The 72,089-nt window shown below is 37.2% G+C and overlaps 1 protein-coding gene and 1 long non-coding RNA gene across 2 annotated transcripts; both read right to left on the bottom strand.

The window, feature by feature from the left end:
• Positions 1–29,408: 29,408 nt before the first annotated feature.
• Positions 29,409–50,725, bottom strand: LOC121391756. Its single transcript, XM_041523272.1, has 4 exons — positions 50,593–50,725; positions 47,509–48,341; positions 46,118–47,468; positions 29,409–29,640 (listed from the first exon to the last, which is right to left on the bottom strand). Exons 1-4 carry the CDS (start codon positions 50,723–50,725, stop codon positions 29,636–29,638), a joined length of 2,322 nt encoding a protein of 773 aa, XP_041379206.1. The 3' UTR covers positions 29,409–29,635.
• An 8,974-nt stretch (positions 50,726–59,699) lies between these two features.
• Positions 59,700–66,450, bottom strand: LOC121391755. The gene is made up of 3 exons (XR_005960385.1): positions 66,383–66,450; positions 64,445–64,528; positions 59,700–59,962 (listed from the first exon to the last, which is right to left on the bottom strand). It is a non-coding gene; the product is annotated as an uncharacterized LOC121391755 (long non-coding RNA).
• Positions 66,451–72,089: the final 5,639 nt, after the last annotated feature.

The following is a 72,089-nucleotide window of genomic DNA, read 5'->3' as shown; positions in this document are numbered from 1 at the left end:
TGTACAAACATCAGATGTTGTTTGACATTGGAAAAGCTGCTTGAATTCCACCTATACTTTATACTTGCAATGGGTTGTGCCCAGAAAGCATATAGTGATTCATGTTTGAGGTGGCTTGTGCAACCATCATCACCAGCAAACCAGTGTCAGTCGCCACAACAACAACAGGTGAATTGTGTGTTTGGGCAGTATCCATGGCAGTTGATGCAATCAACCAGTCAACATCTGCGATGGTATGCTTCATAGTCGGACGTACTCCCCCAAATTTTTCAATCAACATTTTGATTAAGCGATCTTTAATTTTGCCATTTCCCCCAAAAGCCTTTTTTGATGTTGTGGTTTTCATTTCCAAATCAAAACCTATATCAGCTGATGTCTTCTGCTGTGCTCGTCGCTGTTGTTCAGCAGATTTTGTTGAGGTTGCACTGCCATATCCATCAAACACCAAGACAGAGTCTAGCCCAGTGTTCAAGCACATATGATACATAGTGGTCACAGACATAGTCATATGTGGCATCAGTAGGCCAAAGCAAGCTTTGGAGGAGGTGACCTCCATCAATGATGAAACGTGCAGCTTTTATGCCAAGAGCAACAACTTCATCCGCACTGACACACTTCCCAGCAATGACACCACTTGCTACACAGATCAGCGAGTTACTGTGTTCTCCATGGGAGAATGAAAAATGCACTTCCAGCCAATGGAGGAAGGTTTCATAGTCTTTTCCATCTCTGGCTGTGCTACTGGCATGAAGATCCACATGTTGGTCAGAGGTGTTACTATGCACACCCGTAAAAGTTTCCAAGGCATCACAGATTGGGATACAGCAGGGCATAGCATGCACCCATTTGCTCAGTGTGCTGTTTGTAATTCCTTGACCATGTGCCATACCTCCAGAAGTTTTCAACAATTGCATCGAATCTTGTTCTATTGTTTGGTTGCTGAAGTTTCCACTCCAGAATTTATCTGTTCTCCGAATGGTAAAATAACCTCTCTTGGTGAAGGCATAATACTGCTCAGCAGACATGATATTCATCAACTCTTTTATGTGATCAAGGTAGAGACGGGCATATATTGCATGTACAATGTGTCCAGCAGCATGGAACAGGGGATAATTTCACTGACTACATGAAGATGTAAATCCCAATCCCCAGTGCACTCTGCTCGGATGACATGTCTAATGAGGGACACTTGTTTGAAATATTGAACCCAAAGTGTACCCGTTCTACTTTGAGTGGCGGCATCTTCCATCAGACTATCCATAATGTGTGTGAGCTTTTGGACATATTCATCATTGTCCACAAAGTCAGTGGGACATTGACCATCCAGCAGATATTTATGTATAGCCTGGAGACTAGTGAGATTTACACTACTGAGACATCCAAGTGTCTGTAGTAATGTGGACACAATGGTTAGTGATGACAAAAAATAAGCGCCGAGTGCACGGGCATACGCATGGCCTGTCATCATATGGATAACAGTATTTGGAGCATAAATAGTTGCCCACAGATCTTCTAAACCACTACCGCCCATTACATATCCAATTAATCCCATATATGACATGAATACATGAAATCCCTCAAGTCTAACAACAATCTTATTGAGCTCTGGGAAGGACGATATTATAATTTCAATTGCCTTGATGTACAGGGGTTGGACAAATGTGACTTGACAAATACCAAGTGAATGCTTCTCGGACAACTTTTGTGCAAAGCACAAAGCAGAATAGTTTCATGTTGGACATTGTAAAACAGGGATGCCAAGTGAGAAACTTGCTAACCAGATACTATCCAAGTATTTGGACACTTTCAGGAGAGAGGTGGGTTTGGTTTGGGAGGTTCAAGGGGCCCAATCATGATGGACTTCAATCCTGGGTCAGTGGGCTTTTTGTACACTTTGATTTGTATTTTTCCAAGTTGACCTGTTTGGACAATAGTCATGACTTTCTGAGTTGACCGAGGAATGGCAGGCTGGTCTACTTTCTCACCTGTAGGGATAACACATGCAATACCACCAAGAACGTGCCATGATGTGTAAGGGTTCTAACATTGATGTCAGCATTGTCAAATATAACATTTATAAGATCACCCTCACTACCAAGCTACTCAGTATATCAACCAGTTCTCGAGATTCATACAAGTTGGGGTCTATCTTCTTCATTTATAGTATTAGGAAACAAAGTGTAAATGCCATTTAGGTAATGCTATGCATATTTCCATATTTGTCCTTATATGGGTTGGCGGCCATTTTGTTTATTGAAAATCAAATGCAAAAAGACTAGTCAATCCATCAGAAGATACTCCTACAATGCTAAAAGGGTAAATTATTGTTGCCCAACAAATAAATGATAGTGAAATGAGTAACATACTTAGTCCACTGGTCAAATAATGTTATAAAACAAGAAAAAGAAAATTGATATGCAGGGTCAAAATTCACTTGCAAGGTCATAACTCACACACATGCTTAACAAAAACAGACATTTTGTGTTTAGCCCTATCTCCATTTATCAAGATGTTGTTTGTAAAACCCCTCTTCAATTTAATGTATTGTGAATTATGTATTAGTATAGCTCTAAAGTAAAGAAATGCCTGTTTTTTAGCCGATTATTAGCTTTGTTGGTAGCCATCTTGGATTATTTGCACCCATTGAATTCAGCACACTCGAAACATGGATTTACACATTAAAATCATTGTTCTGAAGCCTGTGGTTGAGCAGTTATGATGCTTTTAGAGTTTTCCCATTTATCGCTGATGGTAATGGTGGCCATCTTAAATTTTTAAAAATGCCACAGGATAGAATTTGCAGAACTTTGTGATGTTGGTCTAGGTATGTTTTTCTGGAGCTCTCCTGAAAAATTCAGCTTTCTACTAATTTTTTCCAGGTTATATGCTAATGCTCCTGGCCTAAAAGTACTTGGACGGCTTGCAGTCATCAGACTCCTTCAGCATCACTGCTGTCACATTGTCGCCAGGGTGACTATTCCTGCCACCGTCTCTGGCAATAATATGTGATGTGCAAATGTTAGAGCACATCTTGTTAAAATGCAATCTCGACAGAAAGCAATGTAAGTTTTCCTTTGTGATAAAATAATACATCGAGGTTGTCATCAGTCAAACATTCCATATAGACTATTGAAGAGGTGTCTTTTAGCCAAGAAAAATTTTCATGAAACTGGACTAAGGGTAGATTTCCATTGTTGGTTACTACAGCTTTATACGCCACATATTCTTCCCTCACTTGTAGGAACACCTAGTTAGGATGTATGGACGGAGAAGAGATGTCATCCTTGTCATACTTTACTGCAAACTGGCATAGCTACAGCCTATTTATGACCTAAGATTGTGGACATAGTACCGGGTGTGCACTATGGTATTCACAACATGCAGATCAGAGTGACACCGACTATTGCTGTGGCCAGCATCTTGGAGTATACACATGTACCCCTGTGAAGCTGGAGTGGTGTTGATTATGAGCTGGCTTTGGTGGGGGGGGGGGGGGGGATCTAGCACAATCGGTAGAGCACTTAATTGCCTGAGGTGCTTTGGTTTTATGTTTGAAGCCACTCAGTTGACTCATTATGTGCTTGGGTTTTCCTGTACCAACCACTGCTGTTCTATCAGTGGGAAAGTGCATATCAAAGATCCCTTGCTGCTAATGGAAAAATATAGCAGGTTTTCACTAGGATTAAAATTATGTCAGAATTATAAAATATTTTACATCCAAAAGTTAATAATCAATAAATCAATATGTGTTCCAGTGGTGTCATTAAACTGAACTGGCTAGCAGCTCAATGTGTAAACATTAGTATCGGCTAGCTTCAATGGACGTGAGATGATCTGCATTATAGAAAGGTTAGCCAAGCCACTAGCAGTGGTGCAGCTGATTGTGGTTTCCCTATGCTGATCCTGGTAACCTCTTCCTCTTTGAGTAGCAGTATACAGTTAGCTCCCTTGTGTACCCAATCATGCAAAGAGTTCACTTGTTGGTTTTACACAGATCCATGTTTGAAGACTAATTTTTGGAATAGGAAGTAAATTCTTAAGCTTAGTAATAGCCAAGGAGTTATTTAAAAAAATGACAAATGGTTTTTGATCTGTAGTACAAACAGTTTAGCTGTATAAGGAGGCTTGGTATTCATGCACCGGGTTTTCCTTGTGACAAAAGTGAAACTCGATCAATTTAGGTAATTTTCAAACAAGCTGATTTTGTGAAAAATTTAATAGCTAAACCTTTATTCAAATGAGGGTTTTTTTAAGGTTTGATGAGCAAAGTTTCCATAAATATATATATGACATATCTGCTAACTCCCACTTGGGTGTAGTTTGTATGGGTGTAAACATTGTCTAAAATACACCCAAAATCATGCAATTTGGGCACATTATGATGAAAGTAACACAAACAGTTAACTAAAAATATTTTAAATGAGTCCTCAGATCAATTTTGCAACATGTTTTTGCAGTGGCACTGCTCAGGGCTATTATACATTTCGAGGAATATTGCTAAGTAGTGTTATAATTAATTAACTGTATTTTAAATGTCCCAAACCAAAGCAAGTTCATAGCAAGTGAAGTTAACTTAATTAAATGCTGAATTTTAAGACTTTTTAGTTTTTTGGCAGTGTGTATACAAGTACTGTTTGTAAGCTAAATTAATGAATAAACTAAAAAACCATTTCATTGAAAATTATAATAATTGTTATTGTCTATATTTTTTTTCATTTAAGGATTGTCTGTTATTTCTTTTAGGTTTGTCAGGATATGAACCACAAAAACAAAGCATGTGAAAAACTGTGTGAATCAGCGAAGCAGGTGACACAAATGTTTGTCATGCTTTTTTTGTTCGTTTGTAAACAGATGAACCTAAAATAAATAAATAAACTTGAAACAAATTTATTAAAAAACTCGCAAACAAGACTATATTTTATTTTGAATTCTTTTCTGGTTCTAGAACAGTGACCCTTAATAATAAATACAAAGTACCCATATAAAGTGACGTCATCTTACGTGATGTTCTCTGATGTCATTTTTGTATTCATTAAGAAATAAACTTGCGTTGCTATATGGTTGAACCAATAGGATGCCTTTAAACCGTAATTAATATAACAGGATATTATATAATACATGTACATAAAATAATATATTGTTTAGTTATGTTCTGAAAATCAGAATCATATTTGATATGTTAAGAAATCCTGTCTGTCAATCAGCAAACTCACTTTTAGATGCCAATAAATACTGTGAATCATGAAATTAATGCGAGCAAGATATTAATGTGAAAAATGTGTCTGATATATCAGCGCAATAATTACTTAACACATTATATTTTATTTAAACCAATGTCACCACAAACAAAACAAACAACACAATTAGATGTTAAAGTTAAAGTTTGTTTTCTTTAACGAAACCACTAAAGCACATCAATTAATTAATCATCGGCTATTGGATGTCAAACATTTGGTAATTCTGACTCGTAGTCATCAGAGGAAACCCGCAACATGTTTTCTAATGCAACACGGGATCTTTTATAAGCACTTTTCCACTGGTTGGAACAAGAAAAAACCCAGTCAGCTGAAAGGATCCACTGATGTGGTTTGATCCTGTGATGCAAGCACCTCAAGTGAGCACTCAACTGACTGAGCTAAATCCCGCCCCTACAATCAGACTTGCTTCTGTTAGAATGACAGTATTATTTTATGTCATGATGCATTATTTTTGCACTCGGCACATTTTTATTTAAGGAAAGAAAGAAAGAAATGTTTTTATTTAACGACGCACTCAACACATTTCATTTACGGTTATATGGCGTCAGACCTATGGTTAAGGACCACACAGACATTGAGTGAGAAACCCGCTGTCGACACTTTATGAGCTACTCTTTTCGATTAGCAGCAAGAGTTCTTTTATGTGCACCATCCCACAGACAGGGTAGTACATACCATGGCCTTTGATATACCAGTCATGAACGAGAAATAGCCCAATGGGCCCACCGATGGGGATCGATCCCAGACTGACAACGCATCGAGTGAGCACTTTACCATGGGGCTACGTCTCGCCCCTTTTATTTAGGGTGTCAGACATATAATTAAGGATCACATAAGATATTGCCACACGTGGGCTACTTTTTTTGCTTAGCAGCAAGGGATCGTTTATATGCACCATTCCACAGACAGGATAGTACAAACCATGGTCTTAATTCTTCGTTACATCGGTCGTGGAGCACTGGCTGGAACAAGCAATACCCCAGATATGGGCTATATTCATAGTAGTATATAAGAACAGTTAAAAGTAATTAAACATGGGATATAGCTACAAATAAATAAACTTGTGAGCATACATGTACTGTAAATCAGGAAGTTAAATAAAACATTCCTTTCTTCTTTGCTTCCTGTGGTCACTGGAGTGAACTGTGGTCAAATGAGCCTAATTAGTATAATTACCTGTGTCATTTTTGGATGATTCAGCATCTATAGATGATTCTGTTATGCATGTCCTCCTTTTTTCTTGTAACTATAAAGCATAAATAAAAGAATTACTGGCTTTGGCTATTAAACTATACAGTACATTTTACAATATATATATATATATATATACTCTTCAAAAAAAGAAACGCAAAAGGGTACAAATGGGTTATAACTCCATTTTATGTTTCCTACCGGTTCATGCTTTGTGAATATAAGGTCATTGCATGTCCCAAACACATTCCCACGGTTACATTCGATAAAACGCAGCTACTGTACAATAAAGTTCCAAAATGTGAATATTCGCAAAAACGCAGCCACGTGCAAACCATGTCACCACTGCACGTGCGTTGTCTGCACGTGCAACATGAACACCGACAGTATAAAAGTGCAGGGTGTTCGCTTGCCTGGCCTCTGTATCTGGCCGACAGTTGACAATCCAGGACATGCCACGTCTCAGTGAACCGCAGAGAAACAATGCCATCGGCCGACTAGACGCAGGCGAATCCAGAACGGCCGTTGCCAGGGCATTCCATGTGTCCCCAAGCACCATCTCCAGACTGTGGGACCGTTACCAGCAACATGGATCAACACGTGACCTCCCTAGATCCGGTCGACCACGGGTCACTACCCCCGGGCAGGACCGCTACATCCGGGTACGCCACCTTCGGGAACGATTGACTACTGCCACCTCCACAGCCGCAGCAATACCAGGTTTGCGCAGGATATCCGACCAGACCGTACGGAACCGCCTACGTGAGGTAGGAATTCGTGCCAGACGTCCAGTTCGAGGTGTCATCTTAACACCACAACACCGTCGACTCCGACTGCAGTGGTGCCAGATTCATCGACAATGGCCTCAACTGCGATGGAGACAGGTGTGGTTCAGTGACGAGTCCCGATTTCTGCTCCGACGTCATGATGGAAGATGTCGCGTGTATAGGCGTCGTGGTGAACATTATGCGGCAAACTGCGTGCAGGAAGTGGACAGATTCGGCGGGGGTAGTGTCATGGTGTGGGCAGCCATCTCACACACTGGTAGAACTGACCTGGTCCACGTGCAGGGCAACCTGAATGCACAGGGCTACATTGACCAGATCCTCCGGCCACACATCGTTCCAGTTATGGCCAACGCCAACGCAGTGTTCCAACATGACAACGCCAGGCCTCACACAGCACGTCTCACAACAGCTTTCCTACAGAACAACAACATTAATGTCCTTCCTTGGCCATCGACATCGCCGGATTTGAACCCAATTGAGCATCTATGGGACGAGTTGGACCGACGCCTCCGACAGCGACAACCACAGCCCCAGACCCTGCCCGAGCTTGCAGCAGCCTTGCAGGCCGAGTGGGCCACCATCCCCCGGGACGTCATCCGTACTCTGGTTGCTTCAATGGGCAGGCGGTGCCAGGCAGTTGTCAACACACGCGGAGGCCACACCCGGTATTGACTCCAGATGACCTTGACCTTGGTGGTGTGTCCTATCACTTACTCACAATGGACTAGAGTGAATTGTGAACAATCCTGCAACATTTGGTAATTATCGGACTCACCATTCAATAATTAAATCAATTCTCCAAATGTTACGACAATGTGGTTTTGCGTTTCTTCTTTTGAAGAGTATATATATATATATATATATATATATATCAGGTGGCCCCAAGAAGCCAATAACCCTATTGAATATAAAATTATTTTAAAAGTATGGGGACTGTAACTTTGATACTTTACAACCATTACTATATGGATATTTGTCATATCTTCAGTGAGACATTGTTAAAATAGCAGATGCCAAAAGCTAAGTGGCCTCCTGAAAAACGATAACCCTACTGAATATGGAATTGTCTAAAAGGTATGGGGACTGTAATTTTAATATTTCACTCATTACTCTGTGGATATTTGCCACATTTAGCGAACATTGTTGGGCTACATGCTGTAGGTCAAATATTGTTAATATAGCAACATATTCAAAATTGTAAGTTAAAAATGCGATGTCAAAGGCTAAGTAAAATTTATCTACTTTTGTTTACTTAAAAAGGTAAAATTGTCAGTGTGTTCACCATGTTGCTCGTAGACTGCCCTTAAAAAAAAAATCCCATGAAGAAATCGATTTTCTGAATTCTTCTAACATGATTTCTTCTGATTTCTCTCTTTAGTTCATTCTTCGTGAATACTGCCATACCGTAAACAAAATTACCACAGATAAAAGTTCACTTAGCTGTTAGAGTCGTATTTTTTTAACTTACCCTTTTTAATCTGTTGCCATTTTAATAATATTTCACCTATGGGCCAACAATTTTTACTTAATGTGGCAAATATCCATATAGAAATGAGTGAAATATCACAATTACAGTCACCATACTTTTTAACCAATTCCATATTCAGTAGGGTTACCGTTTTTGGATGGCTACAGCCAGATGCTCACATGTTACAATTTTTAGTCCTAATACAATGAAACCCCACCTAACGACAAACCCCACCTAACGACCACCCTAGTATTAAGACCACTCTGCTATTAAGACCACTTTTTTAAAAGACTTTTATTTCCTTATTATTTTACAGGTAAAACTACCCCAATATTAAGACCACCCCGCTATTGCAGATTATGACCAGTAAAGTCTGTCCCATGTGTCGTTTTTAGTGCATTTAGGTCAAAGCGACCAAATTGTGATAGCAAATGTTCTTTGCATTTTTCATTTACACAAGTTTTGAAAAGTCACGCACCTAATGGTTTCTTTACGATTGTTAACAAATAACAGGTAGTACAGTCAAAGAGTATAATCATGCTAGTTTAATCTGTGGAACATGTTTCAGTTTCCAGAAAAAATTGTCACCTATTTAATATTAATGAGCGATGTAACACACTGATTGGTTGTTTTCAGACTGTAGTCAGTCAAGTGACCAACGAGCCTACACACATTCCGATTACAGTGAAAATATAAAAATAAAAATAAAAATATTGGTCACTGTGAAGCAATCAATCAAAAACTTTGATCTTCCACATATATTGTGTGATACCACATTCTACACAAAAAGAAAATATTTCATGGTCATGAGTAAATCAAGGTTGAAGAATTCATAATGTAAACTTTGAATACGGCAGGTGACACTTCTCAACATCACACAGTTGCTTCAATATCACAGACAACATTTCTTGACAATCTAACATGTCCCTCAGCAATATTGCTAATTTGTATTATATACATGTAGCTACTAATCCATCATGGGTGGAAATGATTCACATTACAAACTGATATCATGTTTGATTTTTTTTTCAAAAACAAAATTCCTTTCACATCAAAACTGAATAAGAATAAATCAAATTAGTTTTCTAATATTTTGATTCTTTTTCCAACAGTTACAGATTTGTACAAGCATGTCACAGGATACTGATGTAGATGGACAATTTAAAAAAACAACAATTGAATGTGAAATTGAAATAATAAAATAATTCACCTCAATAAGGACTTGTTTCACATCTTCTTTTGCATTTTCTGTCTGTCGTTGATCTTTGCCAGTGATAACAAATCTGACAACAGATGTTTGTTGAGTTTCTTCTTGAAAGTCTTTATTTGGTGTTGAAAACTCATCAGATTTTGGCCATACTGTAACAACAAATTTAGTTTCTTAAAAATTAAATATGTTTACTAAATCCTTATTTTTGGGGGTTTAGGCCTACTTAAATCAAAGCTGGAAAATGAAAATGTAATTTGTTCTAAAACTAGTTATATTTCACCAAAACAATTTACCAAATTATTGTGGTGTCAGTTTTCTAGTTGGTTTAAACAATATTTATAATCATTAGTAATGTGCAGTTATGAAATTTGGCTTTGGTTTCAGTTTAGGATTGGTTTGGGACAAAAAGAGTTGAGTTTTGGTTACGGTTTTGGTTTTGATTGACATTTTGATTAAAACTGGTCTGGAAATATGCAGTTTCTTAAGTTGTTTTTTTTCCTCTTTTTTTTTTTTTTTTAAACTTTTGACACAACTGTGTCTCAATTAAAACAGTAAAAACCACCCCATACCCCCATTATTGGCCTACAGTAATAAAATTACATAACAATTACATAATAAGTACATCAAAGAGACTGTATGATAAGATATATATTATATTTTTGCACGTTTTTAAGCACTGTCAATTAATTATTTTAAACACTTCAATTTGTGGGCGTGTTTCCCATACCACATTGTTACAACAATTCAATATATTGGATCGAAATGTTTTAAACTATTAGGGCATTCCTGTAAATGATTTTAACACAAACGTGATGGTAATGATACTGTGATTGATGTACTAATAATTAATTTTCTTAATTAGTTAATGAAATTAGCTGATACACCAAATGTTTACGTTGAAGCGAACATTAATTTAGTCTGTGCATTAGGCAAACTGCTATGACAGACTGAGGTCCTTGGTCTGCCTGCTAAAATAACTATGATGATCCCAACAGTGTCTCAGTTACATGTATATAATAAATACTGCAGATTTGAGGTAAACTTACATAATGTAGATAATTATATGCTAAGCTGGTGACATTTAGTGAATTACTGAACCTCCATGTTCCCTCCATGTTCAGATGACACTGTGCATTGTTTCTGCATTACTATAAATAGTCTGATGAATTTATTTTCAATCACAATATATTACATCATTTTTCAAATGATCAAATGTCATTAATATAAATTCTGTTTACTGCTGAGTAGCACTATGGAAACAAGTGAGATGCACGTGCAGGTCAGTCATAGTGCATTTAGCATGGTTACCCGATGGCTTGGTTTGGAGAAATCTCAATGTTTTGTGACACAAGTGTTACATGTCTAACATTCCCATCAGTTCAATAAAACAGACCTCTTTCACATTCCACTGTGTATGTGCAAGTTGCGGGGTAACTCGAGGACACTAACTGTGAACTCAAGTGAGATCTCGCCAAAATAGCCCTACTTACAAATTGGGGGACATGAACAATGGGAGGCCATGAAAAAGTTAATCGTTCACATCTTTTGGTCTTAAACCATTATAATGTAAACTTTAGTACCAGGTAGACTGTTTTTTACAGCCATTATACCATCTGATTCGAAATATGTATGTCAGTCGCCAGATATTCCCATCTCCTAAGAAATTATTCACGACGTAATGACAACGGTCAATCATGCCCCCCCCCCCCAGTTGTAAATAGCCTGGATACAGTCTAATTTGGCAAGGGATGATACTCTTCACGCACATGCATAATAGGAATGCGAATTAGTTTTTATTATTGGTAACTTTGAGAATAAGTAGTCATTGTTTTATTGTTTTTTGGACACATACATTTGTGCTTTTGAACTTTTGTCAACTTGTAGGTCAATGCCATGTGACATGGCGAATGTTAAGCCGCCATCTTGTGTGAAAACTACTAACTGTAGTACTAATGTATTTGAATTTAACTTAGTTGGGGCAATCTTAGGTACAGATATGCCAAGCAAGGGCAAATCAGCCAAAACGTCATCAGTATTATGTTTGGCTAAATCTTCTAGCAAAGTTTCCAGTGACATGAGCACTGTAGTGACTGATCGAATGTGACCCCAGACAGATAAGGGAGATAATGCTTCATCTGTCGGAAAATCCAAAAAAAACCTATTAACAGACAAGTTTGTGGTGGATAGTGGTTGCCTTGATGCTGGCAAGGGCTGTGACAACATGTCTGATAGGAGAAATTTCCCAGATTATTTCAAAGAAATTGCTAAGGATTTTTCCGAAGACATTTTGAGTAAAAAAATGCCAAAAGAGAAACTAAAGGCCAAGTCTGATGAATATCCCAGACCAAAGAAAGTAGAATTTCTTTAAGCACCCAAAGTCAGTCCTGAAATTTGGAGTAAACTGAAACCAGCTACTAGATCCAGGGACATTAAATTTTAAAAAAACCAGGAGAAAATTCTAAAGGGTTTGGTCCTTTTGGCCATGTTGCTTGAAGATTGTCTTCAAGCAAGGAAGTCAGGTGCAAATGCCGGTATTGTATTAGATAATACAATGAGATATGCTATTGACAGTTTTGTGCTTGTAGCTAACGCTATCCAAGAAATTAGTCAACGTCGTCGGGAAATGATTAAACCTGATCTGAATGCTCAGATGGACAGTTACATGTATGTTGACCTCATATCAGAGTAACAACCTGTCTTTTTGGAGACAACTTACCACAAGCAGTGAAAGATGTCAATGAAACTAACAGAGTTGGCACGCAGGCCAAAAAGGTACATCCAGATTTGCAAATAAGGGCAAAAGGACCATTTTTATCCTAGAAAGGATGCTGGAAATGGACAGTTTTATTAACAGAAATTCCATCCAAAAAACTTCCACTTTCAAAAATGGAGAAGAGAGCAGCACAACAGACTGTTCAACCCCAGTCAGAAGTAACTGGTGGATATGGACAAATCTGAACCTATATAGGTAAGTCAGATGAGTTGTGATGAATGGTTATCAGTACATTTTAAAACATTTATTGAGTTAGACTTGCCTTGCCACAACAGGTTCGAGATTTTCAAGCTGGATGTATTAAGCAATATATTAATTTCTGGGAAACATTAACATCTGATAAGCACATTTTAGGTAGAGTAAAAGGTTGTATCATAGAGTTTGAAAAATGTCCCAATAAGATACAAGAACCAAGTGGCTACAAGCTTTCAGATGCTGAGCTTAGGGCAATGGATACTGAATTAATTATGTTAGTTAATAAAGGTGTGGTAGTTGAAGCTATGCCTCAAGTAGGCCAATTTGTGTTTAATATAACAAGACCCAAAAAGGATGGTTCTAGTAAGATAGTTTTGAACTTCAAAAGTCTTAATAATCATATTACATACAGGCATTTTAAAATGGAATCTCTGAATTTTTTTTATTAGTTTGATGACCAAAGGCCATTGATTGGAAGGATGCATATTACAGTGTTCCCATAGATTAGAATTTTAGAAAATTCTTAAGGTTCAGACATAGGGCTGAATTGTTTGAATTCACAGCACTTCCAAATGGCCCAAGCCCAGCACCTCAAGTGTTTACAAAATTGACCAAGCCATTTTTTATTTAATACCAAACTCCAAGAAAAGGGCTACATCAATCCTTCTTATATTGATGATGCTTATTTACAGGGAGAGTTAGTGGCTGAATGTAGGAATAATGTCAGGGAGACCACAGTAATGTCGTCCCAGGCAGGTTTTGTAGTACATCCAATGAACTTGGTATCTGAACCGTCGCAGAAATTGCAATACTTGGGATTTATTTTGAACTCTGTGGATACTCTGTTTCTATCACAAATGAGAAAGCTGAAATTCTTAAACAATGTTGTAGAAAACATTTGCTGCAACCTGTGTGTTCTATCAGAGTTGTAGCTGAATGTGTTGGTCTGATGGTTGAAGCTTCCCAGGGGTTCAGTTTGGACAGGTTTTCTATAGACAGCTAGGCAATGACAACCTCAATGGGTAGAGGCTAGACTGATATGGACTAAGGGTGAGGTAACTCTAACAGAAACCTCAAGTGCTGAAGTCAGAGGTATTGGGCCGCACGGCTCACTCTAATAGACCACAATACCATGCATCAACAGCTATTATGACTATATTTCTAGACAATAATGACGTGATCAGTGCTCGCCCTGTGACGACTCACCAGGCAGGTGCAGAGCCTGGCTCCTTACCTCAAAGGAGCCCATCCTCAGCTACTGGAAGTCCTTCCCGACCGTCTCGCAGAGCCAGGGGACAAGGAAGTAAAGCTACTGGCAAGACAAAAGCAACAAAAGAAAACACCCCTATCAACATAATGCACTGGAATGCTGAGGGAGTTTCAAAGAAGAAGACAGAGCTTCAGCACTTTATGCATGAAAACCAGATCAACATCTGTTGTGTCCAAGAATCCCATCTGAAAGAATCGATGAGCTTCAAGGTCAGAGGTTACCAGACCTACAGAAGTGATCACAGTGGAAGAACCAAGGGTGGGGTAGTCACTCTGGTTAGAAACAACATCAGTGCCATTGAAACCAATAGATATATGAAGGAAGCTGAATTCACTGGGGTCAAAATCAAAACAAAAACGTCCGAGCTTCACATTGTAAATATTTACTGCCCAAATGACAAAGAACTCTCCCTTAATGATATTGAGACATCAGACAGTAACTTCCTACTTCATGGAGACTTCAACAGCCAATCCCAGAGCTGGGGTTACAACAACATTGACAAAAGAGGAGAGGAGATAGAAAGCTGGCAGGATGAAAAGAACCTTAATCTCATCAATGACCCACTTGATCAACCAACTTTCTATTCCAGGCGTTGGCATTCCACAACCTCCCCTGACCTTGCCTTCTGTACTGACAATGTCCATAGAGTCATTAGTCGAGAAGTAGGACCACAGCTAGGGGGAAGTGACCATCGACCGGTCCTCCTAACCTTAAATGATAGCAAAATCCATACAGCTATGCAGCCCCCAAGGTGGAACTACAAGAAAGCGAAATGGGAACTTTTCAAGCTTCGCACGAATGAGCTGACCAAAGAAATTGAAGTGCAGGGAAGGAACATAGACAATGTAGTAAAGGAATTCAACCTCCAAATCATTAAAGCTGCCAAAGAAAATATCGCAAGACGAGTCAGGAAAATATATGCTCCTTACTGGAATAAAACACTTCAAATGGCACATGATGAACTGACCCGGGTAAGGGAAGAAGCAGAGTCTAACCCAAGTCAAAACAACAATTAAAAACTTCAGCATGCTAAAGCCATATACCTCAGAACCAAGAATGAATCCAAAAGAAAAAGCTGAAGAGACAAAACTGCTGCACTCAACCTTGAAAAGGACAGCACCAAATTATGGAAAATTACAAAACAACTAAATGAGGAAGAATCCCATGGACAGAAAATCACTCCAATGGAGGATGGAAATATACTCACAGGTAAGAAATCTGCTGACCTTTTAGCAATGACCTATGCCAAGGAAATTGACATTACCATCACAACAACTCAGATGAAAGAAGCACGAGGGGAACAAAAAGAAACAGCAAGTAGAGCTACCCCGCAAGATTCCATGATGAATAGTATAACTCTACCAGAACTTGAAAATGCCCTCAAACATCTAAAAAATAAGAAATCTCCAGGACTGGATGGTATTACTAATGAAATGCTGAAACACCTAGGCAATATTGCACGATCCAAACTGTTGGAAATTTTCAACCTAAGCTGGTCTGAAAGCAAGGTGCCACAAATCTGGCAAGGTACCCATACTGAAAAAATGTAAAAACAAACAAAAGGCTAGCAGATACAGACCCATCAGCCTAACTAGCTGTGTCTGCAAGACCCTAGTGAGCATCATCAACCATCGGCTTCAACAGTTCCTCGACACTGAGAACATCATCATTCAAGAACAGGCAGGATTTAGACAATTTCCGCAGCACAGAAGACCAGGCCACCTACCTATCACAAGTAATCAAAGATACTTTCTAAGCACAAAAGGATGTTCTTGCCTCCTTTAATTGATCTGCAAAAGGCCTTTGACAAGGTCTGGAAAGATGGCCTGCAAGCAAAGCTACAAAAAAAATGGTATATGTGGCAACATGTACAGGTGGACCAAGTCTTATCTTCGCAACCGAAGGGCGAGAGTAACGGTAGATGGCCAACACAGCAAGAAAGTACTCATACACCATGGAGTACCTCAGGGAGGAGTACTGTCACCTACTCTCTTCATCATCTTCATCAATGACCTGGTCACACAACTACCCAAAGGGATACATGCAGCACTATATGCAGATGACCTAGTTTTGTGGTGCTCGGAGGAGTATGCAACAACAGCAACATATCGCATGCAGCTTGCCCTTGACAATATTACATCTTGGACTCGAGACTGGTGCATGACAATCAACAAAGACAAGTCGGCGGCCACTCTTTTCTCACTCTCCAAAAAGCAGGAAGCAGGCAACCTCAAACTTGATGACATGCCTCTCCAGTATGAGGACCAACAGACATACCTGGGGGTCACTTTTGACAAAAGGCAGAGGTGGAAACCACAAGTGGAGAAAGCCAAGGCCAAAGCTCAAAGAAAACTTGCCATAATGAGAAAACTAGCTGGCACCAAGTGGGGTGCTGATCATAACATACTGAAAAGTGTCTACCAAGAAGCAATCTGACCACATCTTGAGTACGGATCCAGTGCATGGTCAACTCCAGCAAAGTCACATCAACAAAAACTAGACAGGGTTCAAAACCAAGCACTCAGGATAATAACTGGAGCAATGAGGTCAACCCCATTGAGAAAATGGAACAGCTCACTGGCATCGTACCCCTCAGCAAACACCGGGACTCCAAACTCAAGTATTTGCCACAACACCCAAAGAACAAGAGAATGAATGACTATCCCTGCAACAGACTCAAAAGAACTAGCTTTCATAAACAGAGCAAATCACTCCTGAGGCAACATAACGGACAACTCCCAAATAAAATCTATCAAGTTAGTACTGTCAGTTGCATCCTACCATGGGAACCACAACTGGACAATGTAAAGATCTGCACAGTGGTCCAACACCTCACCCCTGGAGAGGAACACAGTGAACCATACAAATGAGCCCTGACACTGGCCATGATTGATGAACAGTACCCAGAGACATCATGGACACAGGTATATACTGATGGATCTGCAACAAATGCAGTGGAAAACGGAGGGGCTGGAATATACATCATGGACCCTAGTGGCTACCAAGAGGAGGCACATTTTCCTACAGGGTAATACTGCACAACTATGCTGCAGAGGTTGAGGCTCTCATTCATGCTGCCCACATCATCAGCACCAGAGATGAGAACTGCTCACACGTCGTCTTCCTGACTGATGCTCTCTCTGCCCTCCAGGCTCTTGAAAACAACAAGCTTGACAGACTTTCAGAAGTCCTACATCCTATCAGCAGTGTCGACCAAGTCGTGTTACAATGGATCCCTGCTCACTGAGGCATACCAGGAAATGAAAATGCAGACAGACTGGCAAAACTGGGTGCAGCTAAAGAACAGGAGGATGACTGGGCGACATACGAAGAGATGAAATCCCATATTAAATCTCTCTATAGACCTCCCAAACAAACCAATGATTACCTGCTATCCCATCAAAAACAGGTCATCATTTTCGACTAAGGACTGGACACAACAGGCTGAACCAACATATGCATAAGAGGTTCCGGCTGGTACCTTCTTCCATGTGCTCCTGTGGAGAAGCAGAACAGACAACCGAACATGTCATCCAAGACTTCATAAACCTTCAGCAGCTGAGGGAGACTACCTGGACAACTACAACAACTCTACCGAAGAAGCTGTATAGCAGAAGAAGTGATCTACAGAGAACTGTATGGTTCAATTTCACTGCTGGCCTTGGCGTGTAGTCAACAAGCGAACAAAAAGAAGAAGACGACGACTATATCCTCATCTGTGAAGTTAGATTTGGACTGGGGATTTTGAATGTTGATCAGTATTCTTGCCATATTTTACATGGCACACCCTCCTCCATAGTACTTCAGTCAGATGTCTCATAAAATGGTTGTAGAGGAGTATATGGCAGCAAATTAAGTTACAGGAGGCCACTAATCAGTGCAATAAACTAGCTAAAAGTATTTGGTTATGGTGCATGGCTAAGAATATTTGGCTATCAGCTAATCATTTGCCTGGTGTCAAAAATGAACAGACAGATAAAGAGAGCAGAATCGAACATGATAATGCAGAATGGAAACTAAATCCTGCCATATTTAAAAAGTTGGTTGTTATTTGGGGCAGATCTGATATTGATATGTTTGCTTCGCGGCTTAATCACCAAGTTGCCACATACATTTCATGGAAACCTAATCCATTTGCAGCATAGGTGGATGCTTTTTCAGTATATTGGTCAAGTTTAAATGCTTATGCATTTCCCTCCCTCATTTTCTCTCATTGGTAGAATGTTGCAAAAGGTGGCGTAGGACAGGGCTGGATTACTAGTTGTAGTTCCCTTATGGATCACACAGCTAATCATCTGTCCTCTTCTTTGAATCACTTGCCCATGCTATGAGACTTGCCCATGTCTCATAGCATGTCACCTGTCCGGAATGTCGTCTAAAGCCAAGGAATTTCAAGGGCTGCAAAGCACATCATCATGTCTTCATGGCGTGGCGGAACCCGTAGGCAAGGAAATGGTTTTGCTTTACCAGCACTCAGGACATTAATCCATTTTCACCCTCTGTGGCTCAGGTGTTTTTCTTACAGATTTATTCCATAGCAGATTTGGTTATAGTTGCCCAAATACAGCTCGCTCGTTTTTATCTTCTTTTATTTCAATTGATAGTTACCCAGTTGGGAAGCATGTGTTGATTAAGCGTTTCATGAGAGGAGTGTTTAATTTGAGACCTTCATTGCCAAAAAATACGGTCATGTGGGATACCAATGTGGTTTAACATTACTTGAAATCTTTATCACCAGCTTGGAGTTTGAAGTTAGAAATGTTAACTTTGAAAACAGTGTCTTTGTTGGCTTTGCTCACAGGACAGACAGCACAAGCACAGTCTCTACATCTGATTGACATGTGACAATTACAGATGATTATGTTAAATTTCATTTTGGAGACCTACTACAACAAAGCAGGCCTGGACTTCATCAAGCAGAGATAAAACTTAGAACGTTTCAAGATTCTGGCATGTGTGTTGTTACGTTTTTGTCCTGAATATCTGAGGAGAACTGTAGAACTTAGAAAACCAACAGTTTGTTCATCACATTTATTTCTATGTTTTGTCCAGCAAGCTATGTGTCACGCGCTATTAAAACAAACAAAGATTCATCACACGTAAATGGGTTTTAGCACACTAATCCTGAGATCGACCATTTCTTTGTTTTTACTGTTCAAGATCGGTCAACATATCTTAGGAAGACATACATGTAGTTGTAATAGTACATGAAACTATGAGACTTTATTTCGGTACACTCAGGCCATCAAATGACAGCACATTTCATTTCAACTTATTTTCGTGCTTATATCCAATTAAGGTTCAAGCATGAAGTCCTGGGCAAATACCTCAGTTATTTGGGCTGTCTGTCCAGGACAGTGAGTTAGTTGTTAGTAGTTAGTGAGAAAGAAGAGGGTGTAGTAGTCTTACAGCTACCGATTGAGTCATTAAAACTTGCTCTGGGTGGGAGCCGGTACCGGGCTGCGAACCTGGTACCTACCAGCCTCATGTTTGATGGCTTAACCACGACACCACCGAGGCCGGTCGACAGCATAATTATAGGGAATTATTGTACAATGGGTATTTACAGTGACAAGACAAGAACAGAAGTTATTCGTAGATTATATATAAACATAATTCTAAATAGCTATATACACATTTTAAAAAGAAAACATATACGTCTGCTAATGTTTAGCCAGATTTAGGTAACTTTCTTACACACCCGTTGGTGAGAACATCATGTGTTATTTATGATCACGCATGCTTGTTTACACATGTACATGTGTTAACAATTTCAAGACATATACGACTGGCTGCTCCTTGGTGATAACCAGGTCACCAATGACATACGTCCAATAAAAAACCAGCACGATGGAAATCGATTACACTGTGACGTATAGATAACCTACAAGTCGGCTACAAGTGCAACGGTTGTAAATAACCTTTAGTCCAAAAAAAAAAAGACGTTAAAATTTGCTTAAAACCTGGTTTTTGAGAATATGTAAGAAATAGAATAATACATTCGTGTCCGTTAGATACCATTTATCTCACAACTCGTTGTTTAAAAACATATCAAACTCGCTTTCGCTTGTTAGATACATTTTAAAACAACTCATTGTGAGATAAATGGTATCTAATGGCCACTCATGTATTATTCTATATACATGCTAAGTAAATGATTGCTGCAAAAATAGGCTTTGAGTTAATTAATCTGACCAAAAACACTAGGGACTAAACAGGTTAATAGACCTATTTTGCATTCCTATTGCACATGCGCATGATATTTACTGTGTACGAATCCGATCCGATGGTTTCTCTGGCGTTAACAACAAAATATTTTTTTATTTCGTGATAAACAATAATTCTCAAAACGTCTCCAATAAAAATTTGTTGGATGTTGACATAATTTTCTGGTTCCTATTGAGAGAATAATAATAATAATAAAAATACATTCCTATTGCGTGGCCTCCCATTGTTCATATATATTGTCCCCCAATTTGTAAGTAGGGCTATTTTGACGAGATCTCGGGTGAAATACCCCGCAACTTGCACATGCGCAGTGGAATGTGATAGAGGTCTATTGATATGTACACTGACATGTTAGTGAGTTGATCTCATTAAAGACATCTGTAACTTGGATTTAATTGAAAAGTACACAGATGTAAAATAATATTTCATAGGGATGCCATTCACATTAATTTCAGGATCTACAGTATGTTTGATGCCTTATTTGCAATGCATGTAACCATTACATGTATATGTTATTGGAGTTTAGGGGAATTTATTTATGAATGGATATTAAGTATTTGATATAGTTTAGGGAAGGCCAGATGGGAGACCAGTATCTATATGTACTGAATGTGTCATCTTCTTTAAATAAAGATTATTATAATTATTATTATTATTATTATTATTATTACTATGTAAAATACTCAAATACCGACTATTTTCCTGTGTGCTTTTTCACACTGATTGCATTTTTTAAAAACAAAAGTTTGTAGAAGGCAACTTTTTGACATTTGTTAATTGTTGTATTGTAATGTTCACTTAAACTAGCTTTCATCCCAGGGATTTTCACATATTATAATTATATATGCCAAAAACTTTACATTTTTGCTGGTATGTAATGTGGATGTGTCTGATATTGAGTTGCATGTACACAATGTAGTAATGTGGATCTTAAAATGAGGCACTAAGTTGTATTGTTTATAATCTTATTTCTTATAATCATTACAGTACTGTTATTGTTTATAAAATTGTATGTGATTCTAGATATTAAATTGTTTTAATCTGCTATAATTTTTCCATGTTTCCATTTTTATTCTAGTTTAATATACAGTGGGCTCTGTACAAACCGGCATCTGTCTAAACCAGATTTCTGTGTAAACCAGCACACTTTTAAAGTCCTGTCCAGCTACCGTTAATTAATTATGAATAAAGCTCTGCCTAAACCGATGCAAATTCAAGAACAAAAGAACTGTGTAAGTAGTAATTAGCTCTGTCTACACCGGCATGTGGTCTTATCTCTTAAACAATGATGGCAGTTCCCCAGTAATTAAAATATTATGAAATAATCGCGCCTCTTTGAAGACTTAATAAACAATGAACCAAATCTGTTGTCATGGATGTGTAAGTTGCAAGATCAACTGGGATTATTACTGACTGAAAAACAGATTATTTTTCCGCTGACACTCGGTAGACTACACTGAAGTACTGTGACATTTATTAAAACAATAAAACTATAAATTAAGACCCCTATTTCATGTCATATTAATCACAAAAATAACGTTATTTATTCTGCTTGTTGTTTTTAAATGCATTCTGGTTTGGACACATTTTTATTACTGTCAAATGTTGGTATCCATAGTGGATGTTAATATCCCACTTTCAAAATTCAAGTTTGGTCGGAACTTGTATTCCAGCCCGCTTCTGACTGATGATCTGTCATATTTTGTTTTTCTTAATTTTCATTGGTTTCTTAGAAACAGAAATATCTTTCACAGATGTCTTACACATAGTCAAGCGTTTGGTGAATATTTTGTATTATTTACATTGGTATTTTCTTATCACTATACCGCAAGACAAAACTGTGGACAATATCTGTCTAAACCAGCATACTTCATCGGTCCTAAGTGAATCCGGTTTAGACAAGAGTCCACGGTAACTCATTTAACAGTGTAGAAAGACAACTTCATGTAGTAATTAACAAATAAGTTTTTCTGCTGATTGACATCATGCACGTATACTTCTGTCATAACAAGTTGTTTTTCTGATGATTCTGAAGTTTGTAACTTTTAATTTTAGAGTGTAAATATTCATCATGTAACCGATTGGTAATATGCGTAAATTGTATAACCATCACATGAACAGAACAACGGTGTGCATGAAATTTTGTGCCTTGGAATTTGTCACTCATATTTTTAGTATTGGAAATATCAACTGCAGCCTGTTAATCTGCATTAAATTTTGTCTTGCCAGAAGCTTGACAAATACATGTTAAAAAAATACTTGTAATGGTTTTAGTTAAGCATGCATTAAATAAAACATCAATATTCAGTACGTTACCTGCCATGTCCCACTTGCATTTCTTGTCCATCACAGATTTCAGATGTTGCAATTCATGGTAATTTTCCAACAAAATATATATATATTTCAGATTCAGCGGAGATGATTTCGCACACAGCAGATCTTTTACACACTGTATGACAAGCTGGACATCAACAATAGTAGGAAGTGCAACTGATGTAAAGTTTTTGTCCATCACTTCTTTGAACATCCGGTAAATTGTATCAATGCTGACAGTTTCGTTTTGTGGTCTTGGAATCAGTGTAAATGCAAGACACTTGCATCTCTGATTTTTCACTTGAACCAATTCCACTGTCTTTTTATCCAAGCTTCTCACACATTTCTGACATTGTGAAAATTCTTCACCTATTAAAAAACAAAAAAATCCAACACATTTACATGTACCTAATTATTTTATGATATAAAATATTCATTGCCTTGTTTAACCAACTATATTGATGACAGTATTAAGCAAACATTTATTGTTGTATACAAATCTATTTGGCCCGACTGATACATGTATATACAGCACTGGCAAATAAATGTAAAAGAAAATACTCTGTAAACATATATACTATTCAAAAGAATTTAAGGGTCAGACGATATTTTCGACATTATTTTTTCTGAATGTCAATTATATTAGCTAGACCATAATGTCACGCATGGTATTGTTCCATTTTGACGAAAGTGGGTCTAAGCAACCCATAAATGAATTAAAATCCACTGTCATTGACACTGTTGACTAGTTCTAATGGTGAAAACATGCTTACATTTGCAGTAAATTAGGGCGAAAGCGAAAGGTCTGCTAAGTGCCCATAACTTGCTTTTTCACAAAGCGCTTCATTTGCACGCTTTGCATGTGTATTCCATGTTCCCAATGCTGAATTTCCATATAATTGGAGCTTGCGTTCGTGTACGGTGCACACTCCAAATTCGACAATGGTACGACATCAACTGACTATCGAAGATCGAGGAAGGGCTATTGCTTGGCTTCAGGATGGCAATACGCAAAGAAATGTTGCTCTGAGACTTGGTGTCAGTCAGAGTGTCGTTGGCCGACTGTGGCAACGGTACCATGCAACAAATTCTGTTCCAAATTGTCCACGTTCGGGAAGACCCTGAAGCACTACAAATAGAGAGGACCGCTACATCACCAATATGGCTCTACGTCAACGCACAACCACTGCACGCCGATTACGTGACAATCTGCGGACTGCGACTGGAACTCGAGTGTCTGATCAAACCATACGCAATCGTCTGAGAGCCAATAATCTACGCTGCCGTCGCCAGGCTGTTCGACCACCACTCCTACCACGTCACAGAATGGCCAGACGTCACTGGTGCACACTTCATCTGCGGTGGCAACGTGTTCAGTGGGGTCGAGTGATGTTCACTGATGAGTCCAGGTTTAGTCTCCAGTTCAACGACGGTCGGGTTCGTGTCTACAGACGTCCTGGGGAGCGCTTCGCTGACGTTAACGTTAGACAACGTCACCGGTTCGGCGGTGGCAGCGTCATGGTGTGGGGCGGCATCTCTATCCACCACAGGACCCCCCTCTATGTGGTGGATGGCAATCTGAATGGAATCCGCTATCTGAATGAGATTATCCGGCCGTTGGTTCCCAGGCCTTCAGCAGATTGGCGGCGGGGCAGTTCTGCAGGATGACAATGCCAGACCCCACCGCGCCAGGGTGGTAACGGACTTTCTCAGACAACAAGGTATCGCCAGGATGGATTGGCCAGCATATTCGCCTGACTTGGCCCCAATAGAGAACGCCTGGGATGAATTAGGCAGGAGAGTTCAGGATAACCATGCCCCTCCGGCCAACCTTCATGATCTGGGTCAACTTCTTATGGCAGAGTGGCAGGCCATTCCCCAAGAGTTCTTCAGACGTCTGATCAACAGCATGAGGCAATGATGTGTCGAGTGTATTCGCGCCAGGGGTGGATTCACACACTATTAAACGAATGTTCTAATGTGTAAAATCCATGTTTGACAACCTTCAACTTTGACAGCATGTCATGTGACTTTCTTGTATACAGTGACGTTTATTTGTGGGTTTTTGTAAATATGGAACAATAAATTAAATTTTTGGTGTAGTTTACATCATCAATCTAATACACTCTGAAACTTATTTGGTTATAAATTTTTTACCCTTAAATTCTTTTGAGTAGTATATATAACATAACTACATATTAGTACAAGTTATACACTAATAAAACAAAATGATTGTTCAAAAGGCAATGCTACAAGCAATGTAATTTTGAATAGAAGCAAAATATCTAGGAATTGAAGACGTATACAGTCCATTAATAGTTTCAAAGACCTCAAAATATTAAAGTTTTTAGATTCAAATGACGAGAGCATCACAATTTTATGTATGTTTTGGTATTAACATTAATTTGTATGGTTACTTTGTAACTAATGAATATTTCTAATCTGTAAATACTATTTTGTTAGATCATTTTAGCTGTTTTCTTTGTTGTTTAAAAGTAATGATTAAATAACTGTGTTATTTGTTAATGTTGAATCAATAAATTTTGAAAACTATTTATGTCAACCTGTTACAATGTTTTGCTAAGTTTGATGACTAACTAGAATAAAATACATGAGCAGCTAGTTGAATTGAAAAAGGCCATTTATTGGTGACATAATAAATGACGAGAATTGACATATTCATATACATATCTAACTAGTTACATAACAATATATATGTAATGAATTAAATTTAACAATATTATCACTGATAAAATTGTCTTATTACCATGTCATCAAAGATGTGGGCAACATTATACGCCACCATATTGTGAACATCACAATAACCCCATCCAAAACATTGTATAACCTAACAATTTGTTAACAACTATAACCCGTTAGTCAGAGGCCATTATACCCCTGACATGTATGCAAACACAAATATTATGATATAGTAAATTTATGTTTGTCAGAGGCCCTTGTCCCCATGACGCAAATGTTTCAAACAAAATATATCATGAATTCACAAATGCATAGTTACAAGAAGACCTTGTCCCCAGGACTTCATGGGTCAAGCAGAATGCAATATTATAAAATTGTGGTTGTCAGAGGCCCTTGTCCCCATGACGTCCATGATTTAAGCCAATACATTATGAATACACAAATTCATGTTTGTCAGAGGCCCTTGTCCCCATGACGCCCATGGTTCACGCAAATACAATATGAATACTTAATTCATGGTAGTCAGAGGCCCTTGTCCCCATGACTACTACTCCTAAGCACAATCGCTCCTGTTTCCATAATTCCACATATTTACATTGATATTTCTGTATGATATCACTCATAGTGGTGCGTTATCAGCTACAATTGTAATGCAGGTACCCGAATGTACTTTTTGAAAGCATTGGAATGCCACCTTCCCATTTGTTGAATTTTTTCATCTGGAATACCCATCATAGCTGCTGTGGTTGCTGCACCTATTCGAAAGCTATGACTTTTATAATGGTCTGTGCTAAGTCCACTCCAGATCAATGATAGATTCAGTTGTTGGCAAAAGAACTGACGCGAAACAGGTGAGCCATCTGCTAGAGCAAATAATGGGCCTGGTGCATTTCCCTGTATTTGGATGAATTCCCACAAAGCCTGTATTGGGCACAAGACAGATTGAGATGTATTCTTATTCAAAATCAGAGTAGGTATATGCTTCCCGGCACTATGTTTGAAGTGCTGCATTCGTAGCTCAATGGAAGTAGGGACATCCTGATCAAAAGAGAATGTTATGTCTTGCATACCAATGTTATGAGCTGCTGCCCTGGAACTAGTGATTTCTCCCACTCTTAGAAATGCGTGAAATGCTAGTAAGTACATGGCTCTGAGCATCGTTTTCTGGAAATGTGATTGGCACACATGATCAAGTGATGTAATCAAATTCTTTAAAATCTTCGGTGTAATTGGTAAACGTGTATCTCCGGAATTTCGAAGTTTTTTGAATCCTTGCAGCATTTTGCGAATAATAAAATGCTGTGTCACATCAGGAAATCCACCCAGTTTAAAGATATATCCGAGTGCAGATATGTATGTAGAAACTGTTGCTGCAGCCATTTTGTAGAAACTGTTGCTGCAGCCATTTTGTCTCTAAAGCACATTGCAGTAAAAAGAGAAACTTGGTTTTGTAGGGAAATGTTTGGATAAAAACTGTTTGTACATAGAAAAAACATGTCTGTATGAACTCCTTGAAGACTGCGACAAAGCTGCTTGTACAATATCACCTGCTAATGTTTCTAAAGAGTGATTAGCCTGACTGGGACCTCCGTTGGGATCAATTCCATGTGTGGAAAAGTTTCCTTGAATTCCTGAATGAGTGAACGAGAAAGTTGATCAGCCCCAATATTTTTAACACCTGGAATATGTGTAGCTTTGAACAGAATATTATGTTTCAACACTTGTATCATAAAACGACGCACTAATTTCATAATAGTTGGATCTTTGGATGTTTGCTTATTGATAATATAGACCACTGCCATATTATCCGAGTAGAAATTGATGCATCTATTTTTCAAGTGTTGAGACCACAATTCCAAAGCCAGTACAATTGGAAATAGCTCTTTCACTGTAATATGAACTGATAACAATTCTCCCAGCCAAGAACCTGTAAACCATTTGTCGTGAAACATTCCCCCAAAACCCGTACTGCTGGCATCAGTATAGAAACAGAGTTTATCAGAAGAGTCCCAAATATCTGACAACATTAAAACCTTTCCATTAAAATGGTCAATAAATACCAACCAAGTATCCATGTCTGCTCGGGCCTCTAACGTTAGACGTCGTCTATGGTTAGGTTTCCTTAAACCAAGAGTCAGATCAATAATACGCCTAAGAAATGGACGGCCTGGTATAATAACTGTGCATGCAAAGTTCAACAGTCCTATGAGGGATTGAAGTTCTTGTAAGGAAACTTTTTTCTTTTTCTTTAAAGACAAAAGATTGTCTTTTAACTTTCTTTGTTTGTCGAACGGGAGCCTGACTTCCATAGCAATTGAATCAATTTCTAAACCTAAAAAGGTTATCGTGGTGGTTGGGTAAACAGTTTTTTCCTGTTTAATGGGGATACCTATGTCGTTTGCAATTTGCATAAAATTCTGCAAACTGTTTTGACAAGAGTTTGCATTTTGGGCTCCAATAAACAGAAAATCATCTAATACATGTACACAACATTCTGCTTCAAAATGATGATCCATAACCCAATGAATTGCCGAGCTAAACAATTCAAATAATTTACAAGAAAAACTTAAACCCATTGGAAGTGTTTTATCAAAGTAGATAAGCCATTAATAGTAAAACCTAATAATTCATGATCTAATGGGTGAATTGGGATGATCTTGAAAGCATTCTCGATATCTGTTTTAGCTAGTAATGCTCCTTTTCCGCATTTTTTTATCAACCGTACTGCATCATCTAATGTTTGATATCTGACTGCACATAAATCATGAGGTATACCATCATTTATTGAGGAACTTTCTGGAAATGACAAGTGATGTATAATTCTATATTCCCCTGGTTGCTTTTTAGGAACTAGACCCAATGGAGAACTTTGAAAATTTGGAAATGGAATAGACTGAAATGGTCCTGAGACTCGTCCTGCTTTTAATTCTTTTGTAATTTTTTGCATTAAAATGTCTGAGTTGGTCAAAGCAGATTTTAAATTTTTACTTGACATAAATGTCCTTTTACCCTGGAAAGGAATTTTAAAACCAAATGTAAATCCTTGTAATAAAAATGTTTTATCTTCTGTCGGGTATCCCTGTAGCCAAAACTTTAATCTTTTAGGATCCACTGGAGTTATTAGGTCCTGATTTTTTGTAGTAGGAGTATCCAGATTTCTCATTTCCGGAGACTGTTGCTGACTGTTTGAGAGGACAACACCGTCTGCTATGAGATCCTTGGCACCGCTGACAGATGTGTCGAAAGGAGCACTGTGCTCCCCTGCTACATATTCCTTTCGTGTTGTTAAAACTGAAACAGTATTTCTCAGCTGTACTGGATTTGGCTTTAATGGCTTGCTGAAATGCCCCTTTTGACACAGACTTGGCTTTAAATGATAGGCCCATTGCCAATGCTTCCTGATAAAGTTCTAGATTTATCTGATCCCAGGGTAAATCTGCGGGAGAAAGCTCTCTCCATTGCCTGAAAGAGCGGTCATAATTAAGAGCCGCTGAATCGCATGCCTGCTGCGCAAGCTTTTGCACTGTAAGTGCATATTTCATCAAATGTGATGCCTCCTGTGAGTGCCGTTCACAATATATCCCCACAAATATGTGAAAGGCTGTCAACCAGTGGGCGACAGATTCAAATTTATATTCCGTGGGGTTTTGTTTAACAAACGTGATACCTCCACCTGTTTCTGACATGGAGTATCTTTCTGTCAATGTATGTTGGTTGATTAATGCACCCATATCCACATACTCATTTGCCCATATTTTGGCCTTCAACTTGGGATCAATTCCCAATGCCAGTGGCTTACCAATACTTTGTTTTCCCATACTTGTGTTCCATTTACTAACTGAAGGTTCCATACCTGTAATATTTTCAGGTGTATTGAGCAGGTCCTCCAACACCGTAGCCTGTATCTGCCTGGTTGCTGAACTTTGGCATTCTACTGCAACAGCTGGTGATGCCTCTGTCTCCGACCTGGCTGGCTGGGCGGACAGTTGTTGCTGTGGTGTTGGCGGATCTGTGTTCACTTGAATGCAGTGCAGCAATCACTGATTTTGTGATTGCCGGAATTGCATCATTGATGCACTTCTGAATCTGTTGTTCAAGGCTAACTGGCTGGTTTGCTTGTCTTGCTGTTTTTGCTCTAGAAACTTCTGCAGACTTTGTAGATTTAGCTGATTTAACAGATTTCCTGGCATTGTCTAGACGTCTCGACTTCCTTGGAGGCGGGTCGGTGCCTTTTGTGGACATTATGCTGTAATCACCAATATATATTTAATTTATTACTTTCACAAAGATATAATTATAAATTCAATTATGCAATTACACATTTTTACCTCTTACCCCTCAATAGCTCCATTAGTTATTGTAACTCTAGGTGTGAGATTTATTATTTGAAACATAGATGTATGCGGATAAATGCTCAAACTATAGTGTATTGTAATCAAGATTATACCTCAACAATTATGGTAGGCTGTTTGTATAATGCCTATAATATAATGCATTGCTACTTAGATCGCAATGCGTCATAACATTCAGTGGTTATGTCACGACAGTACCGAACACTTGCCGTAAGTATACACATACATGTTTACTACAACTGCACTATACCTCCCAATTATGTTATTTAACACAAGACAGCTGCAAAGGTAGCTAGTAAACCAAAGCAGATAGTGCAAAAACAGGCATTTATGTGAATCATAGCACAGTATACCGTATAATTGGACCAATACCTCAATTATGCCTTTTATCACAAACATTGTGATAAGTTCTCAGCACAACATATAGCACCAAATCATACTAAGCATACTCCTCGTGCTTCATCTCACAGACAAATGCAAAGAGTAAACATCACCCAGTGCACCCCGTATACTCACACTAACATTTATGTGATAAATCCCATTAAGATGACACAATACAGTTGCAGCAAGTATCCATGTGTACCATCCTTTGTCACCTCAGCACAGGCTAACTAGACATAACTTATACATGTAGGCCTATCACAACCCGATATGCTTAATACGAATTAGACATACCTTTGCACATATATACACCTACAGTTATGCGTTCAGAATTATGAAATACCGTACAGCTAATTTGCAAATTATTGTTAGCTATAGCATATGTGTATCATGAAAATTTTAAATCTCCGTTGTGACAGTATTAATTGACCTAATTATTGCCCCGCGTACATTTCTGTAGTATTTGGGCATGCCATGCTCCAAGTTAAAGTGAACCCCATCACTAAATATGGGAGTTATACTGTTCTTAACTCCTTGAATGTTCCAATATTGCATGGTTGGTTAATTTGCTAACTCTGCTTTCAATAGGGTGTTAGCAAGCTGTACACGTTGGTTATATACTTGTGAAGAAATATGTCTGGTAGAGAAGCGTGGTAACAACTGACATATTGTTGTACGTTTAATATCGTATCGCTTAGCAAATGTTTCTGCAATGCACACAAGTTTTAATATTAACTCATGTGAAAAGTCAATGTCTGTCTCTGCTTTTCTGCAGTCCAAGTCATTTCCTCCAACATGCAACAATAAATGATCCGGTTTAAAATAGTGTATAGCATGTTCCATTCTTGATATGTGTCCAGAATTGTACAATTTGCCACCACCGATTCCACAATAGTTCACCACAACAGACTGTCCTAAGTTAAAGTTCTTTAATAACGGCCGCTCCGCAATATAATCGCCCAGTCTCCGTACGTGTGAACTTCCTACCAGTAGCACGGCCATTCTTTGTTTACATTCAGTGAGCGTACACTGGACGCGAAAGCGAGGCCGAAGTCATGGGCTATTTTTAGCTCATTCCACGATAGAACTTTTCTTCTTTTCACTCACTGGATAGCGAAGTTGGTAAACGCATTAATTGGTAAAAAGTCATATCAACGCAGAATTTTGGTATCTTTTCCACCTTCTAGAATACCTTCTTAACCATATGTAAACGAATAAACTTACAATTCTACTCCAAAATGTAGATTATTTAATGGAATCGTCGTTGATTAATACTAATTACCGAATTGTTTTACTTAATAGCGCCCTCTATTAGATCTTTGATCAAGAACCATAACCGTGAGTTTCAAGTAATAGGACGAGTTGTCTTTTCCTGCTTAATTTTGGATTATTCAACAGTTTACATAAATAGATTTAACTGCATTAAATAACATTTTATCGAAATAACAGTAATTTTTAAAGTTGTTTATATTAATACATGTACTATCATGCACCATCGACCAATCAGTGCTCCAGCCAGTGCACCACGATTGGTACATCAAAGGCTGTGGTATGTGCTATCCTGTCTACGGGATGGTGCATATAAAAGATCCCTTGCTGTTAATTGAAAAGAGTAGCCCATGAAATGCCAACAGTGGGTTTTCTCCCTCAATATCTGTGGGGTCCTTAACCATATGTCCAACACCATATAACCATAAATAAAATGTGTTGAGTGCATCGTTAAATAAACCATTTCTTTCCTTCCGATCAGCACTATCGATCAATCACACTACACCATCAATTGACCTGTTGTTAGTGTGCACATTGAGAAACAGCATAGCGTAGTGAAGTGTATTATCAAGATTATTGCACATATGTACTGGTTATGTTTTATTTTATGGAGTATGGAGAAAACATTTAGTGTTTTCTCTTTTCAGGAATTTACTTAACCTAACCTCTTTACCTATTTGCATCCCCCCCCCCCCCCCCCTTTGCCATTGCATGGTCCAATCAATAGTTACATCTTCCATTGTACCCAGAACACCGTACTTCTGGTCATGTGGTTACGACTTCCTTCTTTCCCGGAGTGCAAGACAACCGACGGGTGTGCCTAACCGGAGAGGTCAGGATAAGCATTCATGAAAAGAGAAACACTCAAAAGTTTTCTCCATTTCTTTTCATCTTAATCTGACCTCTTTACCTGTTTGTAACATTCAACAGGTAGGAGGTGGGATCGCAAACCAAGGTTGTAGAAACTCCCTTTAGCAAGCCAACACATGAATATTTGATACAACAGAAGATTATAGCAACCTAACCAAGATTGATTTCATTAAAAATGTTGCAGTCCATAATACCATTATAATATTTAACAGAGATAAATCTACCCCACACAAGCAGTTATTTATTAATGAAATCCAATGTTCTGTGCAAACCATCGACATCCTCGGTCGAGATATCCCGATAGTAATGATTGATGAAGACTGAATTGATGGACCAAAAACAACCAAATTCAATGGTGTGTTCCAGTGAATAGACATTTATACAGCCATGCAATGCTCTCAGCTTGTGAGGATTGTTAGCCTTAGGTAGATCAAGGCATGTATCTTGACTGGCATGAAGAATTGTGGCACATAACAACATCAAAATAGTATTCCTCATAATATCCTTAAGACGTTTAGAACTACAGAAAATAAAAATATGCTTGCAATTCTGACGAAACCCCTGCGTCCACTGAATATAAAAACACAAAGCCTGAACCAGACACAGTGACAGAACTCCCGAGTCCCGTCAGCAAAACCTAACCTGCTCAATATCTAAAACATGAAGTTCAGACACACTAGCAGCCATAGCAAAATGAGTAGAAACATGGTGAAGAGGCTCATAAGGTACTTTTGTAAGAGCAAACAAGACCACGTTAAGATTCCAATTCAGCAGTTGGAAGCACTAGACTTGATCTTCATGCTTAAAGCCTTTAAGCATTGCTGTCCATTGGAGTTCAGAACACATGGCTAGCTTAGACTACATTATGAGATCTCAAACAGTGGCAATCACTGAGAGATATGTTGCAACAGTTGACCCTTTAAAGTGCAATGATTTCCTTAAATATGAGAAAAAATCTGCAACCTTTTCAACTGGTACTCACTCAGGTTTAACCCTGTTCTGAAGACACCATCTATTAAAGTGTTATAAGCCGGATGATGTGCCTTTAAGATGGCTTCTGTCAAAGCTGCAGAAAACCCTTTCTTCTTCAATGTCTGGGAGATAATATCAAAGTTTAAAGTTGAAACAACCTCGGGTTTGGATGAGCCTGCCTAGAGTATGGTTGGAGCATCAACCTGCCCCAGTCTGTAATGGTAACTGATTTGGATCTGTTAACTCTAGAAGGTCTGGATACCAAATGCAATTTAACCATTTTAGGACAATCAGAAGTAATGGTATTGACGAAACCGTTGAAGGACCTTCAGAACCAGAATCAGGAGAGGGAAGGCATATATGTGAAAACTTTCCCAGCTGATGACCAGAGTGTCTAAATCTAGCACATCCGGATTGGGAACCGAAGACACAAATACGGGTAACTGATAACTGATCCATGTTGCAAACAGATCTAAATTTAGTGTCCACAACTGACAATAAACCGAATGAAACACTTCGGGGTTGAGCATCCACTCTGTGGCTTTAGGAAATGTGATCCTGGACAGGCTGTCTGCCAACACGTTGGTCACCTTCTATACCTGAACCAGAATTTCGTCTGGTAAAACTGAAAAAACATCAGATCTAGAACACTGTGAGAGAAAGTTTCCACCAGTCTGCCTTGTAACATTGTTCGTCAACATTGTCAAACTGGCACCCTTTAGTTGTTGTCTACAATGATCAACGCGTTTGTAGTTTGCAGACTGCTAGAAGCTCCAACACATTAATGTGTTCATGAGCCACTTCTTGTGACTATACAGCCCTGACATCATCTGACACTTCAGATGTGCTGCCCAGTCCTCTAATGACGCATCTACAAATCTGTTGATATGCCTGAAATGACAAAAAAAGAGACTCCATCTAAGTCATTTGATGGAGTCAGCCACCACTGAAGGCTGGGACGAAGTGTGTCAGGTGACGACTAACAGGTCCAGTTGATCTTGAGAGATCAAAGGAATCAGAAATATCTGCAAATGACAGAGCTGTTAACAGGTCTAACATCATCTGCCACTGATGTATCAACACTGATTCTGCCAGAACACATCTGATTGCCATCTGAATCTTTACCCAACGGTCTTGTGGAACCTGAACCATCCCAATGCCAGGATGCAATATCACCCTGATAAACTGGATGGACAGTTGGTTCCAGGTGAGATTCCTCAAGATTGAGAACCCACCCCACAGACTCTAAAAGATCCTCCACAAAGATAACATGTTGTGCCAACTTGTGGTGATCCCAACACCTCATGAGGCAATCGTCAGTGTATGGGTAAAAGAATATACCCCACTGATGAAAGAACTGGGACATTGGTGATGATATCTGGGTGAACAGCCATGGAGCCAACAGGATGCCAAAAGGAAGGACTTTCCATTCAAAGTGACGACCCATGAAGATGAATCGAAGGTACTTATAGTGATCTGGATGGATTGGAACATGAAGATAAGCATCTAGCGATGGCAGCCAATCCCCTGGCTTAATCACTGTTCAAAGATCTTGAACAGAAAACATTTTGGACCTTGGCGGAGGTTCAAGATAATGTTCTTTGAAAAAAAAGCCAGGTTGTGAAACATCCTTAAGTCCTCGGAATCTTTCTTGGTAACATTAAAACTATCCAAATAGGTTGTACTATACCCAATAACACTACTGTGGTCAAAAACACTGTATACAATATATAAACCAAATTATAACCATGAAGTGGAACCTTTCATGGCTCATTTTCGACATAACCGGACGTTTTGACAGCAACCCTAGTTTCACACAAACTTATAGTACTTAGTTTTACAAGTACCCCATACATGTTACAAACACAAGGCTACTTGACACAATGGTACAAGATGAAATAAAATTGCATACATTTATTGCCCAGATGAAACTAAATTGTTTTTGACAACAAACACTGTCAGATGACAGAACATGGTGTATTAACTGCTCTATCAAAAGTTTGGTACCCCTCAAACTTTAACCCCACCGGATGTTATTTAGTTTTAAATTAGTATTATCAGAAGCATGGAGCGAGTTCCAAAATGGGAATCTCTCCTTGAACAAAAGCTTGTCCACAGCCTCTTTGAGCACTACGGCATGGGTCGGTGAGTATCTATGGAGGATGTACATCTAGCCGGAGCTGATATCCAAAACATAACATTCTCATTAACCATGCACCCGTCATCCATAATGACTTCTCAATTCTTCCAAAACTGTTGCAAAACTCCCACATTATGAGTGGTGTTGGAAACACTGGAAGTGACAAATCCGAAAACATTATCAGAGAGCAGTAAGGGATGGGCGAAAGCCTAGGCAGTTGGAGTAAGAAGTGGTTAGAAGGCTGTCAAACCTGCTTACCCTGAGCAAAAGATATACTGTGGCAGAAGCAGTCTGAGATAGTTTCTTGCTCTTTGATTTCTTCCAAGAACTCTTTAAACGGCCACCACTGTTAGCCTTCTACTTTTTCACCCCGCCCACCGATGGAGAGAATGATGACTTCCATTTCAAACTCTGTTTAGAAGACATAACTTGCAACACCTTTGTAGCGGCCTTATCATGGCTCTCTACAACAGAAGAAATCTGTCCCACAAGCAACCGAGAAGAATGCCAAGGTTGCACTAACAATCACACAGGGCAAATGCCAATCAGATATTCACTTGCCCCATATATTTTTCCACTTGCCCACACTTCTTAAGGTGACTAATTGTGTTACTGCTATTTAATTTAATACAGTGTTTAATAAAGTAATAATCTTGAAAGTAATTGGTTTAATTGCACAAATAAAGAAGTTTGCCAATGTTACAACACTTACCCAGGAAGTACTAAATGTATATGTCTGTCCAGTAGTATCCACGGTCTTCTCTACTTGTTGATTTAAACTTCTGTTTTTTTAAATAGTGTCCATTTGTTGATTTAAACTTTGTTATTTGTTTGGTAGTGTCCACTTGTTCATCTAAATATAATTATTGTGTCAATGTATGTCTTAGTGACCACTTGTTGTATGGCCGTGGATATGGCGAGATCCCTTTCCACTTGTGAGCCATTCCTTTATGGCTGGCATTGGTTAAAAAATGTTTAGGGATTTTGGCCCATGTGTCATGATTGTGAGTATATTATTTAACACTCTCTGCCCCAAAACACTTCTCTGGGATGTTTTTACCCTGTTCATAGCTGAGAAATGTCTGTCGCAAACAGCCGTGGCTGGGCTCAAAGTAAATATCAGCTCTGTTACTCTGTAAATGTTTTAAATAGTGCAGGCTTGGTAAACAGCAGGGGATGGCATGTACATCGATTGCAGCCTTGTATTTTAATTTATTGAGCATAATTTATTTGTTAAAAAACTATTAATAAAGCAGAAAAAAATTAACATATTCATGTATGCTTAGAGGGCATTGAACCATCACGATTATGGCATAGGGCTAATGAAATCTAACTTGTCACGATTATGACGTAGGACTAATGAAATCTAACATCACCTTACTGTTCATTTTACACGAACGTAGATTTACATTTGCAAAGTACTGAAAAACATTAAATATGTTCTGCTACAAGGTTTATTATATCCAAACTAAAATATCTTGCAACTTTTATAAGAACGCAGTTCATAATATTTATGCTTTGTTCAAGTGAACTCGGAAATTATAAACTTGCTTTACGCCCACGTTCATTTGCAGAGCAGATTCCGGAACCGTATTAACATCTAATTTAATTTCAACATGGCCCTTTTAAACTGTATCCCACCTCATATACCATATTTGCAAGGATTCAACATTTTGATTGCACACACAAGGCATATATACTTTATTTTTATATAAGCTGTAAAGCGTATTGGATGCTATTTCCAAGTTAGAAGATCATCGAACCCGATTACGTGAACGTTCAGTGGCGGAAATTACCAATCTTAGTCGATCGTAAAACGGGAATAACTCTAAAGTTGTTATCGAACTTTTCAACACACTGTTTTCCGTTTTGGTGTGTTAACGCATTGGCAAGAGTTCCGATCATTCCAGCATTTAGGGTTAGGGTTTCTTCTCCTTAGAGCTATGTAAATGCTCGGAGATCGGAACTGTTTCCAAAGGTTTTATCGAGATTTGTAACAAAATTTTAAAAAAGGTTTAAAGTGATACATTAGTCACTTGTCATCGGGCATATGCAGTTAACATAATTACTTGCCCAGCATGAAAAATCCACTTGGCACGGGCGTCGGGCGATGGGATTTTTGATCCCCTGCTACATGTAGCTAGAGGGCATCATCCCGTGTCAGACTGACACTAAATAAATACTATATATTGGCAAGATCTAACTCATTGTTAATATTTAGACAAAGTATTACAGTGAAATCCGTCTAAAGGTTGTACAATACCAAATAAAATCCCATAGGCAACCAAGTTAACGTTTGTGTTTGAAAACACTATATGCAATATATCAACCAAGCTATGACCCATAAATATCAGTACTACAACCCCTACCTCAAAGTATTAACTAAAGAAAATGGTACCTTTCATGGCTCATTTTCGGTATAACCAGATGTTTTTACAACACCCCTAGTTTTGCATAAAATTTGAATACTTTTTTTTTTTACAGGTACCCCATACATGTTTCAAGCAGAAGGCTGCTTGACACAGTGGTACTAGATGAAATAAAATTGCATACATTTTTTGCCCAGATGAAACTACATTTTTTTTACAACCAACACACTCACATTTATCACCAATCACAGGACTTGTGGTGTCAACTTTTCTATCAAAAGTTTGGTTCACCTCGAACTTTGACCCAGCGGGAAGTTATTTAGACGTACTACCTATACCAGACACCAATGGGACCAAACATTTTGTCCAGTATTAAGAGGTGTCCAGTTTGCAAAGGTTTACAATAAAGATGTATCCAACAGATAATAATCCAATAAAGAACCTTAGACTTAAGATATTCTAACGTTTGCTTAATGATTTTAAGTTTATCATCGAGTGATAGTTCAATACAGCAATATTTAGCTGGATATTCCATGTCAATGAAACGCTATTGACATTTTTTCGACCCAAAAAGCCAACATTACACTTTGCCTATTCTTTATGTTGCTAAATAAATTGCTTTAAAACAAAATCAAGTTCGAACAATGAGAAGACAGTGGATTAAATTCATTGTTGTTTTGTTGATCCTTGAAGCAAACTACAAACATGTTTGTTAAGGATATGAAAGCTACCACTTGATATTTAATTGTTATTTGTCAACCATACTCAGCCATAGGTAACCCTGATTACACATCTAATGGCTAACCTTAGCATGTGCATGTTGCACTAGCTATGTTCGCAATCAGGTAATCCCTCCGAAGACGGCGAGGTGACAATAAACATAACCACAATGTTTAATAACGGTCTGATCGATTGTCCAGTTTTCAGAGGTACAATTTACACTAAATAAAGAGTTTGGGACTGAAATATCCATCCAGTGTTCAGTGTAGAGAGGTTTCCAGTTCAGCTGGGTAAATTTAGCATTAAAAGATAAATCACGGAACCGTCCGGTTTTGAGAAAATTCCAGTTTAGAGAGAGTATGCATGGTATTGAGGGGTTTTACCCAAGCCTCTATTCAATAGCCCATTGACTGAGCTGATACCATGAGAGTATTTTATAAGCAAGGCATTAAAATAGAAGACTCCGCGGGAGTCTCCCGGTATTTGAGCAAATCTCCCACAAACCTCCTGTTAAATGACATTTTTGTAAGCATAAAAAAAATCAATCCCCTTTTGCCAAAATAACATAAGGGAAGTAACTCTGCCTTTTTTTTCTCATTTGGAAAATGTCAGCTACATTCGGTTTCCGAGAATGTAACAGGCCAAATTATTCCGTCCTTATTTCTGTCCTTACTCAGTCAAGTTCTCAGCCAATCCGGCCAGGAATAACATACAAAGTGAGAGGACTGGACACAACAATCCATATTTAGGAGATCAATGCCAAATAAGGTTATCGCTACTAGTCTCTCGCATTTTCGTTGAGAGTTTGCACGCATGACGTAGAAGTGAAAATTCCCTGACGTCACCTTTCAAATATTTTTTCCTACAAAAGAATGACCACTTTATTTTGTTTAGAACTTGATTATGTATGAATAGGTCAATCTCCAGGTTTTTACTGAAATCTCCAGGTTTTTGGGCTTCAGTGTCCAGGTTTCCAGCCCCTCGAGGTTGAGAGATCTGACTTATGATTAATGGAAATACAATGTTCATTGCATCATTATAATGATTTTAAATAAGTATCATGCCACTGTTCCTCATTATAGTAAAAACTGAATATTAATTTATAAGATTTATATAAATTTGTCTTAGGTACTTAGGTACACTAACCACAAATGATGATGTAACATAAACTGCAAAGTGTAATACCGTAAATGTACTAATTAATTTTTTAATTTCTTGTTCATGTTCTAAACATTTTTGGATAAAAGAGTTATTTTTTTTAAATAAGTCTTAAATCATAATAATATTTAAACTTTAAAGAAAAGTAATAATAATAATACATGTGTATATATATATTTTTTTAATTGATTAATTTTTTTTTTTAAACAAGATCTAAGGTTAACAAGTATTTATGACATTATGTAGTGTTGACAAAATCTCCTGCTTTTTCAACACACACCTCCTGCTTTCTCTACCTAAAGGTTGGCGGGTCTGTAATACATAAATCAAGCAAACACAGAAATTCAAAAGTATGACTACAATGTACATGAGTTGTATAGTAGTGATATTAGCCTGTTTCCTAACTGGTGATTCCTTAAAATGTTTACATGTTCAGGATTTTACTACGTCGTACCACGTTACTTGTTAAACCAATCAAAACATGCATTTTATTAAGCTTATTTCCTGTCCTTAAAACATGAAAATGAAAAGAAAACAATGTCTCTTGTATTGTATTGCTGCAAATGTGATGATGTAGTGATGACTTGTTACGGCAGTTTGTACAAACCTAGATCGCTTAACAATTATTGTGTACATTACAGGTGTTTTTTTAAATAAAGGTCCATGTTCCTCATACATTGTATGGTAATTTCTGTATGGTGTGTGTATGTGTTTGTATGTACGTATGGGGGGGGGGGGGGGCAAATGTGTACTTGCCACTCTTGGATCTGGATCTAAATATTTTGGACATTGTTCATATTCATCAAAGTATATGTTAGCTTTACATTTTATGTGTACATGTATACTACTCAAAACAAGTTACGGGTCAATAAATATATTTTTATATGCACTACATGTATCTCTGTGTCTAATAAGTGAATGCAGAAAACAATTCTTAACGTCTATATTGATTTGTGGCACTGCATCAGATCGACCTTGCCTTTTAAGGTGCATGGGTGCAATCGCATTCGTACAGCGCACCTAATTTCAATCTGGTGATTGTGAAAAATAACGCATGTTACACTTAACAAACAGCGCACATAAAAAACATTTGTATGTTGATAGCCACTATTAACCTTATGTAGAAACATCTGTTTAATAATACCAGAAAAAAGATATTACGAGAAAGGTAGCGTCTGTGCAAGATTTTAATATATGACTGGTACTTATCTTTGCTATACAAATCGGAAAACACAGGTTCAATAGACATCTTCGAAGATGTACCAATCCGATCAAAACCTCTTTGCCTATTTAATTTATTATTAATTAGAAACAGTCCACTTTTGTAAGGTAATAGATCACAACGTCTGATAAGCATAATTAACTTATACTGTTCATATAGTTATGACAAAAAGAGAAAAGGGATTGAATTAATTAGTGGCTTCTGTAGCCTACACAGATGAACTCATTACGGAAATCAGCAAAGTCGGTAAAATTGTCTTGATTAGTTCATAACTGTTAGCCTACAAAGCTTACATGAGGTCCCGAAAATGGCAATCGTGTAATTTTATTCTTTTGTTAAAAAAACAGAGAAGAAAAATGACATTTAGACGGAATAATAAAAAGAAGAAAAAGAAATGGTCATAGGTATGTAGGAATAAGCCTTGGTATTTTTTTTACATCTATTATTTTCTTTTTTATCTTTAAAAAAAAATCAAATAAAACTTCATTTAAATATTTGTATTTCAGCCAGAGGTTAATGCATGTGCATATGCTATTTATATATGAATATATGTACACACTATAGTAACAGTAATAAATGATCATTGCCGACTATTAGATTTTTGTTTCGTTTCTTAGAAAGTCACAGACCATGTGACTGGAACATGATTTGATGCGCAGTACTCTGTGGAATATTGACCAATCAGAGCTATCGGGGTCAGATTATATTTACTCTTGGAATTCTGCACGCACACGCTGGTCTACTTGACAACTGATGATGATGTCTAAAATTATGGGTTTTTTTTTATTATCTTTGTTATGGCATCCCACGTTTGGAATGAAATCCTTTGTAATGACAGATTTTATCAGAGTTTGTATATTTTTTTATCAACAACAGTGGGGCCATTCTAGATCAATGATGTAACGCTGTCAAGAGTTTGTAACTTGTAGCGGTAGGTCAAATGACGTGTTGCAAAATGTTGAGGGAGGGAGACTGGTTGTGTAATTGTTGAATTAAAAATAACACGTGAATGTCAATTCCCAAACAAAAATGCATGCTTGCGGCTAGGTTGTTGCAAGGTAGTTTACAAGGTTGTTACAAGCTAGTACAAGCAATGCAAGCTATTTGCAAGCTAACATTTAGCTCGCGTAAGGTAGTCAGTACTTCTGCAAGCTTGCCGCATGCATGTTTTCATTTGTTAAAGCATGCGCAAGCTTGCTGCATGCATATCTTCAACTGTGCAAGCTTCCTGCAAGCATGTTTTCATTTTTACTAGCTTGCTGCAAGCATATCTTCAACAGTGCAAGCTTCCCGCAAGCATGTTTTCATTTTGCAAGCTTGCGCAAGCTTGCTGCATGCATATCTTCAACTGTGCAAGCTTCCTGCAAGCATGTTTTCATTTTTGTAAGCTTGCTGCATGTATATCTTCAACTATGAAAGCATGTCTACACTTGTGGAGAAAAAGCTAAGTCCAAATCATTTTCATGGTTATTTTTTTTTTAATTCATACCTTCTCATATGATTTATCAAATTCAGTGGGAACAGTGGCTAAACAACCAAACATACATGTTACAGATTTAGATAGTATTTACAATAATAATTAAAACAAAATTAATATTAATACATACGAATGATAATACAATATGGTTAAAACAGAATCATCTTGTAATAATTGGATTTTCAATTGGCCCCAAAAATAATAACTTATGCATAGCCACGAGAGGATGACATGGGCCATGTTTGGTTGAAATTAGCCTGGTGGAATTTGAGAAGATGTTAAAAATGTCTGAGCCAATCAGAGGCCAGGGTGTCCATCTTGGATTTTGAATCAGCCACAAAAATAACAACACTTAGTAAGTCATGAGAGAATCATTTGGACTATAAGTTTGATTCAAACCTGCCTGGTGGACCTTGAAAAGAAGCAAAAAAATGTCTCTGTCAATCAGAGGTCAGGGCAGATATCTTGATTTTAAATCTGTCCAAAAAATAACAAACTCGGTCAGGGCCATGAGAGGATCATTAGGAATACATATGGTTTAAATTTGCATGGTGAATTTGAGTAAAAGTTAAAAATGTCTCAGTTATTCAGAGGCCAGGGCGGCCATCTTGGAATTTTGGTTGAATCCTGCTTGGTGGAACGGGAGAAAAAAGAAAACAAGAAGAAACAAACAAATGACTTTACACCAGTGTGGATCTCCAGATAGTGGAGGAATATAACCTAAAACAAGAAGAAAAAGAAGAATATAGGACCAGGAGCTTTTTAGCATATTAGTTTAGTCAAGACTATCCCACATAAATGGAACATGTCTATCAGACAGGTAAACTAATTTTGTAGCCTAAGTATCTGACAACATGTAGCACCTACTTTTTTGTTTTAACTGTTCATGTTTTTCACTTTAAAACCATTGTTGTTTTTTTAAAGAATTATACAAGATGCAAGATGGCTGCCACTGATGCAAGCTTGTAGGTAGATCGGCGCAAGCTTGCAGGAAGCTTGTTGCAAACTTGCAGGAAGCTCGTCGCAAGCATGCGGGAAGCTCGTAGCAAGCTTGCAGCAAGGTTGTAAAAAGGTTCCAAATACTAGCTTAAACTGAACAAGCTTGCGGGAAGCTCGTCGCAAGCTTGCGGCAAGGTTGCAACAAGCTTGCGGCAAGGTTGTAAAAAGGTTCCAAATACTAGCTTAAACTGAATAAGCTTGCAGGAAGCTCGTCGCAAGCTTGCGGCAAGGTTGCAAGAAGCTCGTCGCAAGCTTGCGGCAAGGTTGTAAAAAGGTTCCAAATACTAGCTCGAAACGCGGTAGTTACTACCTTGCCGCAAGGTTGTTACCAGCTATTTATTAAGCTTGCAATTTTTGTTTGGGAATGTCCCAACCAACACTATTAATTGAAGTAATTGTAGGCCTACATTTCACGAGTTATTTAAAAAAAAAAGTTTTAATAATATGAGTCGGTAGTGCACACCTGAAATGCTTGGGTCGTAGTTCATGAACCACCACCTCCTCGGAACCAGTGGGTTTTTCCCATGCCAACTATCCTAATCATATTCATTGTACATAATAATTAAATTCAAGACAAGTTGATTCCTATATATGTTTAGCTGCACATTCATCAAATCATCTAACACTGAAAAGGTATATTATATAATTGTGTGCATCAAATTATCTGAATAGTACATATTGTAATTAAATAATCCAATTGTCTGCATCAGTGTATACATGTCATAATTATATTTCTATAGTACTACTCCTGAAACTTTTTAATAAATTATACCTCCATTCCTGAAAGGGAAAAGAAGTCAAACTACACTAATGAACCAAACAACATAAAATTAGAAAGAAAATGTTATTGGTTTATTGGTTCATTTTTGCAACATATATCTCTGCATTTACATGTACCAATTACTTCATAGATTAATAATGCTTGGTTTTCACTCGCCTTAGCATTTTGATGAGTGCGATTTTTCACTCTCCTTTGTTTTTCAAAAGGCAAGGACTGCTGCATGATGGTCCTGATAAATTTATTAAAAAAAACAAGCATTTTGAGAGTACTGCTAAAGCAATATATGTCCCCAACTGGACCCAACAAAATTTCATATCTTCTAAGTTCAAGGGCCATGTAACTCTAAAAAAATTAGTAAATCGCTATGAAAGTTAAACTTGATCTGTAACAGTACATGATACAGCTTCATGTATATATAAAACATTTCATCTCAATATCTTCAGGCATGGAACAAAAAAGTTCAGAAAACTAATTTTCACATCTCCTAAGTTCACAGGCCATCTCTCTGAAAAATGGCTAAATTGCCATGAAAGTCAAACTTGATCTGTAACAGTACGTGAACAGCTTCATGTTAAAAACATACACAGGCAAAAAACTAATTTTCCATCTCCTAAGTTCACAGTATATCTCTTTGAAAAATGGCTAAATTGCCATGAAAGTCAAACTTGATTTCTAACAGAACATGTTAAAGCTACACACAAAAATGTCAGCTCAATATTCTGAGGCATTGGGGATGGGGAGTCTGGAAAACAACTTTGGCTAAATCTTGATTGGTAATGGTATATGATAAATTTGGGTAAAACTTGATCTGTAATGGCACCAAAATTTTATTTATATTAGCATTACTGGTGAATGACTGCAGCTGGTATTTGTAATTACATGTACCAATATAACATGAGAGACTTGTGGAAGAACACTTAGAATCGTAGTTTCAGTTCATAAAATACAGTGTCTTTACATTATATACAAATTGTCATTACCTGTAGAAAACAAAAATAATAAAAGAAAAATAGATGGAACTACAACGATTAATATAATATTTTATAGACGACTGGCCAATGGACAAACAGTCTAGGGCTACTATGATATGGGTCTGACACATGCAGGGTCGAATTATTATGAATTAGTGGTTGAAATGACAAATCCAGAGAGGTTTAAGAAGAAAATAATAATAATAATAATAATAATAATATTATTATTATTATTAAATTATTATTATTTATTATTATTATTATTATGAAAAAGGAATGGGGAGGGGGGAGAAGGAGAACAAAATTCCACTGTGTTCAATGGTTTGGAGTCTTGAGATGAGCCCTGCGTTCATTGCCCAATCTAGTGGCAATTACAACGTAAATACTTCCATTTTGTGAGTGATCCGCAACTGGCGTACCAAGTGTGTCCCCTTTGAGGAGTTACAGTAAGTCGTTTGCAGCATCAATTTTCATAAAACTTGTCATGCACAATCTATATATGTTTACCCTACACGTACTATAAAATTTCATAGGATATAAAAAGAAAAACATCAAAAGCTTCATCTCTCTTTTTAAATGTCTTCTTTTTTTCATGTCATCTGCTCGTGTAAACAGTGGTTAGGTATCAGTATCAAAAACAAAAACAAAAACAAAACCAAGACTGTATATTGTTACTTTTTTTTTTTTACGTACAATTTCAAGAAACATGTATTATTTTTTCATTAGAATATTTCTTAAATGAAATTTACATTGGTAACTACAGGTGATCCGGAAGTGATCTGGAACTGGTGCATCATCTGTATATTATAATACTATACACAAAATTTCAGCTGAATATCTCGAGGCATTATGAAAAAAACCATCATGTGGGACAGACAAATGGACAGATGGACAGACAGACAGACAGAAGGACGGACGGAAATGGAACCTATAGTCCCCTCCGGTTGGACCGGTATAGGACTAACAAGTACAGAATACCGAAAACAGTATATAGGACTGAAGTTTTTACCTGAAAATGCAAAAGGGAAATGTTGAAACATACCTTTTAAAAAGTCAGCTGGAACGAGTTCTTGAAGGTTTTGCGTTGCGTATTGGACTGGACAAAGTAGCACATCAGCTTTCATCTTCCACATATCTCCCTTCACAGCAACAACACACACACCATTTGGTGAATACCAAGCAGCCATTTCCTGATTTTTGATGACAGAATCTGATTTATGACCATGTTGAGACATTTCATCAATTTCAATTCTGCAATTATGCTTTTCTTCGACACTAGAGAGCAGGGGTTTTCCATCAGGACTCAGCAAATCTGATGCAGCCAGTTTATTAATCGGAACAGAGAACTCTAATTTAGATCTGCTTTTATTATCATCAACCAGCACATTGCTTTGAGAGGGTATGCTAGATTCTTGCACAGATTTGTTGGTAAAGGTGGTCATTGTTTTCACAACAGATTCTTTTGGTGTTTGTTCATCTAGAACTGGACTCCTAGCATATTTATGTTTAGCATCTGTTTCTTTGGGGACATTTTCATCTAAGTTATATATTTGCAGATTTTCCCCTTTAACATTGCCAGTAACATAAGAATATGCACTGATCTTTGTTGTAAGCTTCTTCGACTCTTCAAATGGTGAAGCTATTACAGTCTCTTGTGTTTTTGGTTTTTCACCATCTGATGTAGTATTCCTTAAGGCAGCAAATGATAAATTATTTTCTGATTCTTTTGGTCCATTTGATGCAGTATTGTTTGAGACAACAACTGATATATCTTTTTTTGGTTGTTTTAGTCCATCTGATGAAGTATTTTTTGTGAAAACTGATATATCTTTTTTTGATTCTCTTGATCCGTCTGCTATTCTGAGATATGGAACAAGTTGTGGAAAGCTTTCTTTTTTGCATTTACTTTTACCACACTTACTCAATTCTCCTTGTGTGTGGTTGCCATCAACTGCATGACTAAGCTCTCCTGTGTATTCATTATCAACTGCTTCATCAAGCTCTCCTTGTGTATGTTTGTCATCAACTGTTTTGTCAAGCTCTCCTTGTGTGTGTTTGTCATCAACTGCTTTGTTAAGCTCTCCTTGTGTGTGTTTGTCATCAACCACTTCATCAAGCTCTCCTTGTGTGTGTTTGTCATCAACAACCACTTTATCAAGCTCTCCTTGTGTGTGTTTGTCATCAACTGCTTTATCAAGCTCTCCTTGTGTGTGTTTGTCATCAACCGCTTTATCAAGCTCATCTTGTGTGTGTTTGTCATCAACCGCTTTATCAAGCTCTCCTTGTGTGTGTTTGTCATCAACTGCTTCATCAAGCTCTCCTTGTGTGTGTTTGTCATCAACTGCTTTATCAAGCTCTCCTTGTGTGTGTTTGTCATCAACCACTTCATCAAGCTTTATCAAGCTCAACTTGTGTGTGTGTTTTGTCATCAACCGCTTTATGTTTGTCATCAAGCTCTCCTTGTGTGTGTTTGTCATCAACAACCACTTGTCTCCTTGTGTGTGTTTTGTCATCAACTGCTTTATCAAGCTCTCCTTGTGTGTGTTTGTCATCAACAAGCTGTGTGTGTTTGTCATCAACCGCTTTATCAAGCTCTCCTTGTGTGTGTTTGTCATCAACTGCTTCATCAAGCTCTCCTTGTGTGTGTTTGTCATCAACTGCTTTATCAAGCTCTCCTTGTGTGTGTTTGTCATCAACCACTTCATCAAGCTCTCCTTGTGAGTGTTTGTCATCAACTGGGTGATTAAGCTCATATTTTGTGTGTTTGTCATCAACCGCTTCATCAAGCTCTCCTTGTGAGTGTTTGTCATCAACCACTTCATCAAGCTCTCCTAGTGTGTGTTTGTCATCAACTGGGTGATTAAGCTCTTCTTTTGTGTGTTTGTCATCAACCGCTTCATCAAGCTCTCCTTGTGAGTGTTTGTCATCAACCACTTCATCAAGCTCTCCTAGTGTGTGTTTGTCATCAACTGGGTGATTAAGCTCTTCTTTTGTGTGTTTGTCATCAACCGCTTCATCAAGCTCTCCTTGTGTGTGTTTGTCATCAACTGGGTGATTAAGCTCTCCACCAACACGACTAAGATCTTCTTGTGTGTGTTTGTCACCAACACGACTAAGATCTTCTTGGGTGCGTTTGCCATCAACTGCATAACTAAGACCTTCTGTGTGTGTATTTCCAAAAGCATCCCATATCTTCTCTAATGTTGTCATGACTTGAGTTTCAGCATCATTAAGATGATTCTTTTCAGTAATAATAAAAATTGCACCTGGAACAAATGTTACAGATGTTGCCTGTATATCCAATAAACTATGAAATTTTTTCTGGAAATGGTGGTAAACAATTTCATTGTCACGTCCAATTTCCACTTTTCTGTGTGAAAACAAGTTTAGCTTGCTTGTAATAATATTTTTGACAAACTGTTTCCAATCAGGAATCCATGAACCATCCAAAAATGTGACACATTCAGTGGTGATACTGTTATTTGATGCAACATCTATGGTTGTTTTTCCAGTCATTAATTGAATTTCAATTTCTTTAATATGATCTGTCTTCTTTAAGTGTATCCAGTAAAAAATGTTAAAATCTAAATATTCTGTATCTGACATTGAATTCATTTTCCTAATGGCAAGTCGTTTATAATTAAAAGTAATTGGACACTTTTTCCCCCATTCTGACAGGTCTTTAACTTGATCTAAAAGAAAAACAAAACAAAAAAAAAGACAACAATGAACAAATTGCTAGTACTAAATATGATATGAAAATTACTTTACAAGAGACTTAACTTTTTAACTACTAGCTGGTAGCAAGGTTATAATTCTATTTATTATCAGTTTTGTTTTATTGTGCTGCATTTAAAATGAAATATAGAAACCACAGGTATATAAAAGGTTGGAGAAGGGCAGTGTTCTAACCAGGATTTTGACAGGGCAGCACACTAATTTAATTGTAGGGTATTTTTAACGCGGAAGTCATATTTTCCAGGCAAGTGTTGGATATGATTGAATTTTCGACATTTATACAAAAAAATCATACAGGGTTTTTTTTAGGGTTTTTTTTATTCCTGCTTCCTTTTAATTTAGTAACAAAATTATTATTCTTAAATTTGGATTTTTTATGAAAAAGTACATTCATAACTGTATTTAATATTATTGTACCAATGCATTAAATATAAACATGATTAAGCCATAATTAATAATCACAAAAAAAAAAATAAAAAAAAATGGATATTGGACCCCCCAAAAAAGGTTGGTCTTTGGTCAGTCGATGCAGCTTTTTTTTTTTAAAAGTGAAAAAAAAAGCATGGATTGCACAGAAAAGTTGGGTTTAAATTGATACCGAAATAAGAGGCATATTTAAACTGAAATCAGAATGCACATCTTGGTTCATGTGCGTTGGCATTTTGGCTCCAAATGCGATTTTACAGCATATATCATAGAAAGGAAAGCCCCGCAAAAACCGTCATAAAAAAAACAAAAGTTGACGCATGAGGGTCAAAACCAGAAATTTATTTTGTTTGGCCTTCTGTGTACATGTAGTAATACCACCCACAAAGGTAAAATAAAATAAATAAATAAAATAATTAAAAGAAATCTATGAATGAAAAAAATAATGACAGAATTATTAGAAAAACATAGCAAGAAATAAAGGAATAAAAGAACAAAAGAAATTGGCATATGGATACATTTGCCAATTTAAAAACACTATTATTAAAGAAATTGGCATACGGATACATTTGCCACTGCATTTAATTTCTGACACTTTAAAAACACTATTATTAAAGAAATTGGCATATGGATACATTTGCCACTGCATTTAATTTCTGACACTTTAAAAACACTATTATTAAAGGTCACAGTCTAGAATAATTTCATTAGCAAGCTTTTGCAGACGAATGAATGAATGAATGAATGAATGAATGAATGCTTAATGACATCCCAGCACAAAATATACATATTGGCTATTTGGTGTCTAACAATGGTAAATATATTGTATATAAATGAATTGATGATCAACATCAATATTAAAAACTTCTAAATTTAAGTCAATTAAAAACAGTGTAAAGAGATGTGCAAAAGTATAAACTGTGTTGCAAGTTTGCCTTGTGCCATGTTATAAAGAACGTATCAAACGAGCGAAATCATGTGTCTGTGACACGCAAGTCAGCTACAAGTGTAAAAGGTTGTAAATATCTTTTAGTCGAAAAAGATGTTAAAATTTGCTTAAAACCTGGTTTTTTAGGATATGAAAGGTATAGAATAATACTTTCACGTCCATTAGATACCATTTATCTCACAACTCGTTTAAAAATGTATCACTTTCGCTTTCGCTCGTTTGATACGTTTTTAAACAACTCATTGTGAGATAAATGGTATCTAATGGACACGAAAGTATTATTCTCTATTTAAATAATTGAACTGAATTGTGATTATAATTTTAGAAGAAATATGGTATTTTCAATAATGACAATTTAATAATGTCTTTGATATGTTTTTTAATACACATATTTATTATAATACCTTTACTGATGTTCAAACTGTCAGCTGCCATCGTTTCTGATTGTTCGTGATTTGAAGGTTCCTGACTATCTGACGTCTCCTCTGGACCATTAGGAAGTGGAACTTCACTTGCCTTCTTTAAAGTCCCATCCATGTCCCCTATAGTAAATAATTTAACATAATATTGAAGTGGACACTTCTGTGGAGCCATCAACGCTAATCATGTAATTAACTCAGTATTCTGGTATTAATTATATAATGACCAAGAAGTTAACTTTTGATAACAAGATATCTGAATGAAATGAATTTCTTGATATTAAGAAATAAGAATCAATTCATAGTATTATAAATATACTGACATCCAAAAGAAAGTATACAAAAAAAAAAAAGTATTTCAATTCCTTTATAATTTGGATTATGGAAATGAAATGGTGGATAAAAATGTCATCCAAGTACAACCAAATGTATCCAGATACCTAAAGCCGGTGAAAGTGTCAATTTTCATTAAAAAAACGTGCATATTGCTATAACGACATCTGCACCCATATAACGAAATGCACGTGCTAAACTGGTATAAAAATCTCTTGAAACTGCATGTTAGTAACACAGTACCCGAAAGCACACAAGAAATGCCTCATTTGTCAGCAGCACAGAGAGAGAGAGAGAACCATTGATATGGCCCAGCTGGGAATCACGCATGACCACATTGCAGACAACCGACATGGCTAGGAGTGGAAGACTGCGTGTGATCATGCCCATTCAAGACCGTTACTTGCGCATTTTCTATCTCTGAAATTGCTTCCTCCCCATGACTACATCGGCATCAACAGCATTAGGACATCGTGATAGTCAACAGACAGTGTCAAGACGATTACAGGAACATGATATTCGAGCACGTCGACCCTACCGTGGAGTTACGTTAACGCAACAACACCGACATTACAGATTGATATGGGCCAGGAGGCATCGCCGTTGGCAAGTGCAAGACTGGCGACAAGATGTATTCAGTGACGAGAGCAGGTTTTGCCTGTGTAGTGCTGATGGTTGACAGCATGTATACAGACGTCAAGGAGAACGTTTAGTGCAGAACTGTGTCCAGGAAATTCAAGCGTTTGGAGATGGTGATGTCATGGTCTGTGGAGGAATCTGTGGGGACTTGAAAACAAGGCTCGTTATTATTCAAGGTAACCTTAATGCACAGAGGTATCGAGATGAAGTTTTGCAACCCGTTCTGTTGCCATTTATTCAACAGCAGCCACACGGTATACTCTTCCAGCATAACAACGCTAGACCCCATACTGCAAGGATAACACAGGACTTTATCAACAACATGAACATTCATGTTTTGCCATGGCCTGCATGTTCTCCTGATATGAATCCCATCGAACATTTGTGGGATCATCTTGACAGACAAATCAGAAGACGACCAGTACCACCAGCCAACCATCAGGACATGGAGAGAGCTTTAACTGACGAATGGCAACAGATTCCCACTAACATCATCCGGCGCTGGACGTCATTAATGCGGCGATGTGTTGTGGCATGCACTGATGCACAAGGTGAACATACTCGCTATTAATCCAATGTTTAGTGACTTTGCAGACACTTAACATACTGTTGTTGAAAAGCTGTTCTGACAGTGACTTTGTGAATCATCTCATTTTGACCCCATGTGTCTTTGTAGCACAGTTTCTTGAACATTTTATGCTTTTATTGAATGAAATTTGGTTCACAACATGCCAAAACACCACTCTCATGAATATATATCTTTTGAACATGCAACATATTTTAGTTTTTCTTCAGTAGTCTCTCAGTCTTGGTATAGTTTCTTTTGGACGTCAATATAGAATGGCACCCATATAGAGAGTACCAATTAGTAGGGGTTTTTTTTGTGGAGTTTTTCAGTTCATTATCTACAAAGTGAGCTTTTTCATAAACATCATTATTTTGGAACTACTGCATTGATTTTGTGGTAGCTGGTATTGCAAACACTTAAGACTTGTGGAGACTATAGGGCTCCATTCCATAAGGCAATCTTAGCACTGCAAGTGCGTAACTATCTTATGCAGTTAGTAACCAGTTAGCATTCACTTTTTGTACTTCCTTGGTCATTGGTAGAAGACAAGAATTTTGACATCATCAATTTCCACAATTAATTATTATTATAATAATAATAATGTTTTAGGTCTCAAATAAAATTAATGTCACATTAATACTAGGCCTAAATACTTATTCTGAAAATTAAAAAAGTATATATAAAAATGTCTCCACTGAAACCACCTTAAAAGTTTAAATTACATAAAAATATTTGATGTTTCGTTAGTCTAAAAACCAACATCCTCGGGAGAATAAACAAAGTGCTGGGCATATAACCAGTAAGGTATAAAATAGAGAATGCCAGCTTGGAAGTTAAAAACACAAAGCTAGGTAACAAGGCAGGAGCTGACCAATAGCATAACAATAAAATTAAAGAACAAAGGAGTATAAAAAGTCTTAGTTGTTAAAGCCAGTAGAAAATTAATGATAGAATTAATAACCGAAACCAACCAAAATAAAACAATTACTCCTAATTTTTTTACTTAACCCTGATAAATTCCTCAAACTCAAAACCTTCAAAGCAGTATACCAATTCGTCCTGTCCACCAAACCAAAATTATAAAAGCCACGTGCCACTCACCGTGCCAGCGTTCGATCGGCGTGAACCACCAACTCGACCGATCGCAGGCAGGATGGGAAGCCGTAGTGCACCCACTGGGCTCCTGGCAAGTCATTTAGTCAAAAGCTAAAAAATTAGAAAAAGATCGCAACCACCCGCCTGTACGTCTCCTGGAGGGAAGAGCGACCTTCTACACTCAACCGACATGCACTCCAATCTGGGAGACCAACGGATGGAAGGTGGCGATCTATAACTAAGATAAGTAATTAGTATACTACTTAACTCGTGACACCTGCGACTCCCTGGAAGGAACATCCACCCTACGCACTCGAACAGACTAGGTATTCCAACCCGGGGAGAGAACGGTGAAACGACAAAAGTACAACCATATGCCAAAACTAGTTAGCTGATATAAATGCAGCTATAAATTAACAATTGCTCAAAACCTCCCGCCTGTACATCTCTTGGATGGAAGAGCGACCTTAAGCACTCGACCAACAAGCACTCCAACCAGAGAGATCAATGGCGGGACGGTAGCGAGTGTTTAATCACTACTAGATATGACAATACTTAAATCGTGACACCTGTGACCCCTTGGCGGAACATCCACCCTTGGCACTCGACCAGACTATGTATTCCAATCCGAGGGGAGAACGGTGAAACGACACAAGTAAAAGCATATACTTAAACTAGATAGCTGGCATAAAATAAAATTATTAAACAACAATTATTCAAAACCACCCTGTACAACTCCGGGAGGGAAGAGCGACCTTAAGCACTCCAACCCCGGGGTTCAACGGCGGGACGGTAGCGAATAATTAATAACCATTGTTAACCTTACTGTAAATATTTATTCAGGTTCTGAAACTCGTGTGTTGCAATTGGTGTATACCACTCCCAAATGTTTTTGTGGCCCTTAAAACAAACAAGATAGGATACCACTAATTACCACTTTCTCTTGCAGCTGGTCCAATCCAGCCAATCGCAAACAAGGAACCTCACATGTAAATAAACTGCACAGTTGTGTTTTGCACTCGCACCATGTCTTTACTACTGATGCATGAAACCATGATTGACTAAGGTAAGTCAACTAGAGCAACTGAGGAAATAGCAAGCAGGAAAAACAAGATCGACTTAAAAGACTAACCAAGTAAGCCTACTAAATTATTCTACATTACTAACAGTTACCAACATATAGATACCGTTCATTTCGTCTCAATCATTTCATTTCTTTATAAAATAATTATTCAGGGGGCGGGAATCAAAAAATTCTTAATTACTTAGCTGTCAACTATACAACTGCTACTAGATACTTTAACCCTATTTTTCTTTCTTTTTCCCTTTCTTTCTTTCATTGATTGGTAATAAAGTTAAGTATGTCAAGCATTAGGCTTTTTAAACCAATACCTACACTATAAGGGTTCCACGTACCCTTCAAATTAGATAGCCAGATTAGTCTAACTCCCCCTCTGTCATTGTGTTCAATGCTATACAAAGACGGAGGGGGATGGGTGGTCATGATGAACGTTGAATTCACTAGAGTAGGGACGTAAGACAATAAGTACAACCTTAACACAAAACTAGGATTTACATACAGACTACACGCTCACTGCAACAGTACACAGGATGCATAGACTAATGATAACAATGCATCCGCCCCCCATTTAATGGCCCAGCACGTGCTCTAATAAGGAACCGGACAAAAGAATACCGTTCCGAGTACACAATTGCAATGCACCCGGGGGAAGCTGAACAAAAGAATATCGGCCTCCCCCACCCAAACCCCCAATACTTGCTGCTGGTAATAACTTGGTACTTGGTCATGCCTCGACCAGAAGCGGTCAGGCCCTTTATAAGGGCCCGATGGGCAACCTAGGGAGACACCACAGCATCGTAAAGGTCTAAAATTAACGAGCTACTCTCGATTCACTAATATCAAAACCTATATTAGCTCGGCCATTTACCTTTCGACCGACCGTTCAAAATTGCGCCAAAATTTCCTCAACAAAATTGCGCACCACTTTCTCTTTGGCATTAACGGCTCCATTCAAATTCCATAGCACCACCACCACCCCCACCCGCCTGCTACCGATTCAATCGGGCTGCTGGTGCTCCCTTGCACCTGCCAGTGCAGGCGGTCCCTCCTTTCCCTCCCCCCACCTTTCCTGTCATGGACGGAAGAGCCGGCTCTTGCGCCCACGACAGGCGTGCGCTACAACAGCCTTCTCTGAATGTGCACGTAAAACCCTATGACATGACATGACAAAGCCAGTATCCTGTCCTGGATGGAGGAGCCGGCCAAGGCGGGACAGGCGTGCGCTACAACAGCTTGCTCTGAATGTGCACATAAAGCCCTATGACCTGACTTGACCTGACCTAAAGCCAGTAGGGCTGTACTCATTGAGGCCATTGGGGTGAATAGTCTTCAGTTTATGTATCCAAATGGATTCTGCAAGGTCAAACTTAGCTTAATCTCTGTTAACTTGCTGTAAAAGAACACAACTGTAATCATGGTGTTGTAAATTGAAGTGAGGGGCCACATGGGGAGGTTTATCTTTTTGTATTGTATATGATGTTATGTCTGTGACCAGAAAGTCGTTTACTGAACGTTTGAATGGTCTGTCCAATATACTGTATTTGGCAAAGTTTGCAAGTAAGGCAGTATATGACGTACGATGAAGCACAGTTGAGGGTGTTTTTTACTTTAAGTTTTATTAGTTTAACTGGTGATCGAGTCTGTGGTGAGCATAGCAGCACAAGTTTTTCACTTAGAATGCCCACAAGGGCAGCAACCCCAAGCCTGGGGTATATTGTTTATCGGACGCAGTTGGTTACATTTTAAAATGTTAGCTAAGGTAGCATTTTCACATTCAGCAATGGTGATGGGTGTGGCCACTAAAGTTTTAGCCATCCTTTCACTAGTATGAAGAATGTTTGTGTCTTTGGAAAATTGACGGAGGTTTGGTTACCTGGGATCATAGGTAGTTACCCAAGGTACAATGTTTTTGGTCGAATGGGATTTGTCTGTGTACTGTAATAATTCAGCTCTAGGGCAGTTCTGTGCTTTTTTAAACATTTCTGAAAATTGTGAGATTTGTTTTAAAATTCCAAATTCTGTTGTTGTTTTTTTAGATGCTTTGAACAATTTTACACAAATAAAGCCAAGCCTTCTCCCCCTTAAAAAACAACAAAAAACAAACCAATTAAAGGGACAAAACTTTTTTCTGGCTGCTACATAACTCAAAAATGACAACAAAGGGTGCGACACATTCAGTTGCCCCAACACTTGCATGCACAAATAAAAAAAAGGAGAGAAGTTAATTATGGTACAACATATCCAGCCATACATTCTGTGACAACGTCACTAAAATACATAATTGTTTTAGTCAGCAACTATTTTTACCTGGGGATTTGTTTTAACAGAAGTAAAGTGCATCTTTAGATTGCATCTGTGAGGTATAATTAAAAACCTTTCTATAGTTCAATCTACCAGTAAAAAGGTGCCAGAAAGCTGTGCTAGAAAAACTGTCTAGCACACATCCCTTAGATAGTAATGCACTCTTTTCAGTCAATTTCGTTGTTTAGAAAGTAGACAGACATTGTTACCTGTCGACTACATTATTCTCTAAGCAAAGGTAGTACATAATATGTAATACTGCATGCATTCCTTTTAGTGATGTAACATATATCAGGAGTGACATCACGGTAAAAAAATTAAATGCAGTGAATTTTATAATAATTATATTAAAATTATAAGAATTACATTACTGTTTACAGATATTTGTTTAATAAAGGTCCATGTTTCTCTTACATTGTATGGTATTCTGTATGGTGGAGGCAGTGTGGGGGGGGGGGGAGGGGGCATTAGGGGGGGTGCATTAAGGGGGTGGTGGGACAAAGGTGTACTTCTGGATCTGAATTAAAATATATTTTGGACATAAAAGCACATGACATGTTAGCTTGACATTTTATGTATATATGTATACTACTCAAAACAAATTAAGGGTCACTCATTCCAGTTCTCTCTGTATGATGTTCATAAATTTGTTGTCCAAATTTTTATTATAATCAACAACATCAACAAAACAAAAAACGTAATACCTACCTATACCTAATCTATTTTCCACCACCATGTATAAAACCTTACAAAAATCTTTTATTTTTATTCTAAAGGACTTGAGTATAGTACTCAATTTGTTACAAATCCCCCAAAACCAGTTTTAAAAGGAATTTAAATGTCTTTTCTAGTTACAACTTAATAATTCAATTTCTGTTACATTCATTACAACGTAATGTCATCCCACTGGTCGACGTTGCAATGGTAGTTTGTTCATTTTTAGATGAACGTAAAAATTACGTCGTCAGGGAACGTCATATCTTATGACATCATTTTATATGGGCAAGTTGTCTTATTGAGCATTATTGTTTATGGATAAAAAAAAAAATTCAAAATAAAAAGAAAGAAAGAAGTGTTTTATTTAACAACGCACTCAACACATTTTATTTACGGTTATATGGCGTCAGACATATGGTTAAGGACCACACAGATTTTGAGAGGAAACCCGCTGTCGCCACTACATGGGCTACTCTTCCAATTAGCAGCAAGGGATCTTTCATTTGCGCTTCCCACAGGCAGGATAGCACAAACCATGGCCTTTGTTGAACCAGTTATGGATCACTGGTCGGTGCAAGTGGTTTACACCTACTGTCACGGGTATCCTATAATACCCGTAACTGAATGAAACACGATTATCCAAATATCTCTCCTAACTGTATATCTATTAGATCTCTCTGCAACGGGCAGTTATACCCACGTGTGGCTCGTCTAGGTATGATCAGAGATACGATCTTATATAAAGTATATATAATATAGCACGTTTAGTTCACTAGAAAACACAACAAAAACACAATACACTTTGGAATCTGTATTAACCTACGCTGACAAATGTACAGCCGCAGTAGTTATAATTAACAACAACAAATAATAACAACCCAGAACTGATCACTTAATTAGTTAATCTCTAGGTGTCTAGTTTACACAATATGTTAATGACTTCACCGTGACACAACACCCACACGTGTGATAATTGAGAAACGCTTCCCTGGGAACTTTATTAATAAAGGAATTACAACTCTATTCCTAACTGATTAATTTTTAATTAACCCTTAACTACTCATTCAGTAACCTTGTAACACAGAATTAATACTGGTACCTATCACAATAAAGACAATAACCTACAGTTTACCTAGGTCCTCTTGGATGACTGGCTAAGCCTTATATATATAGAACAGTGAGCCTACAGTTTACTGAGTCAGATGACCGGCAGCACCGTCTAAATAATATTGGTATAATACAGTATTAAAAATATTAAAAGTCACATCAATCACATCAAGGTTATACAACAGAGCAGAAATGATAATTACCAAGTCCAAACGGACTAACGTTCCCTGGAAGCCTTCCAATATGTTTCTCCCTGATATCTCTAAAATCCTAGCTATTTATCATAAAAACCGAATATCGCCTGGGGGTACATCGCGGTACTGAATCCCTACAAGTGCTATTTCCACAGCGACCAAGCGGTATATTTTTCTTAGATCGCTAGACTTGCTGACGCCAGTTCGCTAGAGATTCCATGGTCGCGCGGAGGTATTATGTAACAAGTTCCACCTGGGCTTAAGTGCATATTGAGACTGCACACGGCCCTCTAAAACAATTAATATCGCCCCAGGCGAAAACAAAATTAAGAGCATGTTCCGTCACACCTACCCATTGAGCCTTGCAGAGCACTCACTCAGGGTTTGGAGTCGGTATTTGGATTAAAATCCCATGCCTCGACTGGGATCCGAACCCAGTACCTACCAGCCTGTAGACCGATGGCCTGCCACGACGCCATCGAGGCCGGTTAATTCAAAATAAAGTTTTAATGTTTTAGTGTTATTATTAGCCTGTGTGATTCTAATTTAATTATAAGTATTGTCTTATTTCTTTTACGTTTATCTGGGTATGAACAAAAAAATCATCTGTAAACTTCACCTTTCATAGTTTGCGGATGATTTTTTTTGGTTCATGAAAGTAAAAGAAATAACAGACAATCCTTAACATGACACTGTATGATTGGATTCAATCTATTATCAGATGTTGTTAAACTGATCACATAAGAGCAGTAAACTGATATTCAATGCATATGTGATACTAAATTCTCACACAGAGTTCTCTACAAAGGGTGTGGAAAAAACTACAGGTCTAATATAAGAATGTTTCTTCCTATTCTGATGTTCTGTATCATCACAGATTCTGACAGCAGTTCAAGAGTCCTCAGAAAAAAATGTATTTAAATATTAGAGAAAATCTTTCTCAGTTTCTCTGTCTCTCTCTGTGTCTTTGTCTCAAGTATGTCCATTCTTATCTGCCAAATACATATTAAAAGCACTTTTGACCTTTGCAAATGAAAATGAGAACAGCATATATTAAGTAATCTTTTATTACACATTTAACATTATGATATAACCACTAAACTTTCAAATATTGCATGGAAGTAAGTTTTTGTCACTGTTTAGTACAGTGAAGTGACCAAGTACTGTTTTCATGTGTATGTACAATAATAATGCTTATTTAGAAAGTGTAATAAATGTATTACTAGAAGGATCAGCTGGTATACCGTACCAGGATTGCTTGCCATCATGCCACCACCACCATCTCAAATTTCAAGCACATCCATCTCCTGGACTCACATCCTGCAGAACAAAAACACTTATTAAATTCATATCATTATAATTATACATGTTCTTCAAGCATCCATGTACTTAATTTTTTTTTTATGTAAGCTACTTTAAATCTTGAAAAATCCAATTTAAAATCAAAGTTTGGTGTCAAATTTGGAAAATCGCCACTTTCAGAATTTTGTAGCCACTTTAAGAAAAGATTATGTTGTGAATTATTTACAATTAGAAACAAAATATGTTACTGTCTGTTCGTTATATATCTATATATTTTGTTTTATAACAAGCACACATCAATGAGGCTGCAGGAGAAACAGTTGATCAGTAGATTAGTTTCTGTACGTGTATAAACATGTCTGAAAAGACAAACCAAGTCATCCAGAACCTGATTTCGCCAAGACAATGTCGCTGTTTATGAAATAAAATGTAATTTTTATTGCTATGAATGTTATAACCAAACATGTATACCTTACTAAATATGTGTTAAAGCTTTTGATACTACTTTTATTTTGTTGCGAGTTATAATTTTAAAGAGAGAAGTTCTAGTAGATATATACCTTCGTAATTGTTTTTTGAGGTATGGTAATAAACAAAATATACTTAACCAAAAAAAGTTAGCAAGTTTTTGTAAATGACTGTTGCTTCCAAATAAATTAAAATAAAGTGATAAAACTTGGTAATATGTTAGTTGCATATGCCCTGTCGCTTTGGGTAATGAAAAGAACACCATTTGTCATATCGCACGCCGCTATGTGTACTGCACGTGCAAACGCGGTGCGCTCGTGCTGTCGCAGAAGCGCGTGCAATACGGATGTATTGAAATCACAGTTTGATGCACTGAACCAACATTATCCAAAAACAAAAGGAAGAATTTATCCTGTTATAATGGGTCGCCGTCCAGGCTTAACGGAAAATCAACGTCATGAAGCAATGGCCAACGCGTACACGACGTCGCTAAGTACTTTCGTGTTCATGACAGTACCATATCACGACTCCGACAACGCGTACACCAAACTGGGCAAGTGCGAGATCGACCACGTTCTGGTAGACCACGTTTAACTACTCCAAGGGAAGATAGGTATTTAGTGACGTCATCTCGAAAGTGCTCCTCGTTTAGCCCGTACTTTGCAGCAAACCACATGCACTAGAATTCATGCTCAAATTGTCCGTAACTGTCTCCATGCTGCTGGATTACAAGCACGTCGCCCTGTTGTTGCTGTTCCCCTGACAGCGCGTCACATTCAGGAACGTCTGAGATGGGCCAGAATACACCAACACTGGCGACGCAGACAATGGGATCAGACATTATTCATAGACGAATCCAGGTTTTGTGTTAATTTTGCGGATGGTAGGCGTCTTTTATGGAGGCGACGGGGAGAACGATATGATGCAGACAATGTCATTCAGCATGACCGATATAGCAGTGGCAGCGTCATGGTCTGGGCCGGCATTCATGGTGGAAACATGACTGCTCAATGTTACTGCGACGAGATCATTACACCAGTGGTCATTCCATTCCTGCAGCAGCATCCTGGCTTTCTGTTTCAACATGACAACGCTAGACCACATACCGCTAGGCTAACCACTATTCTTGAGCGGAACCACATCTAAGTGTTGAACTGGCCACCAAAGTCCCCTGACTTGTCCCCAATTGAGCATGCATGGGACTTACTGGGCCGTAGGGTACGCGAAAACCATCCTCATATCCTTAATGTCCATGACCAACAAATTGCTCTGAACCGGGAATGGAACACAATTACTGTTCCTGAGATTAATAGTCTCATTAGAAGCATGAGACGACGATGTACTGCTGTCATCAATGCCGCTGGTGCACACACACATTATTGAGCCTCTCTCAACATTTTGGTAGATGTACCCCTCCGTTTTATCAGTTGACATTAAAGTGACGATGTTGACACCATGACAACGTGTTACTGCTGGTTACATTCAGAAATGCTGTATCAATGAAATAATGTGTACAAATAAATTCAACATCCAATCAGGTTGTCTGTATTTCATATCTTGTACATAATTGCTAAATTTATTTGGCACAGTATATGTTACACAACCACTTCTTTGAAAATGTGTGTGCAGATGTCTAACGATTATATTATGTGATATAAATATACAATGGAATTATTGTGAATAGTGTCGCTCTGCATTGTGTTAATTAATATAAATCAGTGTCCTTTGGTTTGCTATAAATATGCAAGAGTTGAAAGTATAAACCTGAAATGTAAAAAAACCCTGAAAAAACAAAACACAAAGAACTTTGAATAACAACGATATATTCAACCTGTTTCACATATCCCAATGTAAACATGCTAAATGTGATTAAAATATCATATTCTTGCTAAATATATTGGGAAACCAAACCTGTTATCATACATTACCAAACAATGGACATTTTATTAAAAGTCCCGGTAACATATTTTGCTCTAATAAATGCCCCATCACTAAAATAACCATAGTTTTTGTTGGTATACAGAGGCGGTGCAGATGGTATGGCTGATACGGCCATGGCTGTACCACTTTTCAAAGAGATACAGCATGGCTGTACCACTTTTGTGTGTGGGGGTGGGTTATATTTGTTATATCTGTGGAAATGTCCTTACAAGTAATTAAAAGGCGAGTCTGGCAACCACGAGCCGTACCACTATTTTTTTTACACCAACACTAATTTGGTATAACTTCTGAGAAGTAAGTTTTTCAAAATTTCTTGTGTCAAAAATTAACAATGTCCGCATTTTTGCCCATATGTACTTCACAGTTGACTGCTAATCAACTTTGGACATATTGCCTCCTTCAGAAATAATGTAACTGGTATGTATTAAAGGGACAGACCCTAGTTTCAACCTGTAAGAACTAACACCAAGTTTAGTTAATCTACAAACCTGTACATTTGGATAAAGTTACAACTGAGTGAAACACTAGTCAATGACTTTGAAATAGTGAAATACCCTCTAAAAATAGACCAAAATTCAACTCCATAACTGTTACTTCTCAGACACATGTGCGTTTTTAAAATTATGAGAAATGCATTTTGTGATATTAAAAACACCAGGATGACCAAAAACACTTTGAATGTACGGAAATAAACAATAAAATCTAAGTAAAGTATGATTTCAGTTATCAAAAACGGCTGTAATAGTAAAACATATGCCTTAGTGTTTAAAAACTAGGATATGTCTTTTTAATTTAACTGTGCTCAACAAGTTTGTTTTCTTTTTTCATTTAATTATTTAATCCCTACTTCATGTGGCATAAATGCCTGAAACCTTAGTGGTATAGAGGCATGTATGAAAAAAAAAAAAAAAATCAAAGTCATGCGGCGTATTGTTATATTAAGTGACTCAACAAATATCAAGCTTAGCCTACTCAAAGGCATTCCAGAGTCATACATGTATTCTTAATTGATACACAGTAGATATGTTGGGACTGAATGGAAAATAAGGTCGATGACAGTCAATCTTCGCACCCTATAATTATTTGGCTTTGTACACAATAAATATAACATATTTCACTTGAAATCCATATTTCGTAAAAGGTACAATTTTTTTAATCACAATATTTTCTTCAAACACATTCAGGTGCATTAGTAATGTTCAAACAAAAATATTTCAGCGTTCTGAAAATGGAAACGTCATGTACTTGGTTTATGGTTATTGTAAGGAGATGCAAAGTGACGTCATTGCAATATGACATCATTCAAATTCAAAATTAGCTATATTATTACATTGCTTTGCCACATTAAAATAAAAACTGGTCTACTACCAGTTGGTATGTTTTTAGTTTTTATAATTCTGTACAAAATATTAAAGTTTTAAGTTTTAAAAGATGAAAGAAATAAAAAGTACCTTTTGTCAAATATATTGGATATGTTTTATTTATTGTGTATGAAGCCAAAACAAGGGTCCGAAAAGTGACTGTAGTCGACTTTAGTATTTCTGAAGGTGTGAAGGTCAGTTATTTGCTGCACCTTGTCAATGTTGGTAAAAATATCCCTTTTATATAAAAGTAAACATATTTACTGTCTGTGGGATGGTGCATATAAAAGATTCCTTGCTGCTAATCAAAAAGAGTAGCACATGAAGTGGCAACAGCAGATTTCCTCTCTCAATATCTGTGTGGTCCTTAACCATATGTCTGACGCCATATAACCGTAAATAAAATGTGTTGAGTGCGTCATTAAATAAAACATTTCCTTCCCACTTTTATGTCTCTATAATATTAAACCACAGCATAACCCACCAAGCCCACACAACTCACCGTCCTGAAATTATTGGGTTGTACGTGTGCATTTAACAAGGGTGCAGAAATGGAAAATATTTAACTAGCCCGCCAGACCAGAACCAACTAAATTTGACTAGCCTGCCAGAATTTTAACTATAGAACTATATATTATAATAAACAGCGTCTTCAATTCAAATGAAATATATAGTGACAAAACATTATTAATAACACATTATGTGTCAAACGAAATAAAAACAGACAGACCGTCAGGATGGTAGTTGCATTTTGTAAATCGTCCGTAGGAATCTTTACTCGCATTTGGCGAGCGGGCGAGTACTTTGTGCAGCCCTGTTTAATAAGAAAAAATTACTATTTCATGCATGCAAACTAAGTTTTGTGAAGGCCTTTCCTTTGGCACTGTCACTAATCCTAACCCCTAACTCTATTTATTATAAGTATTTATAATGTTCTTTATACGTCACAGTGCCAAAGGAAAGTCCAACCAAGTTTTGTAACAGGACACATTACTTAATATTCAAGAGCTGTGGAAGTGGCCACTCCTAGCGACTGCAGCCGCCGCTAGGGGCGCAGCTGCACCCATATTCCAAAATGCTACGAATTTGGTTCACAACTGGTGGTGATGTTCAAGGCCAGAATACGCTTGTTTTGATGACGATTTTGCACGTTTCTTTGGTTGTTATGACAAGTACACATCTTCCGATTGATGTATATCCTGTTTCCGAACTTGAACGACTACAAAAATACTTTTTCTGAGGCAAGTTAAACTTTGAATACTTTTTATTTTGCCCAAAAAAGGGCGATTTCACCGAGATATTGATAAATATCTATAGTAATATAATAAAACAGCATAAATATATCTTTTTTGTAATTTTAAAACCCAAACAAGTTAGTTTAATTTGACATCGAAAATATTTCAAGGGAGGTAACTCTGACCCACTGACCCACAAAAGTGAAAATACAGAACTGGACACATTTTGATAAAATTAAACATATTTGATGCTTTGTCATTATTTATCCACCCATTATTTGGTAGATCTGGCCATAAAATTTTATTATAATTCAAAGTGGTACATAGTTATATTTATAATAATTCATTGTTTGAATTTGTCTTTATACAGCACTTTATTGAACCAAAATAATCATAGCTGCATTTAGTAAATTATTTAGCACACGTGTGACTGCTGTCTCATGCCTTCAGTGTTTCAGCTGCTAAAATATGTTTTGGGGGTATTTTTCCTGGATAGAAATTTACCTTTCTGATATTTTATGAATGTTTGGACATTCCTTTCAAAGGTGAAATATGGCTACTTACAATGCTTTGTTTCTAATAATGACATTGAAGGGGTAAAGTATGGAAATATTTACGTAAGAAATTGATTAAACATATTGGCCAAGCATTGGCATTCGTTGTGTGATAGGTTTTTACTGGTTTGAGATAAAAGACCAGTACAGATGATAAGTTCTATTGCATCTTTTATTGAAATCTTCAAGTATTCAATATTATTATGAGTCTAGGTAAATATATATCTTCTAATTGTTTTTAATATTTTGAAACAAGAAGCTTATTTTTCATGTAACGTGTATCCACTTTCCATCTGCGATCTAAACCTTTATGTTTTCCTTTTTATTATTGGTCTGGATGTACATTATTGTATAAGCGTGAATAAATGTGTAACATTTGCATAAATTATTATGTCATTAAATGACGTATTCCAAGATGTCTGTGTGTTTTTGTCATTTTGGAGCAGTTTCGAACCTACCCCAAGAATACATGTTATCAGAAATAATAGTAACCCTTTATATTTTCACTTTAAATTTTCAGAGATGCAACATTAATAACTGCTTGTAACATCTATAAGCTTACAACGGAAATTTCTGTTATTTTTTTATTTACAAAAGTGGACGTAAACGACAATTAAAATCGTCATGTCGGCCATGTTTGGTCATAGAAGTACAAGGCTACTACGACTTTATTTTGCTTCATTTGGATAATATAGTGATGTTTTTTCAATAAGAGCAACAGTTTTAATGAAACTGACCATAAAGAAAAAAATGTTTAACTTTTTTTTTTGGTCTGCGGTACCTACCTCTCCAAATCGAGAGAACATTTGCCAGTCAGGTAAAACAAAAAATGTTATTGGATATAAAGAAACACTAAATTTAAACAATGTCTGGTTTTACCTGTAAATCTCAAAGAGCAAGAACAGAGTTGTATTAATGCCTAAATACAAAACCCCAGCATATTGTTGCTTGTATACCTCTGAAGCAGAAACCGAAACTGGTTATTTTCTTGGAAGAGACGGAATCAGGTGACCGCTATTTTAGCCAATCATTACCACACAATTTATTACGCAGTTATAAATTATGCCATAAACAGTTTTATTGAAATTAAATAAATGTCGCCATATTATAATTAAAACACCGTCCACAAACGCGGGGTGGCATTCAAAACGTGGGGTAATGTAAGGTTTTAGGATTTAATGAGTTAGGTCCCTTTACATTTAATGAACCGTGCTTTTTTTGTTTTGTCTCCCACCCTCCAACATTTACATACTCGTATTTAATTGATAAAATTACCATTTTAATATTATTACAAATTAATATGTGTATGTTATCGGGTTTCCTCTTCAACATAAGCGTACGAGACGGGGAGTGGGGAGCAAACCCTCGAATTCAGGGGCAAATTAGACCGATATTCGGGCACAACGTGAAACCCTTTATTACCATCATTCTACCTTCAGAATTAGTTGTAATCCATGTTATGTAAAAATGTGTGTTGTGATTCGTTTGCAACCGTATATAGCTGTTTGGTAGTAACGCTAATGATATTTAGATTCGGAAGGAAGGAAGGAAATGTTTTTTTTAATGATACACTCAACACATTTTATTTACGATTATATGGCGTCAGACATGGCTAAGGACCACAAAGATATTGAGAGAGGAAACCTACTGTCGCCACTTCATGGACTACTCTTCGATTAGCAGCAAGGGATCTTTTATATGCACCACCCCACATACAGGGTAGTACATACCACGGCCTTTGATATACCAGTCATGCATGGTGCACTGGCTGGAATGAGACCCGATGGGGTTCAGATTCGGGCATTTTTATTTAATTTGGTCAAAAGCCAGCCTGCCCCCCAGCAAAAATGGGAGCCCATACGCCTATGCCTCTAATAACAGAGCTGTCAACTTGTGGCGGCCAGGAGTTGAATGTTTGGTTCCGAGAATTCTAAGTAGTGAAAAAATTAGAGACCTGGGTCCAGGCAGAAGTCCTTCTCTTGGGGTCCGTGGGGGGAGGGGGAGGGAATAAAAACTGTTTGTTTGTTTAAGCCCAAAATGGAGATATATGGACGCTTTTAACATGTTGTTAGAACAAGAAAGGAGAAGGGAAATTACTTAAATTGCTTTAATAGACAATCCTCTCACTAAATGAAGAGTAAAACTGGGAGTACAATTATTAAACTCAGATGATGAAATGCCATTTTAAACAGACTTTCGTTTTTGACGGGCGCGAGCGCTATCACGCCCGTGAACCCCCGTCAACTCAATCAAATCACGCTTGTATTTTTTTTTTTTTAACTCTGCCATTTTAATTGTTTATTGAATCCAATCCACAATGCCATAAACCTTTCCATTCTGTTCACAATGAACTTCCTTGAATACTTTTTATAAATTGAAATACGATTGATTGGTTATCTTTACACTGAGCCAGTCAGCATAGCGACGTACTCCAGATATTTCTACTTTCTGTTTCACGATACTGCCACATGAGTTAAAGCCAAGGACATTGACCCTGGAAGAGTCAGATTTCTAGTACATGTAATCGGTTGACGGGCACCTGAAACAAACCTACATCGATTTAATTTCAACTCAGTAATTCGAATTTACCAGTGTAAAGCATGTATATTTTAAAATTAAATTTACTGTAGGTTGGGTTTTTTTTTTTTTTTTTTTTTTTTGGGGGGGGGGGGTTGATGGGTTGCTATGATTCGAGTTAGTAGTATAATAAATGACGTGTTAACTACATTACACCGATAATATAAGTTGTAGAAGCATCACGAGGGGGTATATGGCTTTTTATGTACCCTCTGTGTGTTTTTTTACCCCGAGCCGAAGGCGAGGGGGTAAAAGAGCACACAGTGGGTACATAAAAAGCCATATACCCCGAGAGATGCTTCTACAACGAATTTATCTTGCCGACATGTTAAACCATATAGCCAAATAATCAAAATAACGCCAGACAATAATTGTTAACAATTTATTAACGGAGCCGTACCACGCGGACGCGAACGAAACCACTTGTCAGTGACGAAAAATAGTTCTATCGATAAACGAGTTTTTAACTTCAAATGTTTGTAATACGAAATTGTCTGAAACAGATATTAATATACTTGATTGATTATCAGTGTTATTTATAATCTAATTATTGCTTTAGCATTAACTGGGGTGGCTGGAAACTTGGAAATTACAGACGGGGTTAGTTCATCAAGATAAACGTCTCCGGCACGATATTTATTATTGTGATGTTTATTGCTGTGCCGTAACGTTTATCCATTGGATCGAATTTTCCATTTGCAATCACGATTTAATAAAATCAGGCATATGTGCTTTATTTAAGAGCCTCAACACGTACAACAACATATTTTAATAAATTTTAGACAAAAATATTAAGTACAATACCTTTGGTAACCTTTCCAGGATTAGATGTTTGAAGATGACACATTTAAACATTTGAAAACTATTTTTATCCTGGCACATCGAAAATGCGGAATGAAAATTTTGCGGAACGAGAATTATTCGTATCAAGCATTTTACGTAAAAAGAAATATTGCGGAACTGAATGGAATTGATTATTAAATTTTTTTTTTTTTTTTTTTTTTTTTCTACATATGTGCTTTGTGTGGGTTGCATTATAAGCATTGTTAATAATATTATCACATTAAAGTTTTGGGGTGTATTATTATTTTTTATTATTATTAAAAAAATAATGATTGTTAGTACAGGTCATTACTTATTTTAAGGCCTTCATTTATTTACTTTTTCCAAAATTATTATTTCCTTTAGTAATTGTTTTTAAATATTATTATTACAGGCCATTGCTTACATGTGTTTCAAAGGTTTTTTTCTTCTTTTTTTCTCTTCTTTTTTGTTTTAATTTCATTTCTTTTTTTTTAGCTATAATTAGTTATTTTAGGAGTTTTATTCAGTTAAATTTAATTGTTATTATTAATTTATTATCAATTAATTGATTTTTAAACAATATTATTCATTAATTAAGTTTATTTATTTATTATTATAAAACGTGATATTCCATTAAATATCGTGGAATAAACTCGTGAACCCGAGACGAATAATAATAAAAATAATCCGATTCCACCAACAGTTTTCAATCACATTTTAAATATGCTCACAATGGCCGGCGGGAATATTCGAGATTTTGTTCGTAACTGAAAATTGGATTAATGCAGGATTACTATTTGGACAAACTGTCTATTTATGCGTAAAACGTGACTCGGGAAGTTTTCTTTATACAGTAAGTGTTTATATTTATTGGTACATCTCATATTTCGCCACGAAATAATTAATTCCATGGTTGTATCGATTCCGCCTGAAATCTGGGCGGAAACTGCACGCTTGTTTTTGCTGTTCAAGTTGTAAACATCGGGTCCAATAAATGTCAAAATGTTAAAAAACGGACCGTAGATGTTTACCTTGGTGAACTAAGACGGGGTATAAGAGAATTTGGCTCCGCCCGCAGGGGTATAAGGGATTTGTCCAACGGCAAACAACCAATGAGATTAAAGAATTTTACATGAAGGCGAGATAATCAAAGTTAATCCTGTTTGTCAAAATATATATTTATAAAAATTGTAGTAAGATATATTTGGGTAGAAAACAATAGATGTTGACATTTTCTCTGTTATGACATTATTATTTTTATTTTAAATAGAGAATTTGCAGGTACATAACATGTATATTATGATATCATGATAAATGTGATAACCCATGTGGTTGTTATACTTTTACATTCAGTTCACAGGTTTGTGTCCATGGAGAAATTATATCATTCTGCGATGAAAACTAAAATTATTGTACTTGTTTAAATAAAACAGAATAAGCACAAACAAATCAGTTTCTATTCCTTATTCATAAACAGTCAACAGATTATCATGATTCAGAATTTTAATGCAACACGATATGCATATAATACATAAGAAATCGACAAATGTTGTGTTCATGGTGTTTCTTTTTCTTCAGTAAGACTGCAATGACCCATTCCTTCCATCTTTGAGAACAACCATCATATTAGTTAAAGTAGGATATTTATTTTGAAAACACAAAACATTAACCCTTGAGATATTTAATTTAGAAACTATTACTCCTCAAACATAATCATGTTCATGGGTGTAATTCCTCTCGGTCTCTTGCTTCTAATTCTGATTATTTTGAGGGGTGCGATTTTTCCCTCCTCTGCATTTTTAGGAGGGCGATTTCCAACCCCCTCGTAAGCATTTTGAGGAGTGCGATTTTTAGCACTCCTGGGGTTTTCAAAAACGAAAGTCTGTATTTATTTTCTATATTGCATACTACAGTTCATGGTGGCAGTTTTTGCTCTCTTTTTTTTACAGTTCCATAGTTGCCTCCCATTTGTAGCAGAGTGTTTGAGATTCCGTATTGGCCATTTTAATCGTGATCATACTTAAAAGTGCCTGCTTAATCAGAATATAATTCCATTCAGCTCTAAAATACAAACCACGATTATAAAACATTTTTATTTTTAAAAAACGTGATATTATAGTAGCGTTGCATGACAGCGTGATCTTTGATACAAATGCCTAATGCGTGAGAGTTGACAGGTATGTAATAATCTCTGCATGTGGTTCTTAACCACATTATGTCCGGCGCAATATAACCATAATTAAAATGTGTTGAGTGCGTCGTTAAAGGGAAGGGGGGGGGGGGGTAAACTCAAATAAGAGCCTTATGTTTTGGAAAGATGCGTACCCGAACCACCAACACATACTGACACTTTAACAAATGAAAAACGTGTAATTGTAGAGTTAATAAAAAAAACATGATTATTAACTGGGGGCAGCCATTTTGTTTCGTTTTTGCGACGTCCGGTGGTATAGCTTGGGGCGAAGTGACGTCAGCTCCGTCCAACGCTTCTTAATCACAGTAAACAAACGCTCTAATTTACGACAAGGCACTTCGCTTTCATCAACCTGACTTGTAAAACAACATAAATGACTTGATAGTATAATAAACTATTTAACTAAATATATTACAATTTGCATCAATAGAACGAAATGGGGTTATAGTATTTATCTCTTTAAAAAACCAAAGAATTTTTTTATTATTATTAGGCCTATTGGTAGGTACGTTCGAGCAAAAACGACCACTCGCGATACCCAAGTGATAATTTTCTTTTCTTTGGGACTACTTAATTGGTTAGTTTTGTGATTTTAGATGGGAAAGTCTACTTATTCAAGGCTTTTACAAAATTACTTACAGTAATAAAGTGATAATGTCCATTACGATTTGAGGGGCGTTCGCTCTACTATCAGACAATACCTTGTGATCTTAATAAAAAGAGGCACGTCATTTTAGTGTGTCTAAACACAGTGTCTGGGGACCGTCTAAATATACACCTGCTAATCAGCAACCACGGGTACAGGCCACGGAAAGAAAAGACAAATTAACCATGAACACACTCCGATTATTATTTCAGTACGTGGGTTAATTTATGTATACAACATAATACAGTTATTTCAACACTTTGACAATGGTGGCTTATTTTATATTGCAAAAATAATATATACTTGTTGGCGGCTTACTGGGATGGATATTATTACAGAACATTGCGATGCATCAGCAAAAATTA

The sequence above is a fragment of the Gigantopelta aegis genome, unplaced genomic scaffold (genome assembly GCF_016097555.1).
Source record: "Gigantopelta aegis isolate Gae_Host unplaced genomic scaffold, Gae_host_genome ctg2929_pilon_pilon:::debris, whole genome shotgun sequence".
NCBI lineage: Eukaryota > Metazoa > Mollusca > Gastropoda > Neomphalida > Peltospiridae > Gigantopelta > Gigantopelta aegis.
The sequence above is the reverse complement of the archived record's forward strand: the minus strand, read 5'-3'. Positions and strand labels throughout refer to the sequence as shown.

Bases quoted from the DNA above. Each gene is read 5' to 3' on its own strand.
- LOC121391756 (XM_041523272.1), bottom strand. From the start codon at position 50,725: ATGGATGGGACTTTAAAGAAGGCAAGTGAAGTTCCACTTCCTAATGGT. The intron at 48,342-50,592 runs GTATTATAATAA...CATTTGTTCCAG, and splicing joins CAGTTTGAACATCAGTAAAG to GTGCAATTTTTATTATTACT. The intron at 47,469-47,508 runs GTTGATGACAAA...AGCTTGATAAAG, and splicing joins TTGATGACAAACATAAAGCG to CTTGATGAAGTGGTTGATGA.